Source organism: Mesoplodon mirus (assembly GCF_964341445.2).
Source record: "Mesoplodon mirus genome assembly, contig: HAP1_SCAFFOLD_34, whole genome shotgun sequence".
NCBI lineage: Eukaryota > Metazoa > Chordata > Mammalia > Artiodactyla > Ziphiidae > Mesoplodon > Mesoplodon mirus.
Genome location: NW_028295813.1, coordinates 655,954 through 728,042, shown reverse-complemented (window position 1 = coordinate 728,042; position 72,089 = coordinate 655,954).

Sequence of the window (72,089 nt, the reverse complement as noted above, 5' to 3'; positions counted from 1 at the left end):
ATGCTCCATGGCCACTGTCATCACAATGCTCCATACCCATTGTCATTACTGTGCTCCATGACGCTCGTCATCACAATTATCCATGGTCTTCTCATCACAATGCTCTACGCCCTTGTCATCAAAATCCTCCATGACCCTTGTCATCACAATGCTCCATGGCCACTCTCATCACAATGCTCCATTCCCCTTGTCATTACAGTGCTCCATGACGCTGGTCATCACAATGCTCCACGGTGTTGCCATCACAATGCTCCATTCCCTGGTCATCACAATGCTCCATGCCCTGGTCATCACAATGCTCCATGTCCTCTGTCATCACAATTCTCTTCGTTCTTGGCATCACTATGCTCCATGACATTTCTCATCACCGTGTTACATGATTTGTCATCACAATTCTCTATGCACTTTTCATCGCAATGCTCCATGACCCCTGTCATAGGAAGCTCCATGTGCTTCTCATCACAATGCTTCATGAACTTGTCATCAAAATTCTCAATGGCCCTTGTCATCACAATGCTCCATGCCTTTGTCATCACAATGCTCCATGTCCCTTGTCATCACAATGCTCCAAGCCCTTGTCATCAAAATGCTCCATTACATTTGTCATCACAATCCTCCATGATACTTGGCATCACAATGTTCCATTCCATTGTCATCGCAATGGACCATGACATATGTCATCACAATGCTCCCTGAGACCTGTCTTCAAAATACTCCATGACCTTCTCATCACAATGCTCCATGCCTTGGTCATCACATTGCACCATGCCCACTGTCATCACAATAATCCATGAAACATGTCAGGCCAATGCTCCATGCCCCTGTCATCACAATGATCATTGCTTTATCATCACAATGCTCTATGAACCCTGTCATCACAATGCTCCATGACTCCAGTCATCACAATGCTTCATGACCTTTGTCATCACAATGGTCCATGCCCTCGTCATCACAAGGCTCTGTGACCTTTGTCACCAAAATGCTCCATGAAATTTTCATCACAATGCTCGTTGACCCTTCTCATCACAATGCTCCATGCCTTTGTCAGCACAGGGCTCCATGACCCATGTCATCACAATGCGCCATGTGCTTGTCATAACAATGCTCCACAACCTTGTCATCACAATGCTCCATAAAACTTGTCATCACAATGCTCCATGCACTTCTTATCAAAATGCTCTCTCACGAATGATATCAAAATGTTCCCTCACTAGTCATCACAATGCACCCACTCCCCTGTCATCACAATGGTCCACAACTCCATCATGAAAATGTTCCATGACTCCTGACATCACAATGTTCCATAACCCCTGTCATCAAAATGTTCCATGACACTTTTCATCAAATTGCTCCATGACCCTGTCATCACAATGCTCCCTGCCCTTCACAAGAGAATTCACCACACCCTTGTCATCAAAATGCTCCATGACCTTTGTCATCACAAAACTCCATGACCATTGGCATCACAATGCTCCATGCCATTGTCATCACAATGCTCCAAAAACCTCTCATCACATCGTCCCAAGCATTTGTCATCACAGGATCCATGATGCTTTTCATCACAATGCTCGATGCCATTCTTCTCACAATGCTCCATGCGCTTGTCATTACAATCCTCCATCAACCATGTATCACAGTGTTCCATGCCCTTGTTATCACAATGCTCCTTTCCCCCTCTCATCACAATAATCCATGAAACATCTCAGACCAATGTTCCATGCCCTTTTCATCACAATGATCCAAGACTCCTCTAATCATAATGCTCCATGCCCCTTTTCATCTCAATGCTCCATGAACGCTGTCATCACAGTGCACCAATGCGCATCATCATAATGCTTCATGCTATTGTCATCACAATGAAATCAAAATGCTCTATGACCTCTGTCATCACAATGCTCCAAATCCTTGTGATCACAATATTCTATAACACTTATCATCACAGCTCCCCATAACGCAAGTCATCACAATTATCCATGGTCTTCTAATCACAATGCTCCATGACATTTGTCATCACAATGCTCAATACCCTTGTCATCACAATGGTCCCTGACACTTGTCATCAGTATGCTCCTTGAACCCTGTCATGACAAGTCTCCATGCATTTTTCATCACAATGTTACATGCACTTTTCCTCACAGTGCTCCAAGACAACTGTAATCACAATGCTCCATGCCCTTGTCATCACAAAGCTCCATGATGCATGTCATCAGAACGCTCCATGACATTCTCATCCCAATATTCAATGCCCTTGTCATCACAATGCTCCATGCCCACTCTCATCACAATAATCCATGAAACATTTCAGACCAATGTTCAATGCCCTTCTCATCACAATGCTCCATTACCTCTGTCATAACAATGCTCCATGACCCCTGCCATCACAATGTTCCACGGACTTGTCATCACAAGGCTCTATGACCCTTGTCATCACAATGCTCCAAAACCACTGTAATCACAATGCTCCATGCCCTTGTCATCACAAAGCTCCATGACGCATGTCATCAGAATGTTCCATGGACTTCTCCTGAGAGTTCTCCATGCCCTTGTCATCACAATGCTCCAAGACCCCTGTAATCACAATGCTCCATGCCTCTTTTCATCAGAATGCTCCATGAGACTTGTCATCACAAGTCTCCATGGTCATCTCATCACAATGCTCCAGTACCTTGTCATCACCATGCTCCATTCCCTTGTCATCACAATGTTCCATGACACCTGGCAACATAATTCTCCATGAATATTTTCAGCCAAATGCTCCATGACCTTCTAATCACAATGCTCCATGGCAAATATCATCAAAATGCTCCATGACCACTGTCATCACAACACTCCATGACACCTGACAACACAATGATCCGGGACTCTTTTCATTAACAATGCTCCAAGACGCCTGTAATCACAATGCTCCATGACCCCTGTCATCACAATACTCCATGAACATTTTCAGCCCAATGATCCATGACCCTTGTCATCAAAGTGATCCATGCCCTTGTCATCCCAATGCTCCATGATCCCTGTATTCACAATGCTCCATGACGCTTGTCCTCACAGTGCTCCATGACACATGTCATCACAATGCTCCATGCCTTTGAGAGCAAAATTCTACATGACCTGGTCATTACAATGCTCTATGTGCTTGTCATCACAATACTCCATTACCATTGTCACCACAATCCTCATGAAACTTGGGATCACATTGCTTCATGCCATTGTCATCAAAATGCTCCATGCTCCTTGAAATCAAAATGCTCCATGACCTTTGTCATCACAAAGCTCCATGACCCTAGGCATCACAGTGCTCCATGCCATTGTCATCACAATGCTCCATTAACTCTCTCATCACATTTCTCCATGCCCTTGTCATCACTCATCTCCATGACACTTGTCATCACAATGCTCGATGCCCGTCTCATCACAATGCTCCATGCCCTTGTCATTACAATCCACCATGACCCATGTATCACAGTGTACGTGCCCTTATCATCACAATGCTCCATGCCCACTCTCATCACAATAATTCAAGAAACATTTCCGACCAATGCTCAATGCCCTTCTCATCACAATGCTCCATTACATCTGTCATAACAATGCTCCATGACCCCTGCCATCACATTGTTCCACGGACTTGTCATCACAAGGCTCCATGACCCTTGTCATCACAATGCTCCAAGACGCCTGTAATCACAATGCTCCATGCCCTTGTCATCACAAAGCTCCATGACGCATGTTATCAGAATGTTCCATGGCCTTCTCTTCACAGTGCTCCATGCCCTTGTCATCACAATGCTCCAAGACCCCTGTAATCACAATGCTCCATGCACCTTTTCATCAGAATGCTCCATGAGAATTGTCAACACAAGTCTCCATGGTCATCTCATCACAAGGCTCCAGGACCTTGTCATCACCACGCTCCATTCCCTTGCCATCACAATGCTCCATGAACATTTTCAGCCCAATGCTCCATGACCTTCTAATCACAATGCTCCATGACCAATATCATCAAAATTCTCCATGACCAATGTCATCAAAACACTCCATGACACCTGACAACACAATGATCCGGGACTCTTTTCATCACAATGCTCCAAGACCCCTGTAATCACAATGCTCCATGCCCTTGTCATAACAAAGCTCCATGACGCATGTCATCAGAATGTTCCATGGTCTTCTCCTCACAGTGCTCCATGCCCTTGTCATCACAATGCTCCAAGACCCCTGTAATCACAATGCTCCTTGCCCCTTTTCATCAGAATGCTCCATGAGACTTGTCATCAAAAGTCTCCATGGTCACCTCATCACAATGCTCCAGGACCTTTTCATCAGCATGCTCCATTCCCTTGTCATCACAATGCTCCATGAACCCTGTCATCACAATACTCCATGAACATTTTTAGCCCTATGCTCCATGACCTTCTCATCACAATTCTCCATGACAAATATCATCACAATGCTCCATGACCACTGTCATCACAACACTCCATGACACCTGACAACACAATGATCCGGGACTTCTTTCATCACAATGCTCCAAGACCCCTGTAATCACAATGCTCCATGACCCCTGTCATCACAATACTCCATGAACATTTTCATCCCAATGCTCCATGACAATTGTCATCACAATGATCCATGCCCTTGTCATCCCAATTCTCCATGACCCCTGTATTCACAATGCTCTGTGACGCTTGTCATTACAGTGCTCCATGACACATGTCATCACAATGCTCCATGCCTTTGTCAGCAAAATGCTACATGACACTGTCCTTACAATGCTCTATGCGCTTGTCATCACAATACTCCATTACCATTGTCATCACTATCCTCCAAGAACCTTGGGATCCCATTGCTTCATGCCCTAGTCATCACAATGCTCCATGCTCCTTGAAATCAAAAGTATCCTTGACCTCTGTCATCGCAATGCTCCAAACCCTCGTGATCACAATGTTCCATAACACTTGTCATCACAACGCTCCATGATGACTGTCATCACAATACTCCATGCCCTTTTCATCACAATGCTCCATGACCTTTGTCTTCACAATTCTCAATACACTTGTCATCACAATGCTCCCTGACACTTGTCGTCAGAATGCTCCTTGAACCCTGTCACGAAAAGGCTCCATGCCTTTTTCATCACAAAGCCCCATGCCATTTTCATCACAATGCTCCATGCCATTGTCATAAAAATACTCCACAAGCTTGTCATCAGAATTCTCCATGACCCTTGTCATCACAATTCTCCATGCACTTTTCAGCACAATGCTCCCTGACCCTTGTCATCACAATGCTCCAAGCCATTGTCATCACAATGCTCCATTACCTTTGTTATCAGAATCCTCCATGACACTTGGCATCAAAATGATCCATGCCATTGTCATCACAATGGGTCATTACATATGTCATCACAATGCTCCCTGACACCTCTATTTACAATACTGCATGACCTGGGCATCACAATGCTCCATGCCCTTGTCATCACAATGCGCTGTTCCCACTCTCATCACAATAATCCAAGAAACTTAATAGACTAATGCTCCATGCCCTTGTCATCACAACGCTCCATGATGCCTGTCATCACAATACTCCATGCCCTTGTCATCACAATGCTCCATGCCCTTGTTATCACCATGTTCCAAGACCCAAGTAATCAGAATGCTCCATGCCCCTTTTGATCAGTATGCTCCATGAGACCTGTCATCACAAGGCTCCATGATTTTCTCATCACAATGCTCCAGGACATTTTCATCACAATGCTTTATGACATTTTCATGAAAACTCTCAATGGCCCTTGTCATCATAATGCTCCTAGCCCTAGTCATCACAATGCTCCATTATATTTGTCATCACAATCCTCCATTATATTTTGCATCACAATGCTCCATGCCATTGTCATCGCAATGGACCATGACATATGTCATCACAATGCTCCCTGACACCTGTCTTCACAATATTCTATGCCCTTGTCATCACACTACTCCATGCACTTGTCATCAAAATGCACCATGTCCACTGTCATCACAATAATCTATGAAACTTTTCAGACCGATGCTCCATGCACCTGTCATCACAATGCTCCATGCCCTTGTCATCACAAAGCTCCATGACCCTTCTCATCACAATGCTCCGAGAACACTTTAATCACAATGCTCCATGCCCTAGGCATCACAATGCTCCACGACCCCTGTAATCACAATGCTCCATTCCACTATTCATCAGAATGCTCCATGAGACTTGCCATCACAATTCTTCATGGTCTTCTCATCACAACGCTCCAGGACCTTGTCATCACCGTGCTCCATTCCCTTGTCATCACAATTCTCCATGACCATTCTCATCACAGCACACCATGATACCTGACAACACAATGATCCCGGACACTTGTCATCACAATGCTCCATGACCCGTGTCATCACAACACACCATGAACATTTTCAGCCCAGTGCTCCATGACCCTTGTCATCACAATGATCCATGCCCTTGTCATCCCAATGCTCCATGACCCCTGTATTCACAAAGATCCGTGACGGTTATCATAACAGTGCTCCATGACACCTGTCATCACAATGCTCCATGCCTTTGTCAGCAAAATGCTACATGACCTTGTCATTACAATGCTCTCTGCGCTTGTCATCACAATACTCCATTTCCATTGTCATCACAATCCTCCATGAACCTTGGGATCACATTGCTTCATGCCCTTTTCATCACAATGCTCCATGCTCCTTGAAATCAAAATGATCCATGACCTCTCTCGTAACAATGCTCCAAACCCTTGTGATCACATTGTTCCATAATACTTGTCATCACAACGCTCGATGATGCCTGTACATCACAATACTCCATGCACTTTTCATCACAATGCTCCATGACCTTTGTCATCACAATGCTCAATACACTTGTCATCAAAATGCTCCCTGACACTTGTTGTCTGTATGCTCCTTGAACCCTGTCATGACAAGGCTCCATGCCTTTTTCATCACAATGATCCATGTCCTTTTCATCACAATGCTCCAAGACCCATGTAATCTCAATGCTCCATGCCATTGTCAAGACAAAGCTCAATGACACATGCCATCAGAATCCTCCGTGTTCTTCTCCTCAAAATGTTCCATGCCCTTGACATTACAATGTACCAAGACCCCTGTAATCACAATATTCCATGGCCTTGTCATCAAAAAACTCCATGACGCATGTCATCAGAATGCTACATGGTCTTCTCATCACAATGCTACATGCTCTAGTCATCACAATGCTCCAAGACCCCTGTAATCACAATGCTCCATGCCCCTTTTCATCAGAATGTTCCATGAGACTTGTCATCACAAGTCTTCATGGCCTTCTCATCACAATGCTCCAGGACCTTGTCATCCCCATGCTCCATTCACTGGTAATCACAGTGCTCCATGACCACTGTCATCACAACACTCCATGACACCTGACAACACAATGATCCGGGACTCTTGTCATCACAATGCTCCATTCGCTCGTCATCACAATGCTCCATGACCCGTGTCATTACAATAATACATGAACATTTACAGCCAAGTGATCCATGACCTTGTCATCCCAATGATCCATGCCCTTGTCATCCCAATGCTCCATGACACCTGTATTCACAATGCTCCGTGACGCTTGTCATCACAGTGCTCCATGACACATGTCATCACAATGCTCCATGCCTTTGTCAGCAAAATGCTACATGACCTTTTGATTATAATGCTCTATGCGCTTGTCATCTCAATACTCCATTTCCATTGTCATCACAATCCTCCATGAACCTTGTGATCACATTGCTTCATGCCCTTGTCATCACAATGCTCCATGCACCTTGAAACCAAAATGATCCATGACCTCTGTCTTCACAATGCTCCAAACCCTTGTGATCACATTGTTCCATAACACTTGCCATCACAACACTCCATGATGCCTGTCATCACAATACTCCATGCCCTTTTCATCACAATGCTCCATGACCTTTGTCATCACAATTCTCAATACACTTGTCATCACAATGCTCCTTGACACTTGTCGTCAGATGCTCCTTGAACCCTGTCAGGAAAAGGCTCCATGCATTTTTAATCACAATGCCCCATGCCGTTTTCATCACAATGCTCCATGTCATTGTCATCAAAATACTCCACAAGCTTGTCATCAGAATGCTCCATGACCCTTGTCATCACAATTCTCCATGCACTTCTCAGCACAATGCTCCATGGCCCTTGTCATCACAATGCTCCAAGCCATTGTCATCATAATGCTCCGTTACTTTTGTCATCAGAATCCTCCATGACACTTGGCATCACAATGCTCCATGCCATTGTCATCACAAAGGGCCATTACATATATCATCACAATGCTCCCTGACACCTGTCTTCACAATACTGCATGACCTGGTCATCACAATGCTCCATGCCCTTGTCATCACAATGTGCCATTCCAACTGTCATCGCAATAATCCATGCAACTTATTAGACCAATGCTCCATGCCCTTGTTATCACAATGCTCCATGAACCCTGTCATCACCATGCTCCGTGACTCCAGTCATCACAATGCTTCATGACCTTTGTCATCACAATGGTCCATGCCCTCGTCATCAACAGACTCTGTGACCTTTTTAACCACAATGCTCCATGAACTTTTCTTCACAATGCTCTTTGACATTTGTCATCACAATGCTCCATGTGCTTGTCAGCAAAATGCTCCATGACACGTCATCACAATGCACCATACGCTTGTCATCACAGTGCTCCACAATCTTTTCATTACAATGCTCCTTAAAATTTGTCATCACAATGCTCCATGCACTTTTCATCAAAATGCTCTCTCACAACTGATATCACAATGCTACATCACTATTTGTCACAATACCCCCTCACCTCTGTTATCACAATGTTCCATGACTCCTGTCATCACAATGCTACATGCACTTATCATCACAATGTTCGATGACCCCTGACATCAAAATGTTCCATAACACCTGTCATCAAAATATTCCATGACACTTTTCATCAAATTGCTCCATGAACCTGTCATCACAATGCTCCCTGCGCTTCTCATCACAATGCACAATGCCCTTGCCATCAAAATGCTCCATGACCTTTGTTATCACAAAGATCCATTACCCTTTGGATCACAATGCTCCATGTCATTGTCATCACAATGCTCCATGAACGCGCTCATCACAGTGCTCCAGGACCTTGTCTTCACAAAGCTCCATGACACATGTCATCAGAATGCTCCATGGCCTTCTCATCACAATGCTCCATGCCCTTGCCATCAAAATGCTCCATTACCCAAGACATAAAAATGCTCCATGGCCCCTGCCATCACGATGTTCCATGGACTTGTCATCACAAAGCTCCATGACCCTTCTCATCACAATGCTCCAAGAACCCTGTAATCACAATGCTCTATGCCCTTTTTCATCTCAATGATCCATGAACCCTGTCATCACAATGCACCATGCCCATCATCATAATGCTTCATGCTATTGTCATCACAATGAAATCAAAATGCTCCATGACCTCTGTCATAACAATGCTCCAAACCCTTGTGATCACAATATTCCGTAACACTTGTCATCACAAATCTCAATGACGCATGCCAACAGAATGCTCCTTGTTCTTCGCCTCACAATGCTCCATGCCCTTGTCATCACAATGTTCCAAGACCCCTGTAATCACAATGCTCCTTTCCCTTGTCATCAAAAAACTCCATGACGCATGTCATCAGAATGCTCCATGGCCTTCTCATAACAATGCTCCATGCCCTAGTCATCACAATGCTCCAAGACCCCTGTAATCACAATGTTCCATTTCCCTTTTCATCAGAATGCTCCCTGAGACTTGTCATCACAAGTCTCCATGGTCTTCTCATCACAATGCTCCAAGACCTTGTCATTACCATGCTCCATTCCCTTGTCATTACAATGCTCCATGACCCCTGTCATCACAATAATCCATGATTATTTTCATCCCAATGCTCCACGACCTACTCATCACAATGCTCCATGGCCAATATCATCACAATGCTCCATGACCACTGTCATCACAACACACCATGACACCTGACAACACAATGATCCGGGACTCTTGTCATCACGATGCTCCATTCCCTAGTCATCACAATGCTCCATGACCCCTGTCATCCCAACACTCCATAAACATTTTCAGCGCATTGCTCCATGACCCTTGTCATCACAATGATCCATGCCCTTGTCATCCCAATGCTCCATGACCCCTGTTTTCACAATGTTCCGTGACGGTTGTCATCACAGTGCTCCATGACACCTGTCATCAAAATGCTCCATGCCTTTGTCAGCAAAATGCTACATGACCTTGTCATTACAATGCTCTATGCGCTTGTCATCACAATACTCCATTTCCATTGTCATCACAATCCTCCATGAACCTTGGGATCACATTGCTTCATGCCCTTTTCATCACAATGCTCCATGCTCCTTGAAATCAAAATGATCCATGACCTCACTCATCACAATGCTCCAAACCCTTGTGATCACAGTGTTCCATAACACTTGTCATCACAACACTCCATGATGACTGTCATCACAGTATTCCATGCACGTTTCATCACAATGCTCCATGACATTTGTCATCACAATGCTCAATACACTTGTCATCAAAATGCTCCCTGACACTTGTTGTCTGTATGCTCCTTGAACGCTGTCATGACAAGTCTCCATGCCTTTTTCATCACAATGCTCCATGCCCTTTTCATCACAATGCTCCAAGACCCATGTAATCTCAATGCTACATGCCATTGTCATCACAAAGCTCAATGACGCATGCCATCATAATGCTCCTTGTTCTTCTCCTCACAATGCTCCATGCCCTTGTCATCAAAAATCTCCATGACGCATGTCATCAGAATGCTCCATGGCATTCTCATCACAATGCTCCATGCCCTAGTCATCACAATGCTCCAAGACCCCTGAAATCACAATGCTCCTGGCCCCTTTTCATCAGAATTCTCCAGGAGACTTGTCATCACAACTCTTCATGGTCTTCTCATAACAGTTTTCCAGGACCCTGTCATCCCCATGCTCCATTCCCTTGTCATCACAATACTCCATGACCACTGTCATCACAACACTCCATGACAACAGACAACACAATGATCCGGGACTCTTGTCATCACAGTGCTCCTTTCCCTAGTCATCACAATGCTCCATGACCCGTGTCATCACAATACTCCATGAACATTTTCAGCCAAGTGCTCCATGACACTTGTCATCCCAATGACACATGCCCTTGTCATCCCAATGCTCCATGACACCTGTATTCACAATGCTCCGTGCCGATTGTCATCACAGTGCTCCATGACACATGTCATCACAATGCTCCATGCCTTTGTCAGCAAATTGCTACATGACCTTGTCATTATAATGCTCTATGCGCTTGTCATCTCAATACTCCATTTCCATTGTCATCACAATCCTCCATGAACCTTGGGATCACATTGCTTCATGCCATTGTCATCACAATGCTCCATGCTCCTTGAAATCAAAATGATCCATGACCTCTGTCATCACAATGCTCCAAACCCTTGTGATCACATTGTTCCATAAAACTTGTCATCACAACGCTCCATGATGCCTGTCATCACAATACTCCATGCCCTTTTCATCACAATGCTCCATGACCTTTGTCATCACAATGCTCAATACACTTGTCATCACAATGCTCCCTGACACTTGTCATCAGAATGCTCCTTGAACCCTGTCAGGAAATGGCTCCATGTCTTTTTCATCACAAAGCCCCATGCCGTTTTCATCACAATGCTCCATGTCATTGTCATCAACATACTCCACAAGCTTGTCATCAGAATGCTCCATGACCCTTGTCATCACAATTCTCCATGCACTTGTCAGCACAATGCTCCCTGACCATTGTCATCACAATGCTCCAAGCCATTGTCATCAAAATGCTCCATTACCTTTGTCATCAGAATCCTCCATGACACTTGGCATCACAATGCTCCATGCCATTTTCATCACAAAGGGCCATTACATATGTCATCACAATGCTCCCTGACACCTGTCTTCACAATACTGCATGACCTGGTCATCACAATGCTCCATGCCCTTGTCATCACAATGTGCCATTCCAACTGTCATCGCAATAATCCATGCAACTTATTAGACCAATGTTCCAAGCCCTTGTCATCACAATGCTCCATGCCCTTGTTATCACAATGCTCCATGACCCCTGTCATCACCATGCTCCGTGACTCCAGTCATCACAACGCTTCATGACTTTTGTCATCACAATGGTCCATGCTCTCGTCATCAACAGTCTCTGTGTCCTATTTAACCACAATGCTCCATGAACATTTCTTCACAATGCACTTTGACATTTGTCATCACAATGCTCCATGTGCTTGTCAGCACAATGCTCCATGACACATGTCATCACAATGCACCATACGCTTGTCATCACAGTGCTCCACAATCTTTTCATTACAATGCTCCTTAAAATTTGTCATCACAATGCTCCATGCACTTCTCATCAAAATGCTCTCTCACCACTGATATAACAATGCTACATCACTATTTGTCACAATACTCCCTCACCTCTCTCATCACAATGTTCCATGACTCCTGTCATCACAATGCTACATGCACTTATCATCACAATATTCGATAACCCCTGACATCACAATGTTCCATAACCCCTGTCATCAAAATATTCCATGACACTTTTCATCAAATTGCTCCATGACCCTGTCACAACAATGCTCCCTGCCATTCTCATGACAATGCACAATGCCCTTGCCATCAAAATGCTCCATGACCTTTGTCATCACAAAGATCCATGACGCTTGGGATCACAATGCTCCATGTCATTGTCATCACAATGCTCCATGAACGCTCTCATCACAGTGCTCCAGGCCCTTGTCTTCACAAAGCTCCATGACACATGTCATCAGAATGCTCCATGGCCTTCTCATCACAATGCTCCATGCCCTTGCCATCACAGTGCTCCATTACACAATACATAACAATGCTCCATGACCCCTGCCATCACGATGTTCCATGGCCTTGTCATCACAAAGCTCCATGACCCTTCTCATCACAATGCTCCAAGAACCCTGTAATCACAATGCTCTATGCCCTTTTTCATCTCAATGATCCATGAACCCTGTCATCACAATGCACCATGCCCATCATCATAATGCTTCATGCTATTGTCATCACAATGAAATGAAAATGCTCCATGGCCTCTGTCATAACAATGCTCCAAACCCTTGTGATCACAATATTCCGTAACACTTGTCATCACAAATCTCAATGACCCGTCATCCCAATGCTCCATGACCCCTGTTTTCACAATGTTCCATGACGGTTGTCATCACAGTGATCCATGACACCTGTCATCAAAATGCTCCATGCCGTTGACAGCAAAATGCTACATGACATTGTCATTACAATGCTCTATGCGCTTGTCATCACAATACTGCATTTCCATTGTCATCACAATCCTCCATGAACCTTGGGATCACATTGCTTCATGCCCTTTTCATCACAATGCTCGATGCTCCTTGAAATCAAAATGATCCATGACCTCTCTCATCACAATGCTCCAAACCCTTGTGATCACAGTGTTCCATAACACTTGTCATCACAACACTCCATGATGCCTGTCATCACATTATTCCATGCACTTTTCATCACAATGCTCCTTGACATTTGTCATCAAAATGCTCAATACACTTGTCATTAAAATGCTCCCTGACACTTGTTGTCTGTATGCTCCTTGAACCCTGTCATGACAAGGCTCCATGCCTTTTTCATCACAATGATCCATGCCCTTTTTATCACAATGCTCCAAGACCCATGCAATCTCAATGCTCCATGCCATTGTCATCACAAAGCTCAATGACACATGCCATCATAATGCTCCTTGTTCTTCTCTTCACAATGCTCCATGCCGTTGTCATCACAATGTTCCAAGACCCCTGTAATCACAATGCTCCATGCCCTTTTCATCAAAAAACTCCATGACGCATGTCATCAGAATGCTCCATGGCATTCTCATCACAATGCTCCATGCCCTAGTCATCACAATGCTCCAAGACCCCTGAAATCACAATGCTCCTGGCCCCTTTTCAGCAGAATGCTCCATGAGACTTGTCATCACAACTCTTCATTGCCTTCTCATAACAGTGCTCCAGGACCTTGTCATCCCCATGCTCCATTCCCTTGTCATCACAATGCTCCATGACCACTGTCATCACAACACTCCATGACACCTGACAACACAATGATCCGGGACACTTGTCATCACAATGCTCCATTCCCTAGTCATCACAATGCTCCATGACCCGTGTCATCACAATACTCCATGAACATTTTCAGCCAAGTGCTCCATGACACTTGTCATCCCAATGACCCATGCCCTTGTCATCCCAATGCTCCATGACACCTGTATTCACAATGCTCCGTGACGCTTGTCATCACAGTGCTCCATGACACATGTCATCACAATGCTCCATGCCTTTGTCAGCAAAATGCTACATTACTTTGTCATTATAATGCTCTATGCGCTTGTCATCTCAATACTCCATTTCCATTGTCATCACAATCCTCCATGAACCTTGGGATCACATTGTTTCATGCCATTGTCATCACAATGCTCCATGCTCCTTGAAATCAAAATGATCCATGACCTCTGTCTTCACAATGCTCCAAACCCTTGTGATCACATTGTTCCATAACACTTGTCATCACAATGCTCCATGACCTTTGTCATCACAATGCTCAATACACTTGTCATCACAATGCACCTTGACACTTGTCATCAGAATGCTCCTTGAAACCTGTCACGAAAATGCTCCATGCCTTTTTCATCATAATGCCCCATTCCGTTTTCATAATAATGCTCCATGCCATTGTCATCAAAATACTCCACAAGCTTGTCATCAGAATTCTCCATGACCCTTGTCATCACAATTCTCCATGCACTTGTCAGCACAATGCTCCCTGAACTTTGTCATCTCAATGCTCCAAGCCATTGTCATCAAAATGCTCCATTACCTTTGTCATCAGAATCCTCCATGACACTTGGCATCACAATGCTCCATGCCATTGTCATCAAAAAGGGCGATTGCATATGTCATCACAATGCTCCCTGATACCTGTCTACACAATATTGCATGACATGGTCATCACAATGCTCCATACCCTTGTCATCACAATGTGCCATTCCAACTGTCATCGCAATAAACCATGCAACTTATTAGAACAATGTTCCATGCCCTTGTCATCTCAATGCTCCATGACCTTTTTATCACAATGCTCCATGACCACTGTCATCACCATGCTTCGTGACTCCAGTCATCACAATGCTTCATGAACTTTGTCATCACAATGGTCCATGCCCTCGTCATCAACAGTCTCTGTGACCTATTTAACCACAATGCTCCTTGAACTTTTCTTCACAATGCTCTTTGACATTTGTTATCACAATGCTCCATGTGCTTGTCAGCACAATGCTCCATGACACATTTCATCACAATGCACCATATGCTTGTCATCACAGTGCTCCACAATCTTGTCATCACAGTGCTCCTTAAAATTTGTCATCAGAATGCTCCATGCACTTCTCATCAAAATGCTCTCTCACCACTGATATCACTATGCTACATCACAATTTGTCACAATACTCCCTCACCCCTGTCATCACAATGTTCCATGAGTCCTGTCATCACAATGCTACATGCAATTATCATCACAATGTTCGATGACCCCTGACATCACAATGTTCCATAACAACTGTCATCAAAATGTTCCATGACACTTTTCATCAAATTGCTCCATGACCCTGTCATCAGAATGCTCCCTGCCCTTCTCATCACAATGCACAACGCCCTTGCCATCAAAATGCTCCTTGAACTTTGTCATCACAAAGATCCATGACCCTTGGCATCACAACGCTCCATGTCATTGTCATCAGAATGCTCCATGAACGCTCTCATCACATTGCTCCATGCCGTTGTCTTCACAAAGCTCCATGACACATGTCATCAGAATGCTCCAAGGCCTTCTCATCACAATGCTCCATGCCCTTGCCATCACAGTGCTCCATTACACAAGACATAGCAATGCACCATGACACCTGCCATCACGATGTTCCATGGCCTTGTCATCACAAAGCTCCATGACCCTTCTCATCACAATGCTCCGAGAACCCTTTAATCACAATGCTCCATGCCCTAGTCATCACAATGCTCCAAGACACCTGTAATCACAATGCTCCATGTCCCTATTCATCAGAATGCTCCATGAGAGTTGCCATCACATTTCTTCATGGTCTTCTCATCACAACGCTCCAGGACCTTGTCATCACCGTGCTCCATTCCCTTGTCATCACAATGCTCCATGACCATTCTCATCACAGCACACCATGATACCTGACAATACAATGATCCCGGACACTTGTCATCACAATGCTCCATGACCCGTGTCATCACAACACTCCATGAACATTTTCAGCCCAGTGCTCCATGACCCTTGTCATACCAATGATCCATGCCCATGTCATCCCAATGTTCCTTGACCCCTGTATTCACAATGCTCTGTGACGATTGTCATCACAGTGCTCCATGACACATATCATCACATGCTCCATGCCTTTGTCAGAAAAATGCTACATGACCTTGTCATTACAATGCTCTATGCGCCTGTCATCACAATACTCCATTTCCATTGTCATCACAATCCTCCCTGAACTTGGGATCGCATTGCTTCATGCCCTTGTCATCACAATGCTCCATGCTCCTTGAAATCAAAATGATCCATGACCTCTCTCATCACAATGCTCCAAACCCTTTTGATCACAGTGTTCATAACACTTGTCATCCCAACGCTCCATGATGCCAGTCATCACAATACTCCATGCACTTTTCATAACAATGCTCCATGACCTCTGTCATCACAATGCTCAATACACTTGTCATCACAATGCTCCCTGACAGTTGTCATCAGAATGCTCCTTGAACCCTGTCAGGAAATGGCTCCATGCAATTTTCATTACAATGCCCCATGCCATTTTCATCACAATGCTCCATGCCATTGTCATCAAATACTCCACAAGCTTGTCATCAGAATGCTCCATGACCCTTGTAATCACAATTCTCCATGCACTTGTAAGCACAATGCACCCTGAACCTTGTCATCACAATTCTCCAAGCCATTGTCATCACAATGCTCCATTACCATTGTCATCAGAATCCTCCATGACACTTGGCATCACAATGCTCCATGCCATTGTCATCACAATGGCCCATTACATATGTCATCACAATGCTCCCTGACACCTTTCTTCACAATACTGCATGATCTGGTCATCACAATGCTCCATGCCCTTGTCATCACAATGTGCCATTTCAACTGTCATCACAATAATCCATGAAACTTATTACACCAATGTTCCATGCCCTTATCATCACAATGTTGCATGCCCTTGTTATCACAATGCTCCATGACGCCTGTCATCACAATACTCCGTGACTCCAGTCATCACAATGATTCATGACCTCTGTCATCACAATGGTCCATGCCCTCATCATCAACAGTCTCTGTGACCATTTTAACCATAATGCTCCATGAAATTTTCATCACAATGCTCTTTGACCCTTGTCATCATAGTGCTCCTTGTGGTTGTCAGCACAGTGCTCCATGACACATGTCATCACAATGCACCATATTCTTGTCATCACAGTGCTCCACAATCTTGTCATCACAATGCTCCATAAAATTTGTCATCACAATGCTCCATGCACTTCTCATCAAAGTGCTCTCTCACCACTGATATCACAATGCTATATCACTGTTTGTCACAATACTCCCTCACCCCTGTCATCACAATGTTCCATGACTCCTGTCATCACAATGATACATGCAACGATCATCACAATGTTCGATGACCCCTGACATCACAATGTTCCATAACACCTGTCATCAAAATGTTCCATGACACTTTTCATCAAATTGCTCCATGACCCTGTCATCAGAATGCTCCCTGCCCTTCTCAACACAATGCACAACGCCCTTGCCATCAAAATGATCCATGACCTTTGTCATCACAAAAATTCATGACCCTTGGCATCAAAAAGCTCCATGTCATTGTCATCACAATGCTCCATGAACGCTCTCATCACATTCCTCCATGCCCTTGTCTTCACAAAGCTTCATGACACATGTCATCAGAATGCTCCATGGCCTTCTTATCACAATGCTCCACGCCCTTGCCATCACAATGCTCTATTACAAAAGACATAACAATGCTCCATGACCCCTGCCATCACGATGTTCCATGGACTTGTCATCACAAAGCTCCATGACCCTTCTCATCACAATGCTCCAAGAACCCTGTAATCACAATGTTCTATGCCCTTTTTCATCTCAATGATCCATGAACCCTGTCATCACAATGCACCGTGCCCATCATCATAATGCTTCATGCTATTGTCATCACAATGAAATCAAAATGCTCCATAACCTCTGTCATAACAATGCTCCAAAACCTTGTGATCACTATATTCCATAACACTTGTCATCACAATGCCCCATGACGCTCGTCATCACAATTATCAATGGTCTTCTCATCACAATGCACCATGACCATTGTCATCACAATGCTCAATACACTTGTCATCAAAATGCTCCCTGACACTTGTTGTCTGTATGCTCCTTGAATCCTGTCATGACAAGGCTCCATGCCTTTTTCATCACAGTGATCCATGTCCTTTTCATCACAATGCTCCAAGAAACATGTAATCTCAAAGCTCCATGCCCTTGTCATCAGAAAGCTCAATGACTCATGCCATCAGAATGCTCCTTGTTCTTCTCCTCACAATGCTCCTTGCCCTTCTCATCACAATGTTCCAAGACCCCTGTAATCACAATGCTCCATGCCCTTGTCATCACAAAACTCCATGACACATATCATCAGAATGCTCCATGGCCTTCTCATCACAATGCTCCATGCACTAGTCATCACAATACTCCAAGACCCCTGTAATCACAATGTTCCATGTCCCTTTTCATCAGAATGCTCCATGAGACTTGTCATCACAAGTCTCTATAGTCTTCTCATCACAGTGCTCCAGGACCTTGTCATCACCATGCTCCATTCCCTTGTCATCACAATTCTACATGAACACTGTCATCACAATAATCCATGAATATTTTCAGAAAAATGCTCCACGACCTACTCATCACAATGCTCCATGGCCAATATCATCACAATGCCTCATGAGCACAGTCATCACAACACTCCATGACACCTGACAACACAATGATCCGGGACTCTTGTCATCACAATGTTCCATTCCCTAGTCATCACAATGCTCCATGACAACTGTCATCACAACACTCCATGAATATTTTCAGCCCAGTGCTCCATGACCATTGTCATCAAAATGATCCATGCCCTTGTCATCCCAATGCTCCATGACCCCTGTATCCACAATGCTCCGTGACGCTTGTCATCACAGTGCTCCATGACACATGTCATCACAGTGCTCCATGCCTTTGTCAGCAAAATGATACATGACCTTGTCATTACAATGCTCTAGGCGCTTGTCATCACAATACTCCATTTCCATTGTCATCACAATCTTCCATGAACCTCGGGATCACATTGCTTCATGCCCTTGTCATCACAATGCTCCATGCTCCTTGAAATCAAAATGATCCATGACCTCTTTCATCACAATGCTCCAAACACTCGTGATCACAGTGTTCCATAACACTTGTTATCACAACGCTCCATGATGCCTGTCATCACAATACTCCATGTCCTTTTCATCACAATGCTCCCTGACACTTGTCATCACTATTCTCAATTCACTTGTCATCACAATGCTCCCTGACACTTGTCATCAGAATGCTCTTGGAAACCTGTCAGGAAAAGGCTCCATGCCTTTTTCATCACAATGCCCCATGCCGTTTTCATCACAATGCTCCATGCCATTGTCATCAAAATACTCCACAAGCTTGTCATCAGAATGGTTCATGACCCTTGTCATCACAATTCTCCATGCACTTGTCAGCACAATGCTCCCTGACCCTTGTCCTCACAATGCTCCAAGCCATTGTTATCACAATGCTCCATTACCTTTGTCATCAGAATCCTCCATGACACTTGGCATCACAATGCTCCATGTCATTGTCATCACAATGGGCCATTACATATGTCATCACAATGCTCCCTGACACCTGTCTTCACAATACTGCATGACCTGGTCATCACAATGCTCCATGCCCTTGTCATCACAATGCGCCATTCCAACTCTCATCGCAATAATCCATGCAACTTATTAGACCAATGCTCCATGCCCTTGGTATCACAATGCTCCATGACCCCTGTCATCACAATGCTCCGTGAACCCTGTCATCACAATGCTCTCTGACTCCAGTCATCTCAATGATTCATAACGTTTGTCATCACAATGGTCCATGCCCGCGTCATCACAAGGCTCTGTGAACTTTGTAACCACAATCCTCAATAAACTTTTCATCACAATTCTCTGTGACACTTGTCAATACAATGCTTCATATCTTTGTCAGAACAATGTTCCATGACCATTGTCTTCACAATGTGCCACGCGCATTTCATCACAACGGTCCACAACCTTGTCATTGCAATGCTCCATAAACCTTGTAATCACAATGCTCCATGAACTTCTCATCAAAATTCTCTCTCACCAGGGATATCACAATGTTCCACCACTAGTCATCACAATACACGCTCACCCCGTAATCACAATGATCCATGACCCTGTCATCACACTGCTACATCCCCTTACCATCACAATGTTCCATGACACCTGTCATCAAAATGCTCCATGACACATTTCATCCCAAAGCTCCAAGACACCTGACATCACAATGTTCTATAACCCCTGGCATCAAAATGTTCCATTACACTTTTCATCAAATTGCTGCATGACCCGGTCATCAAAATGCTCCCTGCTTTTCTCATCACAATGCACCATGCCCTTGTCATCAAAATGCTCCATGACTTGTCATCACAAAGCTCCATGACCCTTGGCATCACAATGCTCCATGTCATTTTCATCACAATGCTCCATGAACACTCTCATCACATTGCTCAATGCCCTTGTCATCACAAAGCTCCATGACACTTGTCATCAAAATGCTCCATGAACCCTGTCATCACAATGCACCATGCCCATCATCATAATGCTTCAGTCTATTGTCATCACAATGAAATCAATATTCTCCATTACCTCTGTCATCATAATGCTCCAAACCCTTGTGATCACAATGTTCCATAACACTTATCATCACAACACCCAATGACGCTCATCATCACTATTATCCCTGGTCTTCTCATCAAAATGCTCCATGATCTTTGTCATCACAATGCTCAATTCACTTGTCATCACAATGCTCCCTGACACTTGTCGTCAGTATGCTCCTTGAACCCTGACATGACAAGGCTCCATGCCTTTTTCATCACAATGATCCATGCCATTTTCATCACAATGTTCCAAGACCCCTGTAATCACAATGCTCCATGCCCGTTTTCATCAGAATGCTCCAAGAGACTTGTCATCACAAGTCTCCATGGTCTTCTCATCACAATGCTCCAGGACCTTATCATCACCATGCTCCATTCCCTTGTCATCACAATGCTCCAAGCCATTGTCATCACAATGCTCCATTACCTTTGTCATCACAATCCTCCATGACAAATGGCATCACAATGCTCCATGCCATTGTCATAACAATGGGCCATTGCATATATCATCACAATGCTCCGTGACACCTCTCTTCACAATACTGCATGACCTGGTCATCACAATGCTACATGGCCTTGTCATCACAATGTGCCATTCCAACTGTCATCACAATAATCCATGAAACTTATTAGACCAATGTTCCATGCCCTTGTCATCACAATGCTCCATGCCCTAGTTATCTCAGTGCTCCATGACCCCTGTCATCACAATGCTCCGTGACTCCAGTCATCACAATGCTTCATGACCTTTGTCATCACAATGCTCCATGCCCTGGTCATCAACAGTCTCTGTGACATTTTTAACCAAAATGCTCCATGAACTTTTCATCACAATGCTCTTTGATCCTTGTCATCACAATGCTCCATGTGCTTGTCAGCACAGTGCTCTATGACACATGTCATCACAATGCACCAAGCGCTTGTCATCACAGTGCTCCACAATCTTGTCATCACAATGCTCCTTAAAATTTGTCACCACAATGCTCCATGTACTTCTCATCAAAATGCTCTCTCACCACTGATATCACAATGCTACATCACTATTTGTCACAATACTCCCTCACCCCTGTCATCACAATTTTCCATGACTCCTGTCATCACATTGCTACATGCACTTATCATCACAATGTTCGATGACCCCTGACATCACAATGTTCCATAACAACTGTTAGCAAAATGTTCCATGACACTTGTCAGCAAATTGCTCCATGACCCTGTCATCAGAATGCTCCCTGCCCTTCTCATCACCATGCACAACGCCCTTGCCATCAAAATGCTACATGACCTTTGTCATCACAAAGATCCATGACCCTTGGCATCACAATGCTCCATGTCATTGTCATCACAATGCTCCATGAACGCTCTCATCACATTGCTCCATGCCCATGTCTTCACAAAGCTCCATGACACATGTCATCAGAATGCTCCATGGCCTTCTCATCACAATGCTCCATGCCCTTGCCATCACAATGCTCCATTATCCCAGTAATAACAATACTCCATGACCTCTGCCATCACGATGTTCCATGGCCTTGTCATCACAAAGCTGATTGACCCTTCTCATCACAAGGCTCCAAGAACCCTGTAATCACAATGCTCTATGCCCCTTTTCATCTCAATGATCCATGAACCCTGTCATCACAATTCACCATGCCCATCATCATAATGCTTCATGCTATTGTCATCACAATGAAATCAAAATGCTCCATGACCTCTGTCATAACAATGCTCCAAACCCTTGTGATCACAATAATCCATAACACTTGTCTTCACAATGCCCCATGACTCGTGTCATCACAATTATCAATGGTCTTCTCATCACAATGCTCCATGACCATTGTCATCACAATGCTCAATACACTTGTCATCAAAATGCTCCCTGACACTTGTTGTCTGTATGCTCCTTGAACCCTGTCATGACAAGGCCTCATGCCTTTTTCAGCACAATGATCCATGCCCTTTTCATCACAATGCTCCAAGACCCATGTAATCACAATGCTCGTTGCCCTTGTCATCACGAAGCTCAATGATGCATGCCATCAGAATGCTCCTTGGTTTTCGCCTCACAATGTTCCATGCCCTTGTCATCACCATGTTCCAAGACCCCTTTAATAAAAATGCTCCATGCCCGTTTTCATCAGTATGCTCCATGAGACTTGTCATCACAAGGCTCCATGGTTTTGTCATCACAATGCTCAAGGACCTTGTCATCACAATGCTTCTCGACCTTGTCAAGAAAATTTTCAATGGCCCTTGTCATCATAATGCTCCATGCCCTAATCATCACAATGCTCCATTATATTTGTCAAAACAATTCTCAATTACATTTGGCATCACAATGCTCCATGCCATTGTCATCGCAATGGACCATGACATATGTCATCACAATGCTCCCTGACACCTGTCTTCACAATACTCCATGACCTTCTCATCACAGTGCTCCACGCCCTTGTCGTCACAATGCACCATGCCCACTGTCATCACAATAATGTATAAAACTTGTCAGAGCAATGCTCCATGCCCCTGTCATCACAATGCTCCATGCCCTTGTCATCACAATGCTCCATGACCCCTGTCATCACAATGCTCCGTGACTCCAGTCATCACAATGTTTCATAACGATTGTCATCACAATGGTACATGCCCACGTCATCACAAGTCTCTGTGACCTTTGTAACCACAATGCTCCATAAATTTTCATCACAATTCTCTGTGACCCTTCTCATCACAATGCTCCATGTCTTTGTCAGAACAATGCTCCATGACCATTGTCATCACAATGTGCCACACACATTTCATCACAACGGTTCACAACATTGTCATCGCAATGCTCCATTAACCTTGTAATCACAATGGTCCATGCACTTCTCATCAAAATGCTCTCTCACCAGAGATATCACAATGTACCATCACTAGTCATCACAATACTCCCTCACCCCTGTAATCACAATGTTCCATGACCCTGTCATCCCAATGCTACATCCCCTTATCATCACAATGTTCCATGACCCCTGCCATTACAATGTTCCATAACACCTGTCATCAAAATTCTCCATGAACATTTCATCCCAAAGCTCCAAGACCCCTGATATCACAATGTTCCTTTACAATTTTCATCAAATTGCTGCATGACCCGGTCATCAGTATGCTTCCTGCCCTTCTCATCATAATGCACCATGCCCTTGTCATCAAAATGCTCCATGACTTGTCATCACAAAGCTCCATGAACCTTGGCATCACAATGCTCCATGTCATTGTCATCACAATGCTCCATGAATCTTCTCATCACATTGTTCCATGTCCTTGTCATCACAAAGCTCCATGACACTTGTCATCACAATGCTCGATGCCCTTCTCATCACAATGCTCCATGCCCTTGTCATTACAATCCTGAATGACCCATGTATCACAGTGTTCTGTGCCCTTATCATCACAATGCTCCATGCCAACTCTCATGACAATAATCCATGAAACATTTCAGTCCAATGTTCCATGCCTTTCTCATCAAAATGCTCCATTACCCCTGTCATAACAATGCACCATGGCCCTTGCCATCACAATATTCCACGGCCTAGTCATCACAAGGTTCCATGACACTTGCCATCACAATGCTCAAGACCCCTGAAATAACAATGCTTCATGCCCTTGTCATCACAATGCTCCAAGACCCTTGTAATCACAATGCTCCATGCCCCTTTTCATCTCAATGTTCCATGAACCCTGTCATCACAATGCACCATGCCCATCATCATAATGCTTCAGGCTATTATCATCACAATGAAATCAATATTCTCCATGACCTCTGTCATCATAATGCTCCAAACCCTTGTGATCACAATGTTCCATAATACTTATCATCACAACACCCCATGACGCTCATCATCACAATTATCCATGATCTTCTCATCACAGTGCTCCATGATCTTTGTCATCACAATGCTCAATACACTTGTCATCACAATGCTGCCTGACACTTGTCGTCATATGCTCCTTGATACATGGCTTGACAAGGCTCCATGCCTTTTTCATAACAATGATCCATGCCGTTTTCATCACAATGCTCCAAGATCCCTGTAATCACAATGCTCCATGCCCTTGTCATCACAAAACTCCATGACACATGTCATCAGAATGCTCCATGGCCTTCTCATCACAATGCTCCATGCCCTAGTCATCACAATGCTCCAAGACCCCTGTAATCACAATGCTCCATTCCCCTTTTCATCAGAATGCTCCATGAGACTTGTCATCACAAGTCGCCATGGACTTCTCTTAACAATGCTCCAGGACATTGTCATCACCATGCCCCATTCCCTTTTCATCACAATGCTACATGACCCCTGTCATCACAATAATCCATGAACATTTTCAGCCCAGTGCTCCACGACCTACTTATCACAATGCACCATGGCCAATATCATCACAAGGCTCCATGACCACTGTTAACACAACACTCCATGACACCTGACAACACAATGATCCAGGACTCTTGTCATCACAATGCTCCATTCCCTAGTCCTCACAAAGCTCCATGACCCCTGTCATCACCACAATCCTTGAACATTTTCAGCACAGTGCTCCATGACACTTGTCATCACAATGATCCACGCCCATGTCATCCCAATGCTCCATGACCCCTGTAATCACAATGCTCCGTGACGCTTGTCATCACAGTGCTCCATGACACTTGTCATCACAATGCTCCATGCCTTTTTCAGCAAAATGCTACATGACCTTTTCATTACAATGCTGTATGCACTTGTCATCACAATAATCCATGAACCTTGGGATCACATTGCTTCATGCCCTTTTCATCAAAATGCTCCATGCTTCTTGAAATCAAAATGATCCATGACCTCTGTTATCACAATGCTCCAAACCCTTGTGATAACAATGTTCCATAACACTTGTCATCACAATGCTCCATGATGCCTGTCATCACAATACTCCATGCCCTTTTCATCCCAATGCTCCATGACCTTTGTCATCACAATTCTCAATACACTTGTCATCACAATGCTCCCTGACACTTGTCATCAGAATGCTCCTTGAACCCTGTCACTAAAAGGCTCCATGCGATTTTCATCACAATACCCTAAGCCGTTTTCATCACATTGCTCCATGCCATTGTCATCAAAACACTCCACAAGCTTGTCATCATAATGCTCCATGACCATTGTCATCACAGTTCTCCATGCACTTGTCAGCACAATGCTCCCTGACAGTTTTCATCACAATGCACCAAGCCATTGTCATCACAATGCTCCATTACTTTTGACATCAGAATCCTCCATGACATTTGTCATCACAATGCTCCATGCCATTGTCATCACACTGGGCCATTACATATATCATCACAATGCTCCCTGACACCAGTCTTCACAATACTGCATGACATGGTCATTACAATGCTCCATGACATTGTCATCACAATGTGCCATTCCAACTGTCATCGCAATAATCAATGAAACTTATTAGACCAATGTCCCATGCCCTTGTCATCACAATGCTCAATGCCCTTCTTATCACAATGCTCCATGACCCCTGTCATCACAATGATCCGTGACTCCAGTCATCACAATGCTTCATGACCTTTGTCATCACAATGCTCCATGCCCTGGTCATCAACAGTCTCTGTGACCTTTTTAACCACAATGCTCCATGAACTTTTCATCACAATGCTCTTTGACCCTTGTCATCACAATGCTCCATGTGCTTGTCAGCACAATGCTCCATGACACATGTCATCACAATGCACCATACGCTTGTCATCACAGTGCTCTACAATCTTGTCATCACAATGCTCCATAAAATTTGTCATCAAAATGCTCCATGCACTTCTCATCAAAATGCTCTCTCACCACTGATATCACAATGCTACATCACTATTTGTCAGAATACTCCCTCAACACTGTCATCACAATGTTCCATGACTCCTGTCATCACAATGCTACATGCACTTATCATCACAATGTTCGATGACCCCTGACATCACAATGTTCCATAACACCTGTCATCAAAATGTTCCATGACATTTTTCATCAAATTGCTCCATGACCCTGTCATCACAATGCTCCCTGCCCTTCTCATCACAATGCACTACGCCCTTGCTACCAAAATTCTCCATGAGTTTTTTCATCACAAAGATCCATGACCTTTGGCCTCACAATGCTCCATGTCATTGTCATCACAATGCTCCCTGAACGCTCTCATCACATTGTTCAATGTCCTTGTCTTCACAAAGCTCCATGACACATGTCATCAGAATGCTCCATGGCCTTCTCATCACAATGCTCCACGCCCTTGCCATCAGAATGCTCCATTACACCTGACATAAAAATGCTCCATGACCCCTGCCATCACGATGTTCCATATCCTTGACATCACAAAGCTCCATGACCCTTCTCATCACAATGCTCCAAGAACCCTGTAATCACAATGCTCTATGCCGCTTTTCATCTCAATGATCCATGAACCCTCTCATCACAGTGCACCATGCCCATCATCATAATGCTTCATGCTATTGTCATCACAATGAAATCAAAATGCTCCATGACCTCTGTCATAACAATGCTCCAAACCCTTTTGATCACAATGTTCCATAACACTTGTCATCACAATGCCACATGACGCTCGTCATCACTATTATCCATGGTCTTCTTATCACAATGCTCCATGACCATTGTCATCACAATGCTCAATACACTTGTCATCAAAATGCTCACTGACACTTGTTGTCTGTATGCTCCTTGAACCCTGTCATGACAAGGCTCCATGCCTTTTTCATCACAATGATCCATGCCCTTTTCATCACAATGCTCCCAGACCAATGTAATTACAATGCTCCATGCCTTTGTCATCGCAAAGCTCAATGACGCATGCCATCAGAATGCTCCTTGGTATTTTCCTCACAATGTTCCATGCCCTTGTCATCACAATGTTCCATGACCCCTGTAACCACAATGTTCCATGCCCCTTTTCATCAGTATGCTCCATGAGACTTGTCATCACAAGGCTCCATAGTTTTGTCATCACAATGCTCCAGGAACTTGTCAGCACAATCCTTCACGACATTGTCATGAAAATTCTCAATCCCCTTGTCATCATAATGCTCCTAGCCCTAATCATCACAATGCTCCATTATATTTGTCATCACAATCCTCCATTACATTTGGCATCACAATGCTCCATGCCATTGTCATGCAATGGACCATGACATATGTCATCACAATGCTCCCTGACATCTGTCTTCACAATACTCCATGACCTTCTCATCACAATGATCCATGCCCTTGTCATCACAATGCACCATGCCCACTGTCATCACAATAATCTATGAAACTTGTCAGACCAATGCTCCATTACCTCTCATCACAATACTCCATGCCCTTGTCATCACAATGCTCCATGACCCCTGTCATCAGAATGCCCCGTGACTCCAGTCATCACAATGCTTCATAACGTTTGTCATCACAATGGTCCATGCTCGCGTCATCACAAGGCTCTGTGACATTTGTAACCACAATGCTCCATGAACTTTTCATCACCATTCACTCTGACCATTGTCATCACAATGCTCCATTTCTTTGTGAGAACAATGCTCCATGAACATTGTCATCACAAAGTTCCACAACCTTATCATTGCAATGCTCCATAAACTTTGTAATCATAATGGTCCATGCACATCTCATCAAAATGCTCTCTCACCAGAGATATCACAATGTTCCCTCACTAGTCATCACAATACTCCCACACCCCTGTAATCACAATGTTCCATGACCATGTCATCACAATGCTACATCCCCTTATCATGACAATGTTCCATGACCCCTGACATAACAATGTTCCATGACCCCTGACATAACAATGTTCCATAACCACTGTCATCAAAATGCTCCATGACCCTTTTCATCCCAAAGTTCCAAGAACCCTGACATAATATTCTATAACCCCTGCCATTAAAATATTCCATTTCACTTTTCATCAAATTGCTGCATGACCCGGTCATCAAAATTCTCCCTGCACTTCTCATCACAATGCACCATTCCCTTGTCATCAAAATGCTCCATGAGTTGTAATCACAAAGCTCCATGACCCTTGGCATCACAATGGTCCATGTCATTGTCATCACAATGCTCCATGAACCCTCTCATCACATTGCTCCATGCCCTTGTCATCACAAAGCTCCATGACACTTGTCATCACAATGCTCGATGCCCTTCTCATCACAATGCTCCATGCCCAAGTCATTACAATCCTGCATGACCCATGTATCACAGTGTTTTGTGCCCTTGTCATCACAATGCTCCATGACCAGTCTCATCACAATAATCCATAAAACATTTCAGAACAATATTCCATGCCCTTCTCATCACAATGCTCCATTACCCCTGTCATAACAATGCTCCATGACCCCTGTCATCACAGTGTTCCACGGCCTAGTCATCACAATGCTCCATGACATTGTCAGCAAAATGCTACATGACCTTGGCATTACAATGCTCTATGTGCTTGTCATCACAATACTCCTTTTCCATTGTCATCACTAAACTCCATGAACCTTGGGATCACATTGCTTCATGCCCTTGTCGTCAATATGCTCCATGCTCCTTGAAATCAAAATGATCCATGACCTCTGTCATCACAATGCTCCAAACACTTGTGATCCCAATGTTCCATAACACTTGTCATCACAATGCTCCATGATGCTTGTCATCACTAAATTCCATGCCCTTTTCATCACAATGCTCCATGACCTTTGTCATCACAATTCTCATTACACTTCTCATCACAATGCTCCCTGACACTTGTCATCAGAATGCTCCTTGAACCCTGTCACGAAAAGGCTCCATGCCTTTTTCATTACAATGCCCCATTCCATTTTCATCACAATGCTCCGTGACTGTTGTCATCACAATGCTCCATGCCTTTGTCTGAAAAATATTCCATGACCCTTGTCATCACAATGTGCCATTCACTTTTCATCACAACGGTCCAGAAACTTGTCATTGCAAAGCTCCATAAACCTTGTAATCACAATGCTCCATACATTTCTCATCAAAATGCTCTCTCACCAGAGATATCACAGTTTTCCATCACTAGTCGTCACAATACTCCCTCACCCCTGTAATCACAATGTCCCATGACCCCTGTCATCACAATGCTACATCCCTTTATCATCACAATGTTCCATGACCCATGACATCACAATATTCTATAACCCCTGTCATCAAAATGTTCCAATACACTTTTCATCATATTGCTGCATGACCCTGTCATCAAAATACTCCCTGCCCTTCTCATCACAATGCATCATGCACTTATCATCAAAATGCTGCATGACCTTTGTCATCACAAAGCGCCATGAGCCTTGGCATCACAATGCTCCATGTCATTGTCATCAAAATGCTTCATGAACCCTCTCATCACATTGCTCCATGCCCTTGTCATCACAACGCTCCATGACACTTGTCATCACAATGCTCGATGCCCTTCTCATCAAAATGCGCCATGACCTTGTCATTACAATCCTCCATGACCCATGTATCACAGTGTTCCATGCCCTTATCATCACAATGCTCTATGCCCACTCTCATCACAATAATCCATTAAACATTTCAGACCAATGCTCCATGCCCTTCTCATCACAATGCTCCTTTACCTCTGTCATAACAATGCTCCATGACACCTGCCATCACAATGTTCCACGGCTTTGTCATCACAAGGCTCCATGACACTTGTCATCACAATGCTCCACGAACCCTCTAATCAAAATACTCCATGCCCTTTTCATCAAAAAGCTACATGACGCATGTCATCAGAATGTTCCATGGCCCTGTCACCGCAATGCTCCATGCCCTTGCCATCACAATGCTCCAAGACCCTTGTAATCAAAATGCTCCATGCGTCTTTTCATCTCAATGTTCCATGAACCCTGTCATCTCAATGGACCTTGCCCATCATCATAATGCTTCAGGCTATTTTCATCACAATGAAATCAATATGCTCCATGACCTCTGTCATCACAATGCTCCAATCCCTTGTGATCACAATGTTCCATAACACTTATCATCACAACACCCTATGACGCTCATCATCACAATTATCCATGGTCTTCTCATCACAATGCTCCATGACTTTTGTCATCACAATGCTCAGTACACTTGTCATCACAATGCTCCCTGACACTTGTCATCAGTCTGCTCCATTAACCCTGTCATGACACGTCTCCATGCCTTTTTCATCACAATGATCCATGCCCTTTTAATCACAATGCTCAAAGACCCCTGTAATCACAATGCTCCATGCCCTTGTCATCACAAAACTCAATGACGCATGTCATCAGAATGCTCCATGGCCTTCTCCTCACAATGCTCCATGCCCTTGTCATCACAATGCTCCAAGATCCCTGTAATCACAATGCCCCATGCCCCTTTTCATCAGAGTGCTCCATGAGACTTGTCATCACAAGTCTCCATTGTATTCTCATAAAAGTGCTCCAGGAACTTGTCATCAAAGTGCTCCATGATCTCTGTCATCACAATACTCCATGAACATTTTCAGCCCAATGCTCTATGACCTTCTCATCAAAATGCTCCATGACCCCTGTCATCACAATACTCCATGAACATTTTCAGCCCAATGCTCCATGACCCTTGTCATCAAAATGATCCATGCCCTTGTCATCCCAATGCTCCATGACCCCTGTATTCACAGTGCTCCGTGACGCTTGTCATCACAATGCTCCATGCCCTTGTTATCACATTGTTCCATGACCCCTGTCATCACTATGCTCCGTGACTTCATTCATCACAATGCTTCATGACCTTTGTCATCTCAATGGTCCATGCCCTCGTCATCAACAGTCTCTGTGACCATTTTAACCACAATGCTCCATGAACTTTTCATCACAATGCTCTTTGACCCTTGTCATCACAATCCTCTCTGCCTTTCTCAGCACAATGCTCCATGACACATGTCATCACAATGCTCCATGCGCTTGTCAGCACAGTGCTCCATGACACATGTCATCAAAATGCACCATGCGCTTGTCATCACAGTGCTCCACAATCTTGTCATCACAATGCTCCATAAAACTTGTCATCACAATGCTCCATGCACTTCTCATCAAAATTCTCTCTCACCACTGATATCACAACGTTACATCACCTTTCGTCACAATACTCCCTCACCCCTGTCATCACAATGTTTCATGACTCCTGTCATCACAATGCTACATGCACATATCATCACAATGTTCGATGACCCCTGACATCACAATGTTCCATAACCCCTGTCATCAAAATGCTCCCAAAACCTTTTCATCAAAATGCTCCATGACGCCTGGCATCACAATGTTCAATAACACCTGTCATCAAAATATTCCATGACCCTTTTAATCAAATTGCTCCATGACCCTGTCATCACAATGCTCCCTGCCCTTCTCATCACAATGCACAACGCCCTTGTCATCAAAATCATCCATGACCTTTGTCATCAAAAGGATCCATGACACTTGGCATCACAATGCTCCATGTCATTTTCACCACAATGCTCCATGAACGCATTCATCACACTACTCAATGCCCTTGTCATCACAAAGCTCCATGTCCACTCTCATCACAATAATCCATGAAACATTTCACACCAATGCTTCCTGTCCTTCTCATCACAATGCTCCATTCCACCTGTCATAACAATGTTCCATGACCCCTGCCATCACAAAGTTCCACGGCCTTGTCATTCACAAGGCTCCATGACACTTGTCATCACAATGTCCCAAGACCCCTGTAATCACAATGCTCCATGCTCTTGTCATCACAAAGCTCCATGACTCATGTCATTAGAATGTTCCATGGACTTCTCATCACAATGCTCCAAGACACTTTTTATCACAATGCTCCATGCCCCTTTTCATCTCAAAGCTCCATGAATCCTATCATCACCATGCACCATGCCCATTATCATAATGCTTCAGGCTATTTTCCTCACAATGAAATCAAAATGCTCCATGACCTCTGTCATCACAATGCTCCAAACCGTTGGGATAACAATGTTCCATAACACTTCTCATCACAACACCCCATGATGCTCATAATCACAATTATCCATTGTCTTCTCATCACTATGCTCCATAACATTTGTCATCACAATGCTCAATACACTTGTCCTCACAATGCTCCCTGACACTTGTCGTCAGTATGCTCCTTGAACACTGTCATGACAAGGCTCCATGCCTTTTTCATCACAATGACCCATGCACTTTTCATCACAATGCTCCAAGACAACTGTAATCACAATGATCCATGCTCTTGTCATCACAGTGCTCCATGACACATTCATCAGAATGCTCCATGGCCTTCTCTTCACAATGATCCATGCCCTTGTCATCACAATGCTCCAAGACCCCTGTAATCACAATGCTCCATGCCGCTTGTCATTATAGTGCTCCATGACGCTCGTCATCACAATTATCCATGGTCTTCTCATCACAGTGCTCCACGGTCTTGCCATCACAATGCTCCATGCCCTGGTCATCACAATGCTCTATGTTCCCTTTCATCACAATTCTCCATGTTCTTGGCATCGCTATGTTCCATGACACTTCCCATCACAGTGTTAAATGCTTTGTCATCACAATACTGCACAAGCTTGTCATCAGAATACTCCATGACCCTTGTCATCACAATGATCCTTGACCCCTGTCATCACAATGCTCCATGAGACGTATCATCACAATGATCCATGCCCCTTGTCATTACAGTGCTCCATGATGCTCGTCACCAGAATTATCCATGGTCTTCTCATCACAGTGCTCCACAGTCTTGCCATAACAATGCTCCATGCCCTGGTCATCACAATGCTCCATGTCCCTTGTCATCACAATTCTCCAGGTCCTTGTCATCACAATTCTCCATGACATTTCTCATCCCCATGTTACATGCTCTTGTCATCACAATTCTCCATGCACTTGTCATCGCAATGTCCCATGACCCCTGTCATAGCAAGCTCCATGCTTTGTCATCACAATGCTTCACGACCTTTTCATCAAAATTCTCAAAGGCCGTTGTCATCACAATGCTCCATGCCCTTGTCATCGCAATGCTCCATGGCCCTTGTCATCACAATGCTCCAAGCCCTTGTCATCACAATGCTCCATTACCTTTGTCATCACAATCCTCCATAACACTCGGCATCACAATGCTCCATGCCATTGTCATCACAATGGAACATGAAATATGCCATCACAATGCTCCCTGACACCTGTCTTCACAATACTCCATGACCTTGTCATCACAATGCTCCATGCCCTTTTCATCACAATGTGCAATGCCCACTGTCAACACAATTATCCATGAAACTTGTCAGACCAATGCTCCATGCTCCTGTCATCACAATGCTACATGACCCCAGTCATCACAATGCTCCGTGTGTCCCGTCATCACTAGACTCCATGACGTGTGTCACCACAAAAGTCAATGCCCTCATCATCACAAGGCTCTGTGAAATTTGTCACCACAATGCTCCATGAACTTTTCATCAAAATGCTCAATGTTATTGTCATCACAATGCTCCATGAACGCTCTCATCACATTGCTCCATGACCTTGTCATCACAAAGCTCCATGACGCATGTCATCAGAAGGCTCCATGGCCTTCTCATCACAATGTTCCATGCCCTTGCCATCACAATTCTCCATTAACCCTGTCATAACAGGGCTCCATGACACCTGCCATCACGATGTTCCATGGCCTTGTAATCACAAGGCTCCATGACCCTTCTAATCACAATGCTCCAAGACCTCTGTAATCACAATGCTCCATACCCCTTTTCATCTCAATGATCCATGAACCCGGTCATCACAATGCACCATGTCCATCATCAAAATGCTTCATGCTATTGTCATCACAGTGAAATCAAAATGCTCCATGATCTCTGTCATCACAATGCTCCAAATCCTTGTGATCAAAATGTTCCATAACACTTATCATCACCACGCCCCATGACGCTCGTCATCACAATTATCCATGGTCTTCTCATCACAATGCTCCATGACCTTTTTCATCACAATGCTCAATACACTTGTCATCACAATGCTCCCTGACACTTGTCCTCAGTATGCTCCTTGAACCCTGTCATGACAAGGCTCCATGCCTTTTTCATCACAATGTTCCATGCCCTTGTCCTCACAAAGCTCCATGATGCATGTCATCAGAACGTTCCATGGCCATCTCATCCTAATGCTCCATGCCCTTGTCATCACAATGCCCCAACACCCCTGTAATCACAATGCTCCATGCCCCTTTTCATCAGAATATTCCATGAGACTTGTCATCACAAGTCTCCATGGTCTTCTCATCACAATGCTCCAGTACCTTGTCATCACAAGCCTCCATGGCCCCTGTCATCACAATACTCCATGAACATTTTCAGCCCAATGTTCCTTGACCTTCTCATCACAATGCTCCAAAACCCCTGTCATCACAATGCTCCATTACTCCTGTCATCACAACGATCCATGAACACTGACAACACAATGATCCGGGACTCTTGTCATCAAAATGCTCCATGCCCTTGTCATCCCAATGCTCCATGACCCCTGTAATCACAATGCTCCGTGACGCTTGTCATCACAGTGCTCCATGAATCTTGTCCTCACAATGCTCCATGCCTTTGTCAGCAATATGCTACATAATCTTGTCATCACAATGCTCCATGCGCTTGTCATCACAATCCTTCATGACACATTGGATCATATTGCTTCATGCCCTTGGCATCTCCCTCTTGCCTTTCTGGTTTTTACAGATTTTCGGATGTCCCTTTTGACCCGTGGGAAGTGACAATTCTTTGTAGTGTGGATTTGCATTGCACGCTCGCTTGATTGTCCAAAAAGGTCATATGCGTTTTCTCCTGAATATATTCAGGAGAAAACGCATACGCCCTTTTTGGCCAAGTGCATCATTGTCGAAGTTGTGATGCTTTTCCTGTGCTTTAAAGGCGATTCCAATTTACCTCTTGAAATATGTTTTGTGCAATTCTGCCTCATTTTCAAGTCAGCTTCGTTGCATTCCCTCAACAGATTTTTGGAAGACAGTAGTCCTTTATAACTGTAGGTTTGTGAATTGTTGTGCCCGTGAGCTCCAATTTTCAAATCCCATTTTTGGGAGCTGACTGCAAATCCACAATTTTGCTTCAGGACCTATACTTGTTCCAGGGGTGGCTATACTGTTCCCTGCAGGTGGCTGAGGCTTTGGTTACTTCTTCTTCCTGACGGGAATTTAGAGTGACATGTGCCCGTCCAAAAGCCTACATCTACTCTCTGATTGGTTCTCCCTCTTCCCTTTCATCCTCTGCACAATTAACAAACTGTGCGAACCAGGAGGTTATAGGGGCTGGCTCTCCTAAGTTGGGAGATTGATAGTAAAGCAGTTGGAATGCCAAACTGGAGCACAAGGAGAGGAAAAATTAGGAGACTTTTAGAAACCTTTCACCATCACAGGGTGTCCATTCTCTAGGTTTCCCATACATGTTATAACTGTAGTGATATTCCCTACTACCTGGAGATTTGGTATCCATGGAATCGTGGCATGCATTAGTACTTTAAAGGGTCTGCATTTTCTATCCCAATCTCACCAGTCCTCTCAGTCCCAAATGTCCAGCCTTATGTCTCATCCAGCTGTCTTTACAGATAGGGTCATTCCCGGTTTCATCAGAACCCCTGAAGGAATTGTGTAAGAATTTCGCTGTTTTTTTGTTTGTTTTTGAAATTCATTTTTATAATGGGGTTGAGCTGATTTTCACTGACGTGTTTATGCCAGTCTAGACACACTTGATTCCCTTATGAAGACAAATCAATACATAGGTTTTAAGGTTCTCACTAGTCAGATATATTCCTCTGCGGGGAATAGGGGGTTTGAGTCCCGTTCACTGAGGAAGGGGTAGGTCTCGTCTGTTCTCTATTTGGTTTATGGAATGGTACCTGTGCTAATATCAAATTCTGGTTTTATGCATCACCCCACCTCTCCTTTCCCATTAAACAGGCATAAGAGTGTTTTCTAAATGTGAGACTCTGTTCTCTTTCTTAATTCAGTTCATGTGTTGTGATGTTGACATTCCCTCTGTAAGTGATATCTTATGAATAGATTCTTTTTCTGTGTGACTAATTTCACTTAGAATCATCATACCTAAATCCACTCTTTATGCTGCTACTGGCCTTAGGACATTGATTTCACGTCTGAGTGATATTCCGTTGTACAAAATTACCACAAGTAATTTATGCATTTCTCTTTTTCCTGGGATATTTCAGGTGTACCGAAGTTGAGGTTCTTGTATGCAGAGCAGCCCTAAACTTTGGGGTGCCTGTGTCTTGTCGATATTTAGTCTTCCCAAGTTATATGTCCATGAGTTGAAGTCCCCTTTGCTTGGGGGCTTTGTATTTAAATGTTTTAGGAAACAGCATACACTTCTTCAGAGTGGCTCTTGGATATTTATACCCCACCCATCAGCGTGACTAGGCTCCCTGTTCTCCATGGCCTCTCCAGCATTTCTGGTTTGTACACATTTTTTGGATGGACTTTCTGAGCAGTGGAAATTGAGACTTCTTTGTTGTGCGGATTTGCATTTCCCGCTTGCTTGGTTGGCCAAAAACTCTGTATGTGTTTTTTTCCTGAAGATATTCACGAAAAAAAGGCATACACCCTTTTGCCCAACTGCATCATTTTAGAAATTCTGCTGCTTTTCATATGCTTTAAATGTGAGTACAATCTACCTTTTGAAATCTGTTTCCTGCAATTCTGCCTCTCATTCAGATCCTCTTCGTTGCCTTACCTGAATATATTTTTGGACGTTGGTTATCATTTATATCTTTGCATGTCTTTGAATTGTCTGCTCCTGAGCTCCATTTTACAACTCGCTTTTATTGTGAGCTCGCCGCCAAACCATTGGATTGCTTCTGGCCCTATTCTGGTTCTGAGGAGGCAGGCTGAGCCTTTGGTTAATTCTTCTTCCTAATGGGAAATTAGAGTGACATGTGCCTGTCAAAACTCCTACAGCTTATCTCTCTTTTTTTCCCCCCTTCCCATTTATCCTCTGCACAAATTGCAAACTGTGTGAAACAGGAGGTTAAAGGTGCTGATTCTCCAAGAGGGGATATTGTTAATAATGGGGCTGGAATGGCAAACCCCAGCACCAGGAGATCAAAAATGAGGTGCATTTTAGACACCTTTCCTGAGCACACGGTGTACATTCATCTCGGTTTCGCAGGCATGTTTTCGCTGTCAGAAGATTCCCTTGAACCTGCCGATTTGGGACCCATGGAATGGGTACAAGGCAGTATTACTTTAAAAGGTCTGCATTTCCTCACCCAGCCTCTCTAACATCTCTTAGCGTGCATAGCTTCCAGCCTTATATATCATCCTGCTGTGGGTCTACATGTGTTCAATCCATGTTACATCATAGCCCTTCAACAAAAGTTGTAAGAATTTTTGTCTGTCTTACCGTTTTTATAAATATTTTTAAATTTATTTTATATTGGTTACAGCTGATTTTCAAAGCTCTGTTTTTGCTGCTGTACATCCACTTGATTCATGTACTGTGAGACAACAATAAATTATTTTTCAGATGCTTACGAGTCATATGTATTATTGTCCAGTGACTTGAGTGGGCTGAGTGCAGTTCTTTGAGGTACCGTGTAGGCCTTGTCAGTTATTCAATTTGGTACTTGGAATGGTATATTTGCTAATTTCAACCTCCTGGATAATACCTCACCATTCCCCACCTTTCCCATTTAGCAGCCTTATGTCTATTTTCTACATATTTGACTATGTTTCTGTTTTGTAGTTTATTTCATGTGTAGCCATGTTTGATTCCACCTTTAAGTGACATCTTATGATATGTGTCTTTTTCTTTCTGACATATGTCACTTAGAATGATCGTATGTAACACCTCCAGAGTTGTTCCAACTGGCCTTATTTCATTGATTTCGAGATGAGTAATATTCCACTCTACATAAGTACCCCATCTCTTTTATCCATTTTATCCTTCCAGGGACATTTAGGTTATATCCAAGTGGAGGCCCTTTTTATCAGAGAGGTGGTAAACGTTGGGGTGCCTGTTTTCTGTTAATTTTTGTTTTTCCCAAGGTATACGCCCATGAGTGCAAGTGCACTATGCTCTGTAGCTCATCTTTTAGCTGTTTTAGCAAACACAATACACTTCTCCAGAGTGGCCATTGGCAAATTACATTTCCACTATCAGCCTCACAGGGCTCCCTTTTCTCCTCGCCCTGTCCTGCATTTCTGGTGTTTACACTTTATGTGGATGGCCCTTCTGACTGATGTGAAGTGATACATTTTGTAGTATTGATTTCCAGTGCCCACCTGTTTGGTTGGATAAAACGTGTGTATGGCCTTTACTTGAATATATTCAGAAAAAAATGCATACGCCCTTTTGGGCCAAGTGCATCATTGGCGATGTTCAGCCCATTTTCTTGTGCTTTAATGGGGAGTCCTTTCTGCCTCTTCAAATCTGTTTCCTGCCACACCCCCTTGCTTACAAGTCCTTTTCTGTGACTTACCTCAAGACATTTTTCAACAATAGATATTTTCAACTCTGCAGTTTCATGAATTTTAGTGCCCCTGAGTTCCATTTTTCAACTTGTGTTTTTGGAAACTGGACACAAAACAGCGGTTTATCCTCTAGACCTATTCTGTTTCCATGGGCAATTCTAGCCTTTGATGAATTTGTCTTCCAGATTGGAAATTAGAGTGGCATGTGCCTGTCCAAACAACTAAGACTTGTCTCTAAATTTTTCTCATCCTTCCGCTTCATCCTCTGGACAAATTCCAAACTGTGTGCAACAGGATGTTGACGGTGCTGATATCCCCAAGTGAGGAGATTGTTAGGAAATATGCTGGAGGGGTGAACCCGAGCACCAGGCGATGAGGAGATGAGGTGCCTTTTCCAAACTCTTTCCGATCAAACGGTGTACCATCCTCTAGGTGTGACAGGCATGTTTTAGCTGTAGGAAGGGTCCCGTGCATGGAAGGAGAACACCAGGGATTTTTCCAAATCAGTGCCTCCCCGTACCCCAAACTGGGGAATTTTTAAGCTACAGCTACACGTATGTCCATTAAAGGCCTTGGGAAATAGGCAGAGCCCAAATTTTAGATGATTGAAATCTTCAGGGTCAGAAGCGTTCACCATGGGCCTTGCTTAGGTTACATTTTATCTGTCATTGATAGATGATGTCAATAAAAATATCGATTCTTTTTCAGATTATTTCCCCTTATAGGTTATTGCAAAATATTCAGTGTAGTTCCCTGTGCTATACAGTAGTTCCTTGTTGATGATCTATTTTATACATAGCAGTGTGTATGTGTTAATCCCAAACTGTTAATTTATCCCTTCTCCTACCTTTCCACTTTGGTAATAATAAATTATAAGATTTTATACTTCTCAGAAATGGGGGAGCTGAAAGAGAGGTATCCTTTTCAATGGAAAAGCATTCAAAACAAGATTGAAGCTTCAACCAAGAGTACTCGATGTACATCCATGGAAATAAATCACTTCATTTCTCTAATGTTGACCTGACAAATAAGACAGACGTCTTCACTGAACTTGCTTACAGTAAAGTGATGGAAATATCAAATGTAAGTCTTAGGAAAATCTTATTTTACCCGAGCATTATACACTGCTCTATGTTAACTACAGTTTGGCTCACACATCTGTTCATTGAAGTTACAATGTTCTCAATTTCTGTTACTGATCCTCCAGAGTGGACCCCAACAGGATTCACCGTGCCCAGTGTCATTGGAGCCAAGAGATCAGGACTGAGTTTGCTTCAGAAGAAAAGGAAACATTATTTTGAAAACAGAATGGAGAGGTGAGAGCGTGCAGTCCCCCACGGGCTGTGGGCTGGGCTGCTGTGTAGGGATCCCGGCAGAGTCAGTGGGAGGGAGGGGATGGAGCTCTCGAGGGCTGGGTTGGCTGCAGCTCAGGCTCTATGCCATGGAGTCTGCATGGGACCCCGCTAGCTGAGGTGTCGACCCAGCCATTCTGCACTAGGAAATCGGGTCTGAAGTGCCGGGTGTGGGACCTCTGCATGCGGAACCCTAGGAGCACGTGAAATTAGACAAAGCACAAAGGAAAAACAGGTTAGACTTTATTTTATTGCCCAGATTCTCTTTTTATCTCCCAGGAATTTTTAATGAACGTTGCCGGAGACTAACCCCTCCTCTGCTTTTTGTTCCGTTCCTCATTCTTGGGGTGTTGAGGGTGCAGACCCCTCTTTTGTAACTGCTTCATGCTGTGGTGGCAGCCCTGATACCTGGGGGGAGGGGCAAAACGTCTCCCCACCAGCCTCCAGGTGAGGTTATTTGTCCCAAGGCCTCCTGCCTCACTTCTCGTCCGCCTGAGCACCAGCATTGGAAGTGTTATAGATTCTAATGACCTTTAAGGGTCCAGGAAAGAGATGCGCAGAGATGCTGAGGTGGCAGGTTTCACCCCACCCCACATTTGTTCGGCGACCTTAGGCTGACGGTTTTTGCCAGCCTAGATGCTCTGACCAGTAGTCTGTGCTTTCTTTAATTAGGTCCCTGAATAAATGTACAAACAGCACCATGTGTCAGAACCCTGCCCGCGCAACTCCCAGACAGTCCAGGGTCAGTGGTGATCCAGGACCATGACGTCCACTGAGTCAACGGCCTTTAGAAGTAGCCAGCAGTCCAGCCGGTCATATTGGCTACCATCACCGCGGTGTCTGTAGGGTTTTCTATGGTGAAAGCGTGATATACGTTTCCCCCGCCAAGCTTATTAGCTCCCCTCTGGGTGCAGTAAGTCCTGCAAGCAGTAGTCTGCTTTTTCGGGGCACAGTCTTCTTGTTTTCTGAGAGAAACTCCAGGTCAAGTGATGGTCACACGAGTCATCTTGGGGTCCCGTTGCTCCCGTTCGTCTCTCTGGATGTTGGAGTTGGAGGGCCTCCTCACTCGAGGTCAGTGTGTCCACAGAGCGACCCCTGCAACTTCAGGGCATGATGGGTGGTTAGGATCACGAAAAGGGGTCCTTTTCCCTTAGGAGGGAGCTGGCCTTGTGGGCTGCTGATTTCCAGCTTTTTAGATACCCCAGTATCCTGGCCTGATGAGTCGGTGGGCAAAGCCCTTGGTGACCATAGTTTATCATACCTGAAGGGCATTCTTGTGTTGCTCCATTTCAAGTGGTCCAAGTTTTTGCACTAAGGCTCCAAGGGCAATTAAACTTTGACCGGGTATGTAAAGGTCAAAGGGTTTAGCTAAATTAGGGAGTTCCTGGGCAAGGGTCTGAATTGACTGCTCTTTCCATTCTTGAAAGGCCGCTTCTGGATTCTATACAAAAGGATCATCATCTTTTCGTGTCAGTGTTTCATGTAGAGGCCCAGCTATTAGACTGTAGTTAGGGATCCAGATGCAGACAACCTTGGCCTCCTCAGGAACCCCTAAGCTGTCTTCTAGTTTTAGAAGAGGTAAGGCTGCAAATGGCTTCTTCCCTATCCTGGGATGCGTTTCTCAGAATATCTGTGAGAATGAAGCCCAGGCATGTCACCTAAGCCTGGGAAATTTGAGCCTTTTTCTTGGACACCTTCTATCCTTCCTTGGCTAGGTAGTTTAGAGGCGTCTTTAGTAGGCCTGGCGATCAGAATGTCATCTGCATATTGAAGGAGGGTTCCCTTTTACAGAGGTAGTACATTTATGTCTTTAGAGGTCATTTCCCCAATGATGGTGTGGGGATTTTTGTACTGTTGGGGCAGGACGGCCCAGCATTATTGGTTTTGTTGCATGTTGTGTCCTGCCACTCACAAGCCAAAAATTCTTGTGACTCTGAGATGAATGGAATACAGAAGAAGGCATCATTGAAGTCTAATACAGAATGCCATGGCCTGGTGGATGGTAGAATTTCCAGCATGGTGTAGGAAATAGGAGCTACTGGATGTATATCCTCGGTGGCTTCACTGACTGTCCTGATATCCTTTACCAGGTCTCCAGCAGCCCATGGGGCTCTCGTGGTCAGGCCAATCCCAGGATATGGAGCTCACCTGGGCTGCACCACCCATCCCCACAGCCCACGGGGCTCTCGTGTTCAAGTCCCTCCCAGGGTATGGAGCTCACCTGTGCAGCTACCCAGCAGCCCATGGGGCTCTCCTAGTCAGGCCCTTCCCAGGATACAGAACTCCCCTGGGCAGGGACCCCAGCAGGGCTGGACACACAGGAACTGTGCACATAGCCCACCTTGCAGAGAACCCCCAGCTCCCCTATCGCTCACAGCTGACACAGAACACCTCAGAGCAGGACTTGAACTAACAAACAGCAGCTCTGACAGGTCTGTGACCCTGGCTATCTCTCTGTGCAGTCTCTCTCTGCCTGGTCTTCCAGACACTTCCACTGCAGCCAGGGCACCAGGCCTCTGTCTCCACCCACCATCACTCCTCTCCCTGACTCCTGGGTTCCTCTCATTAGGATAGGGTCTTCTTGAACTTGTTTTCCACTCATGGACCAGATAAAATGATAAGAAAACAAGCGGCAGCTGCAGCCCCTTGTCTAGCCTGACTCTCAAGGGCCCACACCTGTTCCTTGGGCCTGGCCCGTTTAGCAAGGTTCATTTTCTGCTACTGTGAGCCCCTGAGGGTTGAGGATTGGCTGATTTGGGCAGCCTGACACTGCCTACCAGCCCTCCCCAGGTGTGCCTGTGTTGAGGTCAATATAAACACCTCTCCAGGCAGCTAGAGCCCCTTTAGCTGTGCCTGATGCCATATTCTCTGCCCCGTCAGCAGTGTCGGGGCTGGGGTGGTGGTAGGGAGTGAGGGGCCGTGGTTTGTGGGTGGCCCAGTGTGAGTGGGGCTCTGCTGGACTTTCCACAGGAGTTGCTAGGCTGCCACCTGCTAAAGAAGAGGGTGTGTCATCCATAACTGCCGCTTGAATTTCTCCCCAGGCAGAGGTGAGTAAGTAAAAATGCAGTGGGGGCCGTGGCAGGAGGGGTATCTCAGGCAGGGAAATGGAAAGATTCCAGAAGAGCATCTGGGGCCAGGACCATCCTGACTGGCCTGCAGGCACCAAGTCGGCCTGCGTGCTGTCGCTGGTGTGGCTCCACAGCCCTTCCTCTAGGCTTGCAAGTGCTTGTACATATTCAGGTGTTTTACCTGGAAAGGGTGGGAAGAGTTCAGCTGCAGCAGGACTGGGGCTCAGCTCACATTTACTCACAGACGCCTCAACACAGTCCCCCCAGCTTTGCAATGAGGATTCTCCTTGTCGGGGGGAGCGCTGCTGACTGCATGGGAGACGATTTCCCACCTCTGACCAACTTAAGAATTTTTTACCACTGGAGCAAGTGCCCTGATACGATTTTCCTCTGTATAACTGGTGGGTTCTGTTTTTTTTTTTTTCATTTTTTTCTTTTTGGTTCAAAGTAGATTTTATTTATTCCTCTTTTTTTTTTAATTTGGAGATATAAACATAGAAATAATGCATTATTATAAAGACGTCTATGTGAAGGGAAATATTTTTTTCTGTTTTCTTTTATTAAATGCTATTTATTTTTATCTTTTTTAAATTTATTTCTTTTATACAGCAGGTTCTTATTGGATATCTATTTTATACATATAAGTGTGCACATGTGAATCCCAGTCTCCCAATTCATCCCACCACCACCCTCACATGGCGTTTCCCCCTTGGTGTCCATGTTTGTTCTCTACATTTGTGTCTCTATATCTGCCCTGCAAACCGGTTCATCTGTACCATTTTTCTAGGTTCCACATATATGCATTAATATACAATATTTGTTTTTCTCTTTCTGACTTACTTCACTCCGTATGACAGTCTCTAGATCCATTAAGGTCTCTACAAATGACCGAATTTCATTCCTATGTATGGCTGAGTAATATTCCATTGTATATATGTACCACATCTTTATCCATTCGTCTGTCTGTGGGCACTTAGGTTGCTTTCATTACCTGGCTATTGTAAATAGTGGTGCAATGAACATTGTGGTGAATGTGTATTTTTGATTTATGGTTTTCTCTGGGTATATGCCCAGTAGTGGGATTGCTGGATTATATGGTAATTCTATTTTTACTTTTTTAAGGAACCTCCATACTGTTCCCCATAGAGACTGTATCAATTTACATTCCCAACAATAGTGGAAGAAGGTTCCTTTTCTCCATACCCTCTCCAGCATTTGTTGTTTGTAGATTCTCTGTTGATGCCCATTCTAACAGGTGTGACATGACACCTCATTGTAGTTTCCATTTCCATTTCTCTAATAATTAGTGATGTTGAGCAGATTTTCATGTGCGTACTGGCCACCTCTATGTCTTCTTGGAAGAAATGTCTATTTATATCTTCTTCCATTTTTGTATTGGGTTGTTTGTTTTATTAATATTGAGCTGCATGAGCTGTTTATATATACTGGAGATTAATCATTTGTCCATTGATTCGTTTGCAAATATTTTCTGCCATTCTGAGGGTTGTCTTTTCATCTTGTTTGTAGTTTCCTTTGCTTTGCAAAAGCTTTTACGTTCCCTTAGGTCCCATCTGTTTAGCTTTCTTTTTTATTTCATTACTATAAGAGGTGGATCAAAAAAGATCTTGCTGTGATTTACGTCAGAGTATCCTTCGTAAGTTTTCCTCTCAGAGTTTTATACTATCCGGTCTTACATTAAGGTCTCTAATCCATTTTGAATGTATTTTTATGTATGGTGTTGGGGAGTGTTCTAATTTCATTCTTTTACATGTAGCTCTCCATATTTCCCAGCACCAATGATTGAAGAGACTGTCTTATCTCCATTGTATAGTCTTGCCTCCTTTGTCATAGATTAGGTGACCATAGATGTGTAGGTTTATCCCTGTGCTTTCTTTTTTTTTTCCTTTTACACGTTTATTGGAGTGTAATTGCTTTACAATGGAGTGTTCGTTTCTGCTGTATAAAAAAGTGAATCAGCTATACATATACAAATATCACCAGATCCCCTCCCTCTTGCATCTCCCTCTCACACCCCATATCCCACCCCTTTATGTGGTCACAAAGCACCAAGCTGATCTCCCTGTTCTATGTGGCTGCTTCCCAGTAGCTATTGGTGTTACATTTGGTAATGTATTTATGTCCATGCCACTCTCTCACTTCGTCCCAGCTTACCCATCCCCCTACCGGTGTCCTCAAGTCCTTTCTCTATGTTTGTGTCCTTAATCCTGTCCTGCCACTAGGTTCTTCAAAATCTTTTTTTTTTCTTCATTAGATTCCGTATATCTCTGTTAACATACAGTATTTGTTTTTCCCTTTCTGACTTACTTCACTGTGTAGGACAGATTCTAAGTCCATCCACCTCAGTACAACTAACTCAGTTTTGCTTTTTTTTATGGCTGAGTAATACTCCATTGTATATATGTGCCAGATCTTCTTTAAACATTCATCTGTCGATGGACACTTAGGTTGCTTCCATGTCCTGACTATTGCAAATAGAGCTGCAATGAACATTTTTCTACATAACTCTTTTTGAATTATGGTTTTCAAAAGGCAAATGCCCTGTACTTGGATTGTTGTGTCATATGGTACTTCTATTGTTAGTTATTTAAAGGAACCTCTGTACTGTTCTCCCTAGTGCCCATATCAATTTACATTCCCACCCACAGTGCAAGTGTGTTCCCTTTTCTCCAATAAAGGCCTCTCCAGCATTTATTGTTTTGTAGATTTTTTTGATGAGTGCCACTCTGATTGCTGTGAGGTGATACCTCACGGTAGTTTTGATTTTCATTTTTCTAATGATTAGTAATGTTCAACATCCTTTCATGTGTTTCTTGGTAATCTGTATATCTTCTTTGGAGAAATGTCTATTTAGGTCTTCTGCCCGTTTTTGGATTGGGTTATTTGTTTTTGTGATATTGAGCTACATGAGGTGCTTGTAAAGTTTGGAGATTAATCCTTTGTCAATTGCTTCATTTGAAAATATTTTCTCCCATTCTGAGGGTTGTTTTTGCATCTTGTTTATGTTTTCCTGTACTGTGTAAAAGCTTTTAAGTTTCATTAGGTCCCATTTGTTGATTTCTGTTTTTATTTCCATTTCTCTAGGAGGTGGGTCCAAAAGGATCTTGCTGTGATTTATGTCATAGAGTGTTCTGCCTATGGTTTCCTCTAAGTGTTTTATAGTGTCTGGTCTTATATTTAGATCTCTAATCAATTTAGAGTTTATTTTTGTGTATGGTGTTATGGAGTGTTCTAATTTCATTCTTTTATGTGTAGGGGTCCAGTTTTCCCAGCACCAATTACTGAAGAGACTGTCTTTTCTCCATTGTATATCCTTAGCTCCTTTGTCATAGATGAGATAGCCATAGGTGTGTAGGTTTACCTCTGGGCTTTCTGTCCTGTTCCATTGATCTGTGTTTATGCCAATCTACATAAACTTGATTCCATTATGCAGACATATAAATACATAGGTTTCAAGGTTATTACCAGTCAGATATATTCCTCTTCAGTGAATAGGGGGTTTTGTGTCCAGTTCATTGAGAAAGGAGTAGGTCTTGTCTATTAACTATTTGGTATATGGAATGGGATCTGTGCTAATTTCAAACTCTGCTTTTACACATCACCCCACGTCACCTTTCCCCTTAAGGAGGAATAAGTGTGTTTTCTAAATGTGTAACTCTGTTCACATTTGAAATTCAGTTCATGTGTAGCCATGTTTACATTCCCTCTATAAGTGATATATTACAATATTTTTTTTTCTTTGTGGCTCATTTCACTTAGCATCATCATACCTAAAGCCACTCATTATGCTGCTATTGGCCTTATGACATTGATTTTATGTCTGAGTGACATTCCATTGTATATAAGTACCACAACATCTATATCCATTTTTTTCCCTTTCCTGGGATATTTAAAGTGTACCGAAGTCGAGGTTCTTGTAAACAGAGCAGCCCTAAACTTTGGGCTGTCTGTGTGTTGTGGATTTTTAGTTTTCCCAAAATACACGTCCATGAGTGGAAGTGTGCTATGCTCTGTAGCTCTGTTTTAGAAAACAACATACAGTTCTCCAGAGAGGCTGTGGGAAATTTACATCCTGACCATCAGCCTAACCAGGCTCCCTTTTCTCCATGGCCTGTCCTGCATTTGTGGTTTTTACACTATTTGTGGATGGCCCTTTTGACTGGAGGTAAGGGACACTTCTCTGTAGTGTGGATTTGCAATGCCTGATGGCTTGCTTGGCCAAAAAGGGCATATGCATTTTTTCCCGGATATATTCAAGAAAATACACATAGTCCCTTTACGGCCATGGGCAATATTGTCGAAGTTCTGTCGCTTTTCATGTGCTTTAAAGACAACTCCAATCTACCTCTTGAAATCTGTTTCCTTTAATTCTGCCTTGCATTCAAATCCTCTTCACTGCCTTACCTCAATATATTTCTGGATGATAGTTGTCCTTTATAACTCTGCAAGTTTGTGAATTGCTGTGCCCCTGATTTCCATTTTTCAACTCGCCTCTTTGTGATCTGGCTGCAATACTGCAGCATGGCTGTAGGCCCTAGTCTGGTTCCGGGGTGTCAGGCCGAGCCGTTGATTAATTTTTCTTCCAGATGGGAAACTAGAGTGACATGTGCCCATCCAAACACCTACAGCTAATCTCTCATTTATTTACCCTCTTCCTGTTCATCCTCTGCACAATTTGCAAACTGTGCATAATGGGAGGGTAAAGGCGCTGACACTCCAATTGGGGAGATTTTTAGTAATGCAGATGGAATGGCGAAGCCGAGCACGACAAACGGAAAAATGAGGTACCTTTTAGAAAACTTTCCCAATTACACAGTGTACCATCCACTGGGTTTCCCATGCATGCTTTAACTGTAGGAAGATTCCCTTAAACTTGGACAGTTGGGACCACTAGAATGGGTAGTACACAGTATTGCTCAAAGTGGTGTTCTTTTGCTCACACAACCTCAACAATCTTGTCAGCCCCAAGTGTCCAGTTTTATGTCTCATCCAGCTGTGGGTGTAAAGGTGGACAATCCAGGTTGCATCACAGGCCCTGAACGTAATTCTTAAGGCTTTCCCTCTGTTTCGCTGTTTTTGCATTTTGCTTTTGAAATTTATTTTTATAAGGGTGTTTAGCTGAATTTCAGTGCTGTGTTCATGCCATTATACACACACATGACTCCTTTATGGAGACATGATAAACATATGTTTTAAAATTCTTGGAGTCAGATATATTCCTCTGCAATGAATAGGGGGTGTTGAGTTGAGTTCATTGTGCGGGGAGTAGGTGATGTCTATTACATACTTGGTTTATGTAACAGTATCTGTGCTAATTTAAAACTGTGGTTTTATGCATCAACCCACCTCGCCTTTCACCTTAAGCAGGGAGAATATTGTTTTCTAAGTGTGTGACTCTGTTGTGTTTGTAATTCAGATCATTCGTAGCCAAGTGTACATTCCCACTATAAGTGATATCTTATGATAAGATTCAGTACTCTGTTATCTTTCCTAACTCAGTTCATATGTAGCCATGTTTACAGGATCTTCATAAGTGATATCTTATGATAAGTTTCTTTTTCTGTGTGACTTATTTCACTTAGAATCATCGTACCTGAATCCACTCATTTTGCTGCTACTGGTCTTATGACATTGATTTCATGGCTGAGGGATATTCCATCGTATGTAAGTAACACAATTTTTTGAACCATTTTAATCTTTCTTGGGATATTTAAGGTGTACCCAAGTTGAGGTTCTTGTAAGCAGTGCAGCCCTAAATTTAGGGGTGGCTCTGTCTTACTGATTTTCAGTTTTCCAAGGTATATTCCCTAGGCTGGAAGTGGCCTTGGCTCTGTAGCTCGGTTGTTTACTTGTTTATGGAACACAATGCACGCCTCCAGTGAGGCAGTTGGCAATTTACATCCCGCCCATCAGCATAACAAGGCTCCCTGTTCTCCAGGGCCTGTCTTGCCTTTCTGGTTTTTATACATTTTGTGGATATGCATTTTGACTGGTGAGAAGTGATACTTCTTTGGAGTGCAGATTTGCAATGCCCGCTTGCTTGATTGGCCAAAAAGGGCGTATGCGTTTTCTCCTGGATATATCCAGGAGAAAATGCATACGCCCTTTTTGGCCAAGTGCATCATTGTGGAAGTAGTGCCCCTCTTCCTGTGCTTTAAAGCCGATTCCAACGTACCTATTGAAATCTGTTTCCTGCTATTCTGCCTCGCTTTCATCTCCGACTCGTCGCCTTCCCTCAACAGATTTTTGGGCGATAGTTGTCCTTTATTACTGTGCCAGTTTGTGAAGTGCTGTGCCCCTGAGCTCCAATTTTTTACTCGTTTTGTGTGAGCTGAACGCAAGTCCAAAATTTTGGTTCAGGAACTCTACTGGTTCCCGGTGGGTGGTGGAGACTTTGGTTAATTCTTCTTCCGCACGGGATATAAGAGTGACATGTGCCCATCCAAATGCCTAACAGCTACTCTCTCATTGGTTCTCCCTCTTCCCTTTCATCCTCTGCCAAATTGGCAACCTGTGAGAACCAGGAGGTAAAAGGTGCTGTCTCTTCAAGTTGGGAGATTGATAGTAAAGCAGTTGGAATGTCAAACCGGAGCACCAGGAGGGGGACTATTCGTTGAGTTTTAGAGACCTTTCGTATTCACAGTGTGTCCATTTTCTACGTTTCACGTACATGTTATAGCTGTAGTAATATTCCCTTCAACCTGGAGACATGGGACCCATGGAATGGGTGCCATGCATTATTGCTTTAAAGGGTCTGCATTTGCTCACCCAATCTCACCAATCCTCTCAGTCCCATGTGTCCAGCCGTATACCACATCCAGCTGTCATGTAGATAGGGTCATTCCAGGTTTCATCAGATACCCTGAAGGAATTGTAAAGAATTTCCATTTTTTTTTGAAATTCCTTTTAATAGTGGGTTTGAGATGATTCTCACTGCCATGTTTATGCCAGTCTAGACACTCTTGATTCCCTTAAGGAGACATACCAATACATAGGTTTTAAGATTCTTCCTAGTCAGATATATTCCTCTGCAGGAAGTATGGGTTGTTGAATCCCTTTCACTGAGGAAGGTGTAGATCTTGTCTAATCTGTATTTCGTTTTTGGAACGGTGCCTGTTCTAATATTAAACTCTGATTTTATGCAACACCCCACCTCTCCTTCCCCCTTAAGGAGGCATAAGAGTGTTTTCTAAATGTGAGACTCTGTTCTCTTTCCTAACTCAGTTCATGTGTAGCCATGTTTACAGGATCTTCATAAGTGATATCTTATCATACGTTTCTTTTTCTGTGTGACTTATTTCACTTAGAATCATCAAACCTGAATCCACTCATTTTGCTGCTACTGGTCTTATGACATTGATTTCATGGCTGAGGGATATTCCATCGTACCAAAGTACCACAATTTTTTGAACCATTTTTATCTTTCCTGGGATATTTAAGGTGTACCCAAGTTGAGGTTCTTGTAAGCAGTGCAGCCCTAAATTTTGGGGTGGCTCTGTCTTATTGATTTTCAGTTTCCCAAGGTTTATTCCCCAGACTGGAAGTGCCCTTGGCTCTGTAGCTCTGTTGTTTACTTGTTTTAGGGAACACAATGCACTCCTCCAGAGAGGCAGTTGGCAATTTACATCCCGCCCATCAGCATAACAAGGCTCCCTTTTCTCCAGGGCCTGTCTTGCCTTTCTGGTTTTTATCCATTTTGTGGATGCACCTTTTGCCTGGTGGGAAATGATACTTCTTTCTAGTGCAGATTTGCATTGCTGGCTTGCTTGCTGGGCCGAAAAGGGCGTATGAGTTTCCTCCTGAATATATTCAGGAAAAAACGCATACACCCATTTTGGCCAAGTGCATCATTGTCAAAGTTGTGCCCCACTTCCTGTGCTTTAAAGGCGATTCCAACGTACCTATTGAAATCTGTTTCCTGCTATTCTGTCTCGCATTCAAGTCCGCCTCGTTGCCTTCCCTCAACAGATTTTTGGACGATAGTTGTCCTTTATTACTCTGCCAGTTTGTGAAGTGCTGTGCCCCTGAGCTCCATTTTTTAACTCGTTTTTTGTGAGCTGAACACAAGTGCAGAATTTTGGTTCAGGACCTATACTGGTTCCCGGTGGGTGGCTGAGACTTTCGTTAATTCTTCTTCCTCCCAGCATATAAGAGTGACATGTGCCCGTCCAAATGCTTAACAGCTTCTCTCTCATTGGTTCTCCCTCTTCCCTTTCATCCTTTTCCAAATTGGCAACTTGTGTTATTCAGGAGGTTAAAGGGGCTGTCTCTCCAAGTTGGAAGATTTATAGTAAAGCAGTTGGAAAATCAAACTGGAGCACCAGGAGAGGGACAATTAGTTGAGTTTTAGAAACCATTCTTATACACAGTGTGTCCATTCTCTAGGTTTCCCGTACATGTTATAGCTGTAGTAATATTCCCTTCAACCTGGAGAGTTTGGAACCATGGAATGGAGGCCACGCATTATTGCTTTAAGCGGTCTGTGTTTGCTTACCCAGTCTCACCAATCCTCTCACTCCCAAGTATCCAGCCTTATGCCACATCAAGCTGCAGTTGTAGAGAGGGTCATTCCAGGTTTCATCAGAGACCCTGAAGGAATTGTAAAGAATTTCCCTGTTTTGTTGTTTTTTTTTTTGAAATTCCTTTTTATAGTGGGTTTGAGCTGATTCTCACTGCCGTATTTATGCCAGTCTAGACACACTTGATTCCCTTACGGAGACATATCAATACATAGGTTTTAAGATTCTTACTAGTCAGATATATTCCTCTGCGGAAAATATGCGGTTTTGAGTCCCTTTCCCCGAGGAAGTTGTAGATCTTGTCTATTCCATAGTTTGTTTTTGGAACGGTACCTGTGCTTATATGAAACTCTGGTTTTATGCATCACCCCACCACTCCTTCCCCCTTAAGCAGGCATAAGAGTGTTTTCTAAATGTGAGACTGTGTTCTCTTCCCTCACTCAGTTTATGAGTAGCCATGTTTACAGGAACTTCTTAAGTGATATCTTATGATAAGCTTCTTTTTTCTTTGTGACTTATTTCACTTAGTATCCTCATACCTGAATCCACTCATTTTGCTGCTACTGGTCTTATGACATTGATTTCATGGCTGAGGGATATTCCATCGTACATAAGTACCACAATTTTTTGTAAATGTTTTAACTTTCCTGGGATAATTAAGGTGTACCCAAGTTGAGGTTCTTGTAAGCATTGCAGCCCTAAATTTTGGGGTGGCTCTGTCTTAATGATTTTCAGATTTCCCAAGGTATATTCCCTAGACTGGAAGTGCCCTTGGCTCTGTAGCTTTGTTGTTTACTTGTTTTAGGGAACACAGTGCACTCCTCCAGAGAGGCAGTTGCCAACTTACATCCCGCCCATCAGCATAACAAGGCTCCCTGTTCTCCAGGTCCTCTCTTGCCTTTCTGGTTTTTACACATTTTGCCGATGTCCCTTTTGACCAGTGGGAAGGGATCCTTCTTTGTACTGCAGATTTGCATTGCCCGCTTGCTTGCTTGGCCAAAAAGGGCGTATGCGTTTTCTCCTGAATATATTCAGGAGAAAACACATAAGCCCTTTTTGGCCAAGTGCATCATAGTCGAAGTTTGTCCCTCTTCGTGTGCTTTAAAGGCGATTCCAACGTACCTCTTGAAATCTGTTTCCTGCTATTCTGCCTCACATTCAAGTCCGCCTCATTGCCTTCCCTCAACTGATTTTTGAATGATAGTTGTCCTTTATTACTCTGCCAGTTTGTGAATTGCTGTGCCCCTGAGCTCCATTTTTTAACTCGTTTTTTGTGAGCTGAACGCCAGTCCCATATTTTGGTTCAGGACCTATACTGGTTCCCGTTGGGTGGCTGAGACTTTGGTTAATTCTTCTTCCTCCCAGGAAATAAGAGTGACATGTGCCCGTCCAAATGGCTAACAGCTACTCTCTCTTTGGTTCTCCCTCTTCCCTTTCATCCTTTGCCAAATTGGCAACGTGTGCAAACCAGGAGCTTAATGGTGCTGTCTCTCCAAGTTGGGAGATTGATAGTAAAGAGGTTGGAATGTCAAACTGGAGCACCAGGAGAGCGATTATTCGTTGAGTTTTAGAAAGTTTTTGTATTCACATTGTGTCCATTCTCTAGGTTTCCCATACCTGTTATAGCTGTAGTAATATTCCCTTCAACCTGGAGAGTTGGGACCCATGGAATGGGTGCCATGAATTATTGCTTTAAAAGGTCTCTATTTGCTCATGCAATCTCACCAATACTCTCAGTCCCATGTGTCCAACCTTATGCCACATCCAGGGGTCGTTGTAGATAGGGTCATTCCAGGTTTCATCAGAGACCCTGAAGGAATTGTAAAGAATTTCCCTGTTTTGTTGTTTTTTTTTTTGAAATTCCTTTTTATAGTGGGTTTGAGCTGATTCTCACTGCCGTATTTATGCCAGTCTAGACACACTTGATTCCCTTACGGAGACATATCAATACATAGGTTTTAAGATTCTTACTAGTCAGATATATTCCTCTGCGGAAAATATGCGGTTTTGAGTCCCTTTCCCCGAGGAAGTTGTAGATCTTGTCTATTCCATAGTTTGTTTTTGGAACGGTACCTGTGCTTATATGAAACTCTGGTTTTATGCATCACCCCACCACTCCTTCCCCCTTAAGCAGGCATAAGAGTGTTTTCTAAATGTGAGACTGTGTTCTCTTCCCTCACTCAGTTTATGAGTAGCCATGTTTACAGGAACTTCTTAAGTGATATCTTATGATAAGCTTCTTTTTTCTTTGTGACTTATTTCACTTAGTATCCTCATACCTGAATCCACTCATTTTGCTGCTACTGGTCTTATGACATTGATTTCATGGCTGAGGGATATTCCATCGTACATAAGTACCACAATTTTTTGTAAATGTTTTAACTTTCCTGGGATAATTAAGGTGTACCCAAGTTGAGGTTCTTGTAAGCATTGCAGCCCTAAATTTTGGGGTGGCTCTGTCTTAATGATTTTCAGATTTCCCAAGGTATATTCCCTAGACTGGAAGTGCCCTTGGCTCTGTAGCTTTGTTGTTTACTTGTTTTAGGGAACACAGTGCACTCCTCCAGAGAGGCAGTTGCCAACTTACATCCCGCCCATCAGCATAACAAGGCTCCCTGTTCTCCAGGTCCTCTCTTGCCTTTCTGGTTTTTACACATTTTGCCGATGTCCCTTTTGACCAGTGGGAAGGGATCCTTCTTTGTACTGCAGATTTGCATTGCCCGCTTGCTTGCTTGGCCAAAAAGGGCGTATGCGTTTTCTCCTGAATATATTCAGGAGAAAACACATACACCCATTTTGGCCAAGTGCATCATTGTCAAAGTTGTGCCCCTCTTCCTGTGCTTTAAAGGCCATTCCAACGTACCTCTTGAAATCTGTTTCCTGCTATTCTGCCACACTTTCAAGTCCGCCTCTTTGCCTTCCCTCAACATATTTTTGGGCGATAGTTGTCCTTTATTACTCTGCCATTTTGTGAAGTGCTGTGCCCCTGAGCTCCATTTTTCAAGTCGTTTTTTGTGAGCTGAACGCATGTCCAAAATTTTGGTTCATTACCTATACTGGTTCACGGTGGGTGGCTGAGACATTGGTTAATTCTTCTTCCTGCCGGGAAATTAGAGTGACATATGCCCATCCAAATGCCTAACAGCTACTCTCTCATTGGTTCTCCCTCTTCCCTTTCATCCTCTGCCAAATTGGCAACCTGTGAGAACCAGGAGATTAAAGGGGCTGTCTCTCCAAGTTGGGAGATTGATAGTAAATCAGTTGGAAAGTCAAACCGGAGCACCAGGAGAGGGACTATTCGTTGAGTTTTAGAGACCTTTCGTATTCACAGTGTGTCCATTATCTAGGTTTTCCGTACATGTTATAGCTGTAGTAATATTCCCTTCAACCTTGAGAGTTGGGACCCATGGAATGGCTGCCATGCATTATTGCTTTAAAGGGTCTGCATTTGCTCACCCAATCTCACCAATCCTCTCAGTCCCAAGTGTCCAGCCTTATGCCACATGCAGCTGTCATTGTAGACAGGGTCATTCCAGGTTTCATCAGAGACCCTAAAGGAATTGTAAAGAAATTCCCTGTTTTTTTGTTTTGTTTTTGAAATTCCTTTTTATAGTCGGTTTGAGCTGATTCTCGCTGCCATGTTTATGCCTGTCTAGACACACTTGATTCCCTTACGGAGACATATCAATACATAGGTTTTTAGATTCTTACTAGTCAGATATATTCCTCTGCGGGAAATATGGGGTTTTGAGTCCCTTTCACTGAGGAAGGTATAGGTAGGTCTTGTCTATTCCATAATTGGTTTTTGGAACGGTACCTGTGCTTATAACAAACTCCGGTTTTATGCATCACCCCACCTCTCCTTCCCCCTTAATCAGGCATAAGAGTGTTTTCTAAATGTGAGACTCTGTTCTCTTTCCTAACTCAGTTCATGTGTAGCCATGTTTACAGGATCTTCATAAGTGATATCTTATGATAAGCTTCTTTTTCTGTGTGATTATTTCACTTAGAATCATCGAACCTGTATCCACTCATTTTGCTGCTACTGGTCTTATGACATTGATTTCATGGCTGACGGATATTCCATCGTACGTAAGTACCACAATTTTTTGAACCATTTTTTATCTTTCTTGGGATATTTCAGGTGTACCAAGTTGAGGTTCTTGTAAGCAGTGCCGTCCTAAATTTGAGGGTGGCTCTGTCTTATTGATTTTCAGTTTTCCGAGGGTATATTCCCTAGACTGGAAGTGCGCTTGGCTCTGTAGCTCTGTTGTTTACTTGTTTTAGGGAACACAATGCACTCCTCCAGAGAAGCATTTGGCAATTTACATCCCGCCCATCAGCATAACAAGGTTCCCTGTTCTCCAGGGCCTGTCTTGCCTTTCTGATATTTACACATTTTGTGGATGTCTATTTTGACCGGTGGGAAGGGATACTTCTGTGTTGTGCAGATTTGCATTGCCTGCTTCCTTGTTTGGCCAAAGAGGGCGTATGCGTTTTCTCTTGCATATATTCAGGTGAAAATGCATACGCCCTTTTTGGCCAAGTGCATCATTGTCGAAGTTGTGCCCCTCTTCCTGTGCTTTACAGGTGATTCCAACCTACCTCTTGAAATCTGTTTCTTGCTATTCTGCCTCGCTTTCAAGTCTGCCTCGTTGCCTTCCCTCAACAGATTTTTGGATGATAGTTGTCCTTTATTACTCTGCCAGTTTGTGAATTGTTGTGCCCTGGAGCTCCATTTTTCAACTCGTTTTCTGTGAGCTGAACGCATGTCCAATATTTTGGTTCAGGACCTATACTAGTTCCCAGTGGGTGGCTGAGACTTTGGTTAATTCTTCTTCCTGCCAGGAAATTAGAGTGACATATGCCCGTCCAAATGCCTAACAGCTACTCTCTCATTGGTTCTCCCTCTTCCCTTTCATTCTCTGCCAAATTGGCAACCTGTGAGAACAAGGAGGTTAAAGGGGCTGTCTCTAAAATTTGGGAGATTGATAGTAAATCAGTTGGAAAGTCAAACCGGAGCACCAGGAGAGGGACTATTGGTTGAGTTTTAGAGACCATTCGTATTCACAGTGTGTCCATTCTCTAGGTTTCCCGTACATGTTATAGCTGTAGTAATATTCCCTTCAACCTGGAGAGTTGGGACCCATGGAATGGGTGCCATGCATTATTGCTTTAAAGGGTCTGCATTTGCTCAAGTATCTCACCAATCCTCTCAGTCCCATGTGTCAAGCTTTATGCCACCTCCACCTGTCGTTCTAGATAGGGTCATTCCAAGTTTCATCAGAGAGCCTGAAGGAATTTTAAAGAATTTCGCTGTTTTTCTGTTTTGTTTTTGGAATTCCTTTTTATAGTGGGTTTGAGCTGATCCTCACTGCCATCTTTATGCCAGTCTACACACACTTGATTCCCTTACGGAGACATATCAATACATAGGTTTTAAGATTCTTACTAGTCAGATATATTCCTCTGCGGGAAATATGGGGTTTTGAGTCCCTTTCACTGAGGAAGGTGTAGGTCTTTTCTATTCCATACTTGGTTTTTGGAACGGTACCTGTGCTTATATCAACCTTTGCTTTTATGCATCACCCCACCTCTCCTGCCCCCTTAAGCAGGCATAAGAGTGTTTTCTAAATGTGAGACTCTCTTCTCTTTCCTAACTCAGTTCATGTGTAGCCATGTTTACAGGATCTTCATAAGTGATATCTTATGATGAGTTTCTTTTTCTGTGTGACTTATTTCACTTAGAATCATCGTACCTGAATCCAATCATTTTGCTGGTACTGATCATATGATATTGATTTCATGGCTGAGGGATATTCCCTCGTACGTAAGTACCACAACTTTTTCAACCATTTTTATATTTCCTGGGATATTTAAGGTGTACCCAAGTTGAAGTTCTTGTAAGCAGTGCATTCCTCAATTTTGAGGTGGTTCTGTCTTATTGATTTTCAGTTTTCCCAAGGTATATTCCCTAGACTGGAAGTGCCCTTGGCTCTGTAGCTCTGTTGTTTACTTGTTTTAGGGAACACAATGCACTCCTCCAGAGAGGCAGTTGGCAATTTACATCCCGCCCATCAGCATAACAAGGCTCCCTGTTCTCCAGGTCCTGTCTTGAATTTCTGGTTTTTACACTTTTTGTGGATGTCCCTATGGAACAGTGGGAAATGATACTTCTTTGTAGTGCAGACTTACATGGTCCGCTTGCTTGCTTGGCCAAAATGGGCGTATGCGTTTTCTCCTGAATATACTCAGGAGAAAACGCATACGCCCTTTTTGGACAAGTGCATCATTGTCGAAGTTGTGCCCCTCTTCCTGTGCTTTAAAGGCGATTCCAACGTACCTCTTGAAATCTGTTTCCTGCTATTCTGCCTCACTTTCAAGTCCACCTCGTTGCCTTCCCTCAACAGATTGTTGGATGATAGTTGTCCTTTATTACTCTGCCAGTTTGTGAATTGCTCTGCCCTATAGCTCCATTTTTTAACTCGTTTTTTGTGAGCTGAACGCAAGTCCCATATTTTGGTTTAGGACCTATACTGGTTCCTGGTGGGTGGCTGAGACGTTGGTTAATTCCTCTTCCTCCCGGGAAATAAGAGTGAAATGTGCCCGTCCAAATGCCTAACAGCTACTCTCTCTTTGGTTCTCCCTCTTCCCTCTCATCCTTTGCCAAATTGGCAACCTGTGCGAACCAGGAGGTCAAAGGTGCTGTCTCTCCAAGTTGGGAGATTGATAGTAAAGCAGTTAGAAAGTGAAACTGGAGCACCAGGAGGGGGACTATTCGTTGAGTTTTAGAAACCTTTCGTGTTCACAGTGTGTCCATTCTCTAGGTCTCCCATACATGTTATAGCTGTAGTTATATTCCCTACAACCTGGAGAGTTGGGACCCATGGAATGGGTGCCATGCATTATTGCTTTATTGGGTCTGCATTTGCTCACGAATCTCACCAATCCTCTCAGTCCCATGTTTCCAGCCTTATGCCACCTCCAGCTGTCGTTCTAAATAGGGTCATTCAGAGTTTCATCAGAGACCCTGAGGAATTGTAAAGAATTTCGCTGATTTTTTCTTTTGTTTTTGAAATTCTTTTTTATAGTGGGTTTGAGCTGATTCTCGCTGCCATCTTTATGCCAGTCTATACACACTTGATTCCCTTACGGAGACATATCAATACATAGGTTTTAAGATTCTTACTAGTCAGATATATTCCTCTGCGGGAAATATGGTGTTTTGAGTCCCTTGCACTGAGGAAGGTGTAGGTCTTGTCTATTCCATACTTGGTTTTTGGAACGGTACCTGTGCTTATATCAACCTCTGGTTTTATGCATCACCCCACCTTTCCTTTCCCCTTAATCAGGCATAAGAGTGTTTTCTAAATGTGAGACTCTCTTCTCTTTCCTAACTCAGTTCATGTGTAGCCATGTTTACAGGATCTTCATAAGTGATATCTCATGATAAGTTTCTTTTTCTGTGTGACTTATTTCACTTAGAATCATCGTACCTGAATCCACTCATTTTGCTGCTACTGGTCTTATGACATTGATTTCATGGCTGAGGGATATTCCATCATACGTAAGTACCAAAATTTTTTGAACCATTTTTATCTTTCCTGGGATACATAAAGTGTACCCATGTTGAGGTTCTTGTAAGCAGTGCAGCCCTAAATTTAGGGGTGGCTCTGTCTTATTGATTTTCAGTTTTCCCAAGGTATATTCCCTAGACTGGAAATGCCCTTGGCTCTGTAGCTCTGTTGTTTACTTGTTTTAGGGAACACAATGCACTCCTACAGAGAGGCAGTTGGTAATTTACATCCCGCCAATCAGCATAACAAGGCTCCCTGTTCTCCAGGGCCTGTCTTGCCTTTCTGTTTTTTACCCATTTTGTGAATGTCCCTTTGACCGGTGGGAAGTGATACTTCTTTGTAGTGCAGACTTACATGTTCCGCTTGCTTGCTTGGCCAAAATGGGCGTATGCATTTTCTCCTGAATATACTCAGGAGAAAACGCATACGCCCTTTTTGGACAAGTGCATCATTGTCGAAGTTGTGCCCCTCTTCTTGTGCTTTAAAGGCGATTCCCATGTACCTCTTGAAATCTGTTTCCTGCTTTTCTGCCTCACATTCAATTCCGCCTCGTTGCCTTCCCTCAACAGATTTTTGGATGACAGTTGTCCTTTATTACTCTGCCAGTTTGTGAATTGCTCTGCCCTATGGCTCCATTTTTTAACTCGTTTTTTGTGAGCTGAACGCAAGTCCCATATTTTGGTTTAGGACCTGTACTGGTTCCCGGTGGGTGGCTGAGACTTTGCTTAATTCTTCTTCCTCCCAGGAAATAAGAGTGACATGTGCCCGTCCAAATGCCTAACAGCTACTCTCTCTTTGGTTCTCCCTCTTCCCTTTCATCCTTTGCCAAATTGGCATCCTGTGAGAACCAGGAGGTTAAAGGTACTGTCTCTCCCAGTGGGGAGATTGATAGTAAAGCAGTTAGAATGTGAAACTGGAGCACCAGCAGAGGGACTATTCTTTGAGATTTAGAAATCTTTCGTATTCACAGTGTGTCCATTCTCTAGGTTTCCCATACATGTTATAGCTGTAGTAGTATTCCCTACAACCTGGAGAGTTCGGAGCCATGGAATGGGTGCCATGCATTATTGCTTTAAAGGGTCTGCATTTGCTCACCCAATCTCACCAATCCTCTCAGTCCCAAGTGTCCAGCCTTATGCCACATCCAGCTGTCATTGTAGACAGGGTCATTCCAGGTTTCATCAGAGACCCTGAAGGAATTGTAAAGAACTTCCCTGTTTTTTTGTTTTCTTTTTGAAATTCCTTTTTATAGTGGGTTTGAGCTGATTCTCGCTGCCATGTTTATGCCAGTCTAGACACACTTGATTCCCTTATGGAGACATATCAATACATAAGTTTTAAGATTCTTACTAGTCAGATATATTCCTTTGCGGGAAATATTGGGTTTTGAGTCCCTTTCACTGAGGAAGGTGTAGGTCTTGTCTATTCCATAGTTGGTTTTTGGAACGGTACCTGTGCTTATATCAAACTCTGGTTTTATGAATCACCCCACCTCTCCTTCCCCCTTAAGGAGGCATGAGAGTGATTTCTAAATGTGAGACACTGTTCTCTTTCCTAACTCAGTTCATGCGTAGCCATGTTTACAGGAACTTCGTAAGTGATATCTTATGATAAGCTTCTTTTTCTGTGTGACTTATTTCACTTAGAATCATCGTACCTGAATCCACTCATTTTGCTGCTACTGGTCTTATGACATTGATTTCGTGGCTGAGGGATATTCCATCGTACGTAAGTACCACAATTTTTTGAACCATTTTTATATTTCCTAGGATATTTCAGGTGTATCCAAGTTGAGGTTCTTTTAAGCAGTGCAGCCCTAAATGTGTGGGTGGCTCTGTCTTAATGATTTTCAGTTTTCCCAAGTTATATTCCTTAGACTGGAAGTGCCCTTGGCTCTGTAGCTCTGTTGTTTACTTGTTTTAGGGAACACAATGCACTCCTTCAGTGAGGCAGTTGGCAATTTACATCCCGCCCATCAGCATAACAATGCTCCCTGTTCTTCAGGGCCTATCTTGCCTTTCTGGTATTTACACATTTTGTGGATGTCCATTTTGACCGGTGGGAAGTGACACTTCTTTGTAGTGCAGATTTGCATTGCCTGCTTGCTTGCTTGGCCAAAAAGTGCCTATGCATTTTCTCCTGCATATATTCAGGAGAAAATGCATACGCCCTTTTTGGCCAAGTGCATCATTGTCGAAGTTCTGCCCCTCTTCCTGTGCTTTACAGGTGATTCCAATGTACCTCTTGAAATCGGTTTCCTGCTATTCTGCCTCGCTTTCAATTCCTCCTCGTTGCCTTCCCTCAACAGATTTTGTGATGATAGTTGTCCTTTATTACTCTGCCATTTTGTGAATTGCTGTGCCCTTAAGCTCCATTTTTCAAGTCGTTTTTTGTGAGCTGAACGCATGTCCAAATTTTCGTTCTGGACCTATATTGCTTCCCGGTGGGTGGCTGCAAATTTGGTTAATACTTCTTCCTGCCAGGAAACTAGAGTGTCATATGCCCGTCCAAATGCCTAACAGCTACTCTCTCATTGGTTCTCCCTCTTCCCTTTCATCGTCTGCCAAATTTGCAACCTGTGAGAACCAGGAGGTTAAGGGGCTAGCTCTCTAAGTTGGGAGATTGATAGTAAAGCAGTTGGAAAGTCAAACCGGAGCACCAGGAGAGGGACTATTCATTGAGTTTCATAGACCTTTCGTATTCACAGTGTGTCCATTCTCTAGTTTTCCCGTACATATTATAGCTGTAGTAATATTCCCTTCAACCTGGAGAGTTGGGACCCATGGAATGGGTGCCATGCATTATTGCTTTAAAGGGTCTGCATTTTCTCACACAATCACACCGTTCCCCTCAGTCCCAGGTGTCCAGCTTTATGCCACATCCAGCTGTCATTGTAGACAGGGTCATTCCACCTTTCATCAGAGACCCTGAAGGAATTGTAAAGAATTTCCCTGTTTTTTTGTTTTGTTTTAGAACTTCCTTTTTATAGTGGGTTTGAGCTGATTCTCGCTGCGATGTTTATGCCAGTCTAGACACACTTGATTCCCTTACGGAGACATATCAATACATAGGTTTTAAGATTCTTACTAGTCAGATATATTCCTCTGCAAGAAATATGGGGTTTTGAGTCCCTTTCACTGAGGAAGGTATAGGTAGGTCTTGTCTATTCCATAGTAGGTTTTTAGAATGGTACCTGTGCTTATATCAAACTCTGGTTTTATGCATAACCCCACCTCCCCTTCCCCCTTAAGCAGGCATAAGAGTGTTTTCTAAATGTGAGACTCTGTTCTCTTTCCTAACTCAGTTCATGTGTAGCCATGTTTACAGGATCTTCATAAGGGATATCTTATGATAAGCTTCTTTTTCTGTGTGACTTATTTTATTTAGAATCACCGTACTTGAATCCTCTCATATTGATGCTACTGGTCTTATGACATTGATTTCATGGCTGAGGGATATTCCATCGTACGTAAGTACCACAATTTTTGGAACCATTTTTTTTTCCTGGGATATTTAAGGTGTACCCAAGTTGAGGTTCTTGTAAGCAGTGCAGCACTAAATTTGGGGGTGGCTCTGTCCTATTGATTTTCAGTTTTCCCAAGGTATATTCCATAGACTGGAAGTGCCCTTGGCTCTGTAGCTCTGTTGTTTACTTGTTTTACGGAACACAATGCACTCCTCCAGTGAGGCAGTTGGCAATTTACATCCCGCCCATCAGCATAACAAGGCTCAGTGTTCTCCAGGGCCTGTCTTGCCTCTCTGGTATTTTCACATTTTTTGGATATCCCTTTTGACCAGTGGGAAGTGACAATTCTTTGTAGTGCAGATTTGCATTGCCCGCTTGCTTGCTTGGCCAGAAAGGGCGTATGCGTTTTCTCCTGCATATATTCAGGAGAAAATGCATACGCCCTTTTTGGCCAAGTGCATCATTGTCGAAGTTGTGCCCCTCTTCCTGTGCTTTACAGACGATTCCAACGTACCTCTTGAAATCTATTTCCTGCTATTCGGCCTCACTTTCAAGTCCCCTTGGTTGCCTTCCCTCACCAGATTTCTGGACGATAGTTGGCTATTATTAGTATGCATAATTGTGAATTGCTCTGCCGCTGAGCTCCATTTTTCAACTCGTTTTTTGTGAGCTGAATGCAAGTCCAAAATTTTGTTTCAGGAGCTATACTGATTCACAGTGTGTGGTTGAGACTTTTGTTAATTCTTCTTCCTGCCGGGAAATTAGAGTGACATATGCCCGTCCAAGTGCCTAACAGCTACTCTCCCATTGGTTCTCCCTCTTCCCTTTCATCCTCTCCCAAATTGTCAAACTGTGAGAACCAGGATGCTAAAGGGGCTGTCACTCCAATTTGGGAGATTGATAGTAAAGCAGTTGGAAAGTCAAACCGGAGCACCAGGAGAGGGACTATTCGTTGAGTTTTAGAAACCTTTCGTATTCACAGTGTGTCCATTCTCTAGGTTTCCCGTACATGTTATAGCTGTAGTAATAATCCCTTCAACCTGGAGACTTGGAAACCATGGAATGGGTGCCATGCATTATTGCTTTAAAGGGTCTGCATTTGTTCACCCAATCTCACCAATCCTCTCAGTCCCAAGTGTCCAGCCTTATGCCACATCGAGCTGTCATTGTAGACAGGGACATTCCAGGTTTCATCAGAGACCCTGAAGGAATTGAAAAGAATTTCCCTGTTTTTTTGTTTTGTTTTTGAAATTCCTCTTTATAGTGGGTTTGAGCTGATTCTCGCTGCCATGTTTATGCCAGTCTAGACACACATGATTCCCTTATGGAGACATATCAATACATAGATTTTAAGATTCTTACTAGTAAGATATATTCCTCTGTGGGAAATATGGGGTTTTGAGACCCTTGCACTGAGGATGGTGTAAGTAGGTCTTGTCTATTCCATAGTTGGTTTTTGGAACGGTACGTGTGCTTATATCAAACTCTGGTTTTATGCATCACCCCACCTCTCCTTTCCCCTTAAGCAGGCATAAGAGTGTTTTCTAAATGTGAGACACTTTTCTCTTTCCTAACTCAGTTCATGTGTAGCCATGTTTACAGGATCTTCATAAGTGATATCTTATGATAAGATTATTTTTCTGTGTGACTTATTTCACTTAGAATCTTCGTACCTGAATCCACTCATATTGATGCTACTGGTCTTATGACATTGATTTCATGGCTGAGGGATATTCCATCGTACGTAAGTTCCACAATATTTTGAACCATTTTTATCTTTCCTGGGATATTTAAGGTGTACCCAAGTTGAGGTTCTTGTAAGCAGTGCAGCCCTAAATTTGGGGGTGGCTCTGTCTTATTGATTTTCAGTTTTCCCAAGGTATATTCCCTAGACTGGAAGTGCCCTTGGCTCTGTAGCTCTGTTGTTTACTTGTTTTAGGGGACACAGTGCACTCCCCCAGAGAGGCAGTCGGCAATTTACATCCCGCCCATCAGCATAACAAGGCTCCCTGTTCTCCAGGGACTGTCTTGCCTTTCTGGTATTTATACATTTTGTGGATGTCCCTTTTGACCGGTGGGGAGTGATACTTCATTATAATGCAGATTTGCATTGCCCCCTTGCCTGCTTCTCCAAAAAGTGCGTATGCGTTTTGTCCTTAATATATTCAGGAGAAAACGCATACGCCGTTTTTGGCCAAGTGCATCATTGTTGAAATTGTGCCCCTTTTCATGTGCTTTACAGATGATTCCAACGTACCTCTTGAAATCTGTTTCCTGCTGTTCTGCCTCGCCTTCAATTCCCCCTCATTGCCTTCCCTCAACAGATTTTTGGACGATAGTTGTCCTTTAATACTCTGCCAGTTTGTGAATTGCTGTGCCCCTTAGCTTCATTTTTCAACTCGTTTTTTGTGAGCTGAACGCAAGTCCACAATTTTGTTTCAGGACGTAATCTGGATCCCGGGCGGTGGCTGAAACTTTGGTTAATTCTTCTTCTTGCCGGGAAATTAGAGTGACATATGCCCGTCCAAATGCCTAACAGCTACTCTCTCATTGGTTCTCCCTCTTCCCTTTTATCCTCTGCCAATTTGGCAACCTGTGCGAACCAAGAGGATAAAGGGGCTGTCTCTCCAAGTTGGGAGCTTGATAGTAAAGCAGTTGGAAAGTCAAACCGGAGCACCAGGAGAGGGACTATTAGTTGAGTTTTAGAAACCTTTCATATTTACTGTGTGTCCATTCTCTAGGTTTCCCTACATGTTATAGCTGTAGTAATATTGACTTCAACCTGGAGAGTTGGGACAAATGGAATGGGTGCCACACATTATTGCTTTAAAGGGTGTGCATTTGCTGAACCAATCTCACCAATCCTCTCAGTCCCAAGTGTCCAGCCTTATGCCATATCCAGCTGTCATTGTAGATAGGGTCATTCCAGGATTCATTAGAGCCCCTAAAGGAATTGTAAAGAATTTCCATGCTTTTTGTCTTTTTTTTTTTGAAATTCCTTTTTATACTTGGTTTGAGCTGATTCTCACTGCAGTGATTATGCCAGTCTAGACACACTTGATTCCATTATGGAAACATATCGATACATAGGTTTTAATATTCTTACTAGTCAGATATATTCCTCTGTGGGAAATATCGTGTTCTGAGTTCCTTTCACTGAGGAAGGTGTAGGTCTTGTATATTCCATAGTTGGTTTTTCAAATGGTACGTGTGGTTATATCAAACGCTGGTTTCTGCAGCACCCCACCTCATATTTCCCCTTAAGCAGGCATAAGAGTGTTTTCTAAATGTGAGTCTCTGTTCCCTTTCCTAACTCTGTTCATGTGTAGCCATGTTTAGAGGACCTTCATAAGTGATATCTTATGATAAGTTTCTTTATCTGTGTGACTTATTTCAGTTAGAATCATCGTACCTGAATCCACTCATTTTGCTGCTACTGGTCTTATGACATTGATTTCATGGCTGAGGGATATTCCATCATACATAACTACCAAAATATTTTAAACCATATTTATATTTCCTGGGATATTTAAGCTGTACCCAAGTTGAGGTTCTTGTAATCATTGCAGCCCTAAATAATGGGGTGGGTCTGTCTTATTGAATTTCTGCTTTCCCAAGGTATATTCCCCAGACTGAAAGTACCCTTTGCTCTGTAGCTCTGTTGTTTACTTGTTTTAGGGAACACAATGCACTCCTCCAGAGAGGCAGTTGGCAATTTACATCCCGCCCATCAGCATAACAAGGCTCCCTGTTCTCCAGGGCCTGTCTTGCCTTTTTGGTTTTTACCCATTTTGTGGATGTACCTTTTGACAAGTGGGAAGTGATACTTTGTAGTGCAGATTTGCATTGCCAGCATGCTTGCTTGGCCAAAAAGGGCGTATGTGTTTTCTCCTGAATATATTCAGGAGAAAACGCATACGCCCTTTTTGGCCAAGTGCATCATTGTCGATGTTGTGCCCCTCTTCCTGTGCCTTAAATGTGATTCCAACGTACCTCTTGAAATCTGTTTCCTGCTTTTCTGCCTCGCTTTCAAGTCTGCCTCGTTGCCTTCCCTCAACAGATTTTTGGACGATAGTTGCACTTTATTACTCTGCCTGTTTGTGAATTGTTGTGCACTGAGCTACATTATTTAACTCGTTTTTTTGTGAGCTGAACGCACATCCAATATTTTGGTTCAGGACCTATACTGGTTCCCGGTGGGTGGCTGAGGCTTTGGTTATTTCTTCTTCTTCCCGCGAAGTAAGAGTGACATGTGCCCGTACAAATGTCTAACAGCTACTCTCTCACTGGTCTCCCTCTTCCCTTTCATCCTCTGCCAAATTGGCAACCTGTGCGAACCAGGAGGTTAAAGGTGCTGTCTCTCCAAGTTGGGAGATTGATAGTAAAGCAGTTGGAAAGTCAAACTGGAGCACAAGGAGAGGGACTATTCTTCGAGTTTTAGAAACATTTCGTATTCACACTGTGTCCATTCTCTAGGGTTCCCGTACTTCTTATAGCTGTAGTAATATGCCCTTAAACCTGGCCTGTTGGGACCGATGGAATGGGTGCCACACATTATTGCTTTAAAGGGTCTACATTTGCTCACCCAATCTCACCAATCCTCTCAGTCCCAAGTGTCCAGCCTTATGCCACATCCAGCTGTCGTTTTAGATATGGTCATTCCAGGTTTCATCAGAGACCCTGAAGGTATTGTGTAAGAATTGTTCTGTTTTTATGTTTTGTTTTGAATTTCATTTTTATATTGGGTTTGAGCTGATTCTCCCTGCCATGTTTATGTCATACTAGACACCCTTAGTTACCTTACGGAGACATATCAATACATAGGTTTTAAAATTCTTACTAGTCAGATATATTTCTCTGCGGGGAATAGGGATGTTGAGTTCTGTTCACTGAGGAAGGAGTAGGGCTTGTCTCTTTTGTTTTTGGATTATGGAACGGTACCTTTGCTAATATCAATCTTTTGTTTTGTGCATCTCCCCACCTGTCTTTCCCCTTAAGCAAGCGTTAGAGTGTTTTCTAAATCTGAGACTCTGTTCTCTTCCCTAAATCAGTTCATATGTTGCCATGTTTACATTCCCTTCATAAGTGATATCTTATGTCAGAATGCACCATGGCCCTTGTCATAATAATGCTTCATGACCCCTGTCATCACAATGATCCATGCCCTGGTTATCAAAATGCTCCATGTCCCTTGTCATCAAAATTCTCCACGTACTTGTCATCACAATGCTACATGACATTTCTCATCAAAATGTTACATGCTCTTGTCATCAAAATTATCCATTCTCTTGACATTGCAATGCTCCATGCCCTTGTCATCACAATGCTCCATGCCTTTGTCATCACATTGCTCCATGACCCCTGTCATCACATTGCTCCCTGACAACTGTCATCACAATGCTTCATGCCCCTTGTCGTTACAGTGCTCCATGATGCTCAACATCACAATTACCCAAGGTCTTCTCATCACAATGCTCCACTGTTTTGCCATCACCATGCTCCATGCCTTGTCATCTCAAATCTCAATGGCCCTTGTCCTCACAATTCTCCACGTCCTTGTCATTACAATGCTCCATGGCACTTCACATCACAATGTTATATGCTCTTGTCATCACAATACTCCATGCACTTGTCATCGCAATGCTCCATGAACCCTGTCATAGGAAGCTCCATGCGCATTTCATCAAATTGTTTCATGACCAGGACATTAAAATTCTCAATGGACCTTGATATCACAATGCTCCATGCCCTTGTCATCACAATGCTCCTTTACTTTGTCACAACAGTCCTCCATGACAATTGGCATCACAATGTTCCATGATATTATCATCAAACTGGAACATGACATATTTCATCACAATGCTCCCTGACACCTTTCTTCACAATAATCCATGACCTTGTCATCACAGTGCTCCATGCCCTTGTCATCACAATGTGCCATGCCCATTCTTATCACAATAATCCAAGAAACTTGTCAGACCAATGCTCCATGCCACTTTTCATCACAATGCTCCATGAACGCTGTCATCAAAATGCACCATGCCCATCATCATAATGCTTCATGCTATTGTCATCACAATGAAATCAAAAAGCTCCATGACATCTGTCACCACAATGCTGCAAACCCTTGTGATCACAATGTCCCATAACACTTGTCATCACAATGCCCCATGACGCTGGTCACCACAGTTATCCATGGGCTTCTCATCACAATGCACCATGACTTTTGTCAACACAATATTCAATACCCTTGTCAAAACAATGCTCTCTGACTATTGACCTCAGTATGCACCGTGCACTCTTTCATGGCAAGGCTCCATGTCTATTTCATCACAATGATCCATGCCCTTTTCATCACAATGTTCCAAGACACCTGTGATCACAATGCTCCTTGCACTTGTCATCACAAAGCTCCATGACGAATGTCATCAGAATGCTCCATGGCCTTCTCATCATAATGTTCCATGCCCCTGTCATCACAATGCTCCAAGACCCCTGTAATCAAAATGATCCCTGTGCGTTTTCATCAGAATGCTCCATGAGACTTGTCATCACAAGGTTCCATGGTCTTCACATCACAGTGCTCCAGGACCTTGTCATCAGAGTGCTCCATTCCCTTGTCATCAAAATGCTCCATGACCCCTGTCATCACAATAATCCATGAATATTTTCAGCCCAATGCTCTACGAAATTCTCATCACAATGCTCCATAGCCCATATCACCACAATGCTCCATGACCACTGTCATCAAAACACTCCATGACACCTGACAACACAATGATCCGGGACACTTGTCATCACAATGTTACATTCCCTTGTCATCATAATGCTCCATGACCCCTGTCATCACAACACTCCATGAACATTTTCAGCACAGTGCTCCATGACACTTGTCATCACAATGATCCATGCCCTTTTCATCCCAATGCTCCATGACCCCTGTATTCACAATGCTCAGTAACGCTTGTCATCACAGTGCTCCATGACACCTGTCATCACAATGCTCCATGCCTTTGTCAGCAAAATGCTACATGACCTTGTCATTCCAATACTCTATGAACTTGTCAGCACAATACTCCATTTCCATTGTCATCACAATCCTCCATGAACCTTGGGATCACATTGCTTCCTGCCATTGTCATCACAATGCTCCATGCTCCTTGAAATCAAAATGATCCATGACCTCTGTCATCACAATGCTCCAAAATCTTGTGATCACAATGTTCCATAACACTTGTCATACCAACGCTCCATGATGCCTGTCATCACAGTAATCCATGCCCTTTTCATCACAATGCTCCATGACCTTTGTCATCACAATTCTCAATACACTTGTCATCACAATGCTCCCTGACACTTGTCATCAGAATGCTCCTTGAAACGTGTCACGAAAAGGCTCCATGCCATTTTCATCACAATGCACCATGCCGATTTCATCACAATGCTCCAGGCCATTTTCATCAAAATCCTCCACAAGCTTGTCATCAGAATGCTCCATGACCCTTCTCATCACAATTCTCATGCACTTGTCATCACAATGCTCCATGACCCTTGTTATCACAATGCTCCAAGCCATTGTCATCACAATGCTCCATTGCATTTGTTATCAGAATTCTCCAGTACACTTGGCTTCACAATGCTCCATGCCATTGTCATCACAATGGGCCATTCCAAATGTCATTGCAATAATCCATGAAACATATTAGACAAATGTTCCATGCCCTTGTCATCACAATGCTCCATGCCCTTGTTATCACAATGCTCCATGACCCCTGTCATCACAATGCTCCGTGAATCCCGTCATCACAATGCTTCATGACCTTTGTCATCACAATGGTCCATGCCGTCGTCATCAACAGTCTCTGACCTTTTTAACCAAAATGCTCCATGATCTTTTCATCACAATGCTCTTTGACCATTGTCATCACAATGCTCCATGTGCTTGTCAGCACAATGCTCCATGACACATGTCATTACAATGCACCATGCGCTTGTCATCACAGTGCTCCACAATCTTGTCATCACATTCTCCTTAAAATTTGTCATCACAATGTTACATGCACTTCTCATCAAAATGCTCTCTCACCACTGATATCACAATGCTACATCACTATTTGTCACAATACTCCCTCACCCCTGTCATCACAATGTTCCATGACTCCTGTCATCACAATGCTACATGCACTTATCATCACAATGTTCGTTGACCCCTGACATCACAATGTTCCATAA